Consider the following 66,020-nt stretch of genomic DNA (forward strand, 5'->3'; position numbering starts at 1 on the left):
CCACTGCTCGACCCACACTGGGTCAGATGATTTCCATGGTGGGAGTGGGTATACTGCAGTGGCCCTTACTATAAATTTGTTAACCTGGCTTTCAATAGGGCTAAAGCGTCCCTTCCCAACAAGGGTGGGACTCCTGACATGACATATGGAAAGAGGGTGATGGTTTTTTCTGGTCCCTTTTCAGTATGGAGTGTGATTGCTATCAATTGAGCGCTCTTTCTGGCTTGAGTTAATCCCCCAACTCCCCCCACCATGGGGGCATTTTCCAAATTCCAGTGTGGGGGCCAGTGCGTTTCGGGGATGACTGTGACGTCTGCTCCGGTATCAATTAAAAAGGGAACACTGATGGTGGTGTCATCTAAAGTATTGTAAAGGGAGCAAACTCCCCACACCACCGGTGGGTCATCACAGTTTACGGCCAGGGCCACCCTGGGGTCCAGACCCCAGAGGGTAGTCCCTGCTGTCCCTGAGGCAAAGGTAGGTCTGCCTGCAATGTTGGTTGGACTATATAATTGGTCGCTTCTTGAGGGGGCAACGAGTTTGGAATCGCCTTGCCCCATTTGTGGCTGATATAATTGGGCCACCTCGTATCCCACTCGGGAGAGGGATGGGTGCGGCCCAAATGTACCCTCCCCCTGAAGTTTCCCTGGTTGTTACCCCCGCAGTCCTTGGCAAAATGTCCCCTCCTTCCACAAGCCCAGCACTGTCCCCTGAGCCGAGTTTGGTGCGGGGGGAGCGCTGTTGGCAAGTATCCAGATTGAGGGTAATTTCTCCTGATGTGACCTGCCTGACCGCATTTAAAACACACCACTACACTGGCTACTAGGGCACGAACAGCTGCCTGGATTGGAACTAAATGTTTTTCCCTCACAACATGCTTAATCATGTCTGCAATATTTGACCCTGCTGGTAGTGATCGGCGAATTTCTTTGGTTGCCGAATTACACTGCTGACGTGAGCATTCTGCTACGACCGGGCCTTTTGCTTCCGGAGGCAGCGCTGACGAGTCTACTGCTGCTTGGAGGCGATCCACAAATTGTGTGAAGCTTTCGCTTTCATTCTGCTTTATTGTGGCCCATGGTGATGGCCTAGTGATGGTTCTAGAGACTGTGCTAATGGCTTCTCTGGCTGCACGAGTAGTTGTCGCGACCCCAGGGGCCCATAAGCCCTGTGCTTGTGCCTGAGGGATAAGCATTGCTGGATCTGTACCCATTAGTCGCTGCAGCCTAGAGCTACTCAGAGCATGATCGTCCCCATCTGCTTGGGCCAGTAGCCTCGCAGTTATCCTCTCATTCTTGTTTAAAAATGATCATTCCTGCCCCGTCAAAAATCAGTCTACAAGTTTGCTTTATGTCAAAGGGAAGTAGGTCGTCTCCTCCCAAAACCCCATCTACGAGGATGGAGACCATGGCCGAATTAAGCCCCTTATCCGCAATTGCTGTAACGATCGCTTGTATATCCTTAGGGTTTATTGGCGAGTGAGCCCTACGTCTCCCGGGCATCACCCGGACCGGGAACGCTGACGCGGCTGATGGTGCCCAATTGGCACACGCAATTTGTATCTTTTTCCAATCTGTAAGAGGAATATTTTCCCCTAGTGATTCTTTTGCATTTTGGATGCGAATATTTTGGCGTATGATTTTGTCTATTCTCATTTCCTCCTCTGAGTCGGAATCGGTTACAAGCTGCTCGCCCTGACTAGTGTCCAACTCGGAGCTGGAACTCGACTGACCGGCCACTTCCGGTGTTACCCTCCTTTTTCTTGGGCTCTGACCCCGCCCACCAGCTTTGTGGGTGGGTCCTTGTTCCCTCCCTCTCGACCCGCCCCTCCTCCTCAGCGCGTTCTGATTGGCTCTCCGCCTGTCGCTTGTGTTCTTGTCCTTCCTTCTCTATCTCTACCACCCTTCTCCTCCCCTTCATGTCAGCCAGCCAGCTCTGGAATTTCCTTCCAGTTCGCACCAAAAGTATTTTTTCCCACCCTTCTTCTCCGCTCTCGGCGCCATCTTTGGGCATATAGGGAGGTGGCTCCGAACAGCTTCCTGAGATTCTGATTTCTTATCAGCAGCCCTGGCCTCCTCGGCTAGCCCATCCCAGAAAGATTTCACTCGCTCCTGCCTCTCCGTAAGAGGTTTTGCTCATTTCTGCCCCCTATGCTGCTTTCTCTTCCTTTGGGCTAAATACAACAGCTCTGGTAACAGTTCTTGAAAATTTCCAACCCCCTTGGGATATTCAAACCAGCATTTTGTTGGTTTTAGGTTTGGTGCAGATGGTTCAGCTTTTGTTAAATATTAAGCAAAGGTTTATGAATACCACTCAAGAGTTTTCTGTGAGGCCAGATAATCACGAGTGGCAGGGTACGTGGCAGAATATGGGCAACTACCTAGGCACTTTCTCATGCCCGATGGTTTGGAGTTTCACCCCTGAACAGTTCCAGGACCCTGATAAAGTGACTGCATATCTGAAAAGAAATTTCTGTAAGTTTCCCAGATATGCACACCTTACTGCACTGTGCTGGGACCTGGCCACTATTTACCAAACACTGCTTGATAGCAGTCAGCACTGCCAGTGCTGTCAGCACTGTCAGAGGGAAAGGAAGGAAAACAGACCAGCAGAGACTGCAGCTGCTGCAAACCCAATGACTGGCACTGCAGCTACTGTACCCACTGTGACTAGCACTGAGGCCACTGTAACTTCTGTGACTAGCACTGTGGATACTGCAACCCCTATGACAGGAAATGTGGCTATTGCAACCTGCCCAACCAATGCTGCAGCTACTGCAATCCCTACAGCAGATACTGCCGATAAAACAAAAAATCAGCCCACGCCAGTGTCTGTTGCTCCCGTACGAAAGAGGAAACACACAAAGAAAGTTGTTCCTGTAGTGAAGGAGGATGAGGATGAAGATGAATCGGGGCCATCTGATGAATGTCAGGATGAGGTAAAGCCATCTCAACCATCTCAGGATGGGGCAGAACCAGAGGTTGTTGTCACACGATCCCTGACCCTGAGTGAGCTGCGTGAGATTCAAAAAGATTTCAGCCGCCACCCAAGTGAGCACATCACTTGGTTGCTCCGATGCTGGGATCACGGGGCCAGTAGTCTGGAATTAGATGGCAGGGAGGCAAAGCAGTTGGGATCCCTAGCTAGAGAAGGAGGCATTGATAAGGCAATTGGGGAAAAGACTGAAATCCTCAGCCTCTGGAGGCAACTACTGTCAAGTGTGAGGGAAAGGTATCCCATAAAGGAATACATTACATGTCAATCACTCAAGTGTAACCACATTGAGGCAGTTATCCAGCACCTGAGAGAATTAGCTGTACAGGAGATAATTTATTATCATCTGGACAACTCACAGCTTCCCTCTGATCCTGATGAAGTCCTATGCACCCCAGATATGTGGTGTAAGGTTGTACGAAGTGCACCAGCAGGGCACACCAATTCATTGGCAACAATGGACTGGAATGATGCATATCCACCAACCATATATGAGGTGTCCTGCCAACTCCGGAAATATCAAGACAATGTTTCCCTCTCCGTCATCGCAGCGGTAGAGAAACTGGTCAAATGACTTGACAACAATGTGTCCAACTCCCAACGCATATGGAGCGATGTTGCAGCTATTGGCAGAAAGTGTCCATCGTCCCAAAAGGGAGGATACAGAAGGTACACACCTCCAGAATACAGAAATTTTAGGAATGCCAAGGCCCTCCTCAGGCTCAGCCTGGAAATTTATTCTGGACATAAAGAACATCAGTAAAGGCTTTGACAATGATGCCATGTCCTGGTTTTGGTCAGGATGGAGTTAACTTCATTTGTAGCAGTGCATGGAATGCTGAACTTCATTTGTAGCAGTGCATGGAATGCTGTGTTTGGGAGTTAAAATGGGAGTAGTGCTGATAACACCCTGGTGCTTCTAGTTGCTGTCAGACAGTCAAGGACTTTCTCAGTTCTTCATGAGAAAGGAGGGGCGAAGCCAGGACAGGTGACTGAGCTGACCAAAGAGAGTATTCCACGCCAATTAAGTCCTGCCCAGGATATCTGGGGCTGACGGGAGGAAGGCCTGGGGCGGCTCCGGGACGCGCGGTTCTTGGGGGACGGTCGGGTTCCGGGACGGCTCTGGGTGGCACGGCCTGAGTTGTGTGGTTTGGTGAGAAACTGTATTATGTATCAACAGCTTCATATATTTTTGCTCTAAAGTCCTGTCAACATTGTTATATTTTATCTTTCTGTTATCTTAGTAAACTATCCTTCTCCCAACCCACGGGCCTCTTAGTTTCTTGGTTTTGGGGTTATTTGCCCCTTCCTTTTCCCTTCCTCTGCCTCTCACCCCCCCTTCCCTTACCCTGTGCATTTCCTTTAAGAAGCAGGCAACTGCGTGGATCTCGACTCTCAGCCTGGGTAAAACTATGAAAATGCTGCAATGGATGCTGGTCCAGATGTCTCCTAAGGAGATCTGGACAGGCAGGAAGAGCAGTCTCTTGAGATCCAACCCTGCCTGGAGAACTTTGCTCTTCTCCAAGCCCAGCAGCTCCCTCACTGGACTCCTGGGACTCCCAGCACTTTTCCTGCCATCATCTGTGCTCACAGGCACTGAAAGATTTCTCTGACAACAAAAAGCATTTAAACATGATCCAGTTTAATACACATGAAATCTCTCTCCTCAGCTGCCTGCTACGGCCAAGCAGCATGTGAAGGGGGTCAGCTTTCAGAGGAGATTCTGTCCCAGAACAGTTTCAGTAAGATACATAGAAAGGTCATTTATCAACACACTGAACCTCTGACAGAGCAGTTCATTAGACTTCTGAGAGATGGGATATTTCAAACTCTCTGAAGCTCAAAGCAGAAATGGGTGAGATGAGTGGAGGTGAATAATCAAAGAGCAAGTAGAAGTGGAATCCTGTGATCAAAGTGAAGGACAGTGGTATACAGAAGAAGATGAGCAGTTGGTTGCTACTTAGAAACATCCATTCATCAGTTTCAACATGGAATCCTTGAGCTCCTGGTTCCTCATGCTGTAGATGAGGGGGTTCACTGCTGGTGGAACCACCGAGTACAGAAATGCCACTACCAGGTCCAGAAATATGGAGGAGATGGATGGGGGCTTCAGGTAGGCAAACACGGCAGTGATGAGAAACAGGGAGACCACAGCCAGGTGAGGGAGGCAGGTGGAAAAGGCTTTGTGCTGTCCCTGCTGCGAGGGGATCCTCAGCACAGCCCTGAAGATCTGCACATAGGACACCACAATGAACACAAAACAGCCAAAAGCTAAACAGACACTGACAGCAAGGACTCCATTTTCCCTGAGGTAGGCATCTGAGCAGGAGAGCTTGAGGATCTGGGGGATTTCACAAAAGAACTGGTCAACAGCATTGCCATGACACAGGGGCAGTGAAAATGTATTGGCTGTGTGCAGCACAGCATGGAGAAACCCACTGGCCCAGGCAGCTGCTGCCATGTGGACACAAGCTCTGCTGCCCAGGAGGGTCCTGTAGTGCAGGGGGTGGCAGATGGCAACGTAGAGGTCATAGGCCATGACAGTGAGAATATAGTACTCTGTGACAATCAAAAATAGGAAGAAAAATATTTGAGCCACACATCCTGTGTAGGAAATGACCCTGGTGTCCCACAAGGAATTGACCATGGATTTGGGAACAGTGGTGGAGATGCAGCCAAGGTCAGTAAGAGAGAGGTTGAGGAGGAAGAAGTACATGGGGGTGTGGAGGTGGTGGTCACAGGCTATGGTGATGATGATGAGGCCATTGCCCAGGAGGGCAGCCAGGTAGATGCCCAGGGAGAGGCAGAAGTGCAGGAGCTGCAGCTCCCATGTGTCTGCAAAGGCCAGGAGGAGGAACTGGCTGATGGAGCTGCTGCTGTTGGACATCTGCTGCCATCAAGTGTGGAGACCTGTCAAAGGATAAAAAGGCAGTGAGAATTTAGGGAACGATTCTTTGAGGAAAACAGCTTCCAATTCACATTGACTCCCTGTATTCAGGAAGCCCTTTGTCAGGTCCCTTTTGGGAGCTCTGCTTTGTGCTCGCTTGAGTGTGTCACTGCCGGGAGGAAGGTTGGCTGTGAGCTCTTGAGAACTCAGTCCTGCTTGGCAGCAGTCAGTAAATAGAAGGATGATGTGATCTCAGACTAAATCCCCTGTGGATATCTGTGGAGGATTCAGTGCAGACTTGGTTGTTGGAGAAGGGACACAGCTGCACAGACCTGCTCGAGATGGCATAAGTAGGGTAAAGGTTGGTTCAAAGTCAGTGTGCCCTTGGGACCAGCTGCAGGCAGTCCTGTTGTCTTAGAAAGAGTTCTTTCTCATAACAAAATGCAAAAGAATGTAAGCAAATGTGTAGTAGAATGTAAGCAAGGGCAGGACTGCAATCGATTAGCTGGACCAATGATGAGCTCGGCTTTGCAATATTCAATGAGCTAATTAACTACTATATTTAAGCTATGCTTGTGTGATTAAAGTTTGAGACAGCCTGACGAACCACTTGGTGTCCGTGTCTTCCTTCTCCGACACCCCTGTCCCTCTGATGGGGCAGAAGGGCATCCCTTCCAGGCAGCACTTTCTGCTCCTAGAGAGAACCTGTCCTCCTGACAGACCACATACACACTATCCCATGTCTCATAGATCCCTCCAGGAGCAGAACCTGCATTGCCCTGCACCCACAGACATACCAGGCAGAGTGCTGTGGAGATTTCTTCTCCAGTGAGCTCTCAGCATCCGTCAGCTCTCTCAGCCTCACAGGTCTCCACTCGGTGCCTCCAGGCAGTGTCCCCAGCCCTGTGTGCTTGGCAGAGGAGCTGCTCCTGGCCAGAGCTGTCTCTCTGCAGCACTGCAATGTTTCATGAGCTCCCAGTGTCCCAGGAGCCCAGCTCACAGGAGAGGAACAGGTGAAGACATCACATACTCCATCCCTTTTGGTCTCTTCAAGGTGTCCCAGGATCTGTGGGCAACCTACTTGGAAAGACATGTCCTCCCTGAAATTACCTCTCTTGGCTGCGGAGAAATCCTTCTGTCCAGCAGAGTTGTTTCTCCTGATCAAACCAGAACTGGGCAGCAGAATCACCTTTCCCTGTCTCCCCATGAGACAGGACCCCCAGGCAGGGACAGGGAGGCACTATTTCCCCCTGTGGAGGCGAAGGAGTATGACAAGTCACTCAAGGCACCTCATCCTTGCGTTGCAGCCCTGGGGTTGGAAAGGGAAGCAGCTCTGGCCCATGGCTACCTGAAACCCACCGAAGCTGGGATTCCTCTTGCCCCAGTTCCAGTGGGCACAAAACAGGCATCTGCTTCCTGGGAGTGTCTGGCCGCAGTTCCCATGGGAATTAGTGGGGGGGAGGCCAGGAAGGAGGACTTCAGAAATCAACACCCGGTGAAACCCGAGGGGCCAGATTTGGTCCAAGAGACGTGCAGGGAGATTCAAGGTCACAGAATCACAATATCACAGAATGTCAGGAGTTGGAAGGGACCTTGAAAGACCATCCTGTCCAACCCCCTGCCAGAGTGGGATCACCTAGACTAAACATCACAGGAATGCATCCAGGTGGGTTTGAATGTCTCTGGAGAAGGAGATTCCACAAATTCTCTGGAAGTCTCTTCCAGTGACAGTCTCTTCCAGTGCTCTGTCACACTCGCAGTGAAAGAGATTCTCCTTACATTCACATGGAACTTCCTCTGCTCCAGCTTGCACCCTCTACCCCTTGTCATATTGCTGGCCATCACTGAGAATCATAGATGATTCTATGGAAAGGCTGGGAAGATGGGTCCGGGTGAACCTAATGAGGTTCAACACTGCCAAGTGTCAGGTGCTGCACTTGGGCCGGAAGAATCCCAGACACAGATACAGACTGGGAGAAGAGCTCCTGGAGAGCAGCCCTGCTGAGAAGGACTTAGGGATTGTGGTAGATAAGAAATTTAACATAAGCCAGCAGTGGGTCTTGCAGCTCGCAAGGCCAGTGGTATCCTGGGCTCCATCAGCAGAGGGGTGGCAGCAGGGACAGGGAGGTGATTGTCCCTCTCTGCTCTGCCCTCGTGAGGCCCCATCTGGAGTCCTGTGTCCAGAGCTGGGTCCCCCAATACAAGAAAGATGAGGAACTGTTGGAGAGGGTTCAGAGGAGCCACGGAGATGATCAGAGGTCTGGAGCAGCTCCCCTACGAAGAGCGGCTGGGGAAGCTGGGCTTGTTCATCCTGGAGAAGAGAAGGCTGTGGGGGGACCTCATTGCAGCCTTCCAGTCCCTGAAGGGAGCTTAAAAGCAGGAGGGGATTCAACTTTTTAAAAGCATAGACAGTGGCAGGATCAGGGGGGATGGATTAAAACTAAAGGAAGAAAGGTTTAGATTAGATATTAGGGGGAAGTTTTTTACAGAAAGAGTGGTGATGTGCTGGAACAGGCTGCCCAGAGAGGTGGTGGATGCCCCATCCCTGGGGGTGTTCAAGGCCAGGTTGGATGGGGCCCTGGGCAACCTTGTGTAGATCCAGGCCTGAAGTTGGTGTCCCTGCCTGTGGCAGGGGGTTGGAGCTCTATGATCCTTGGGGTCCCTTCCAACCCAGCCCATTCTATGATTCTATGAACCAGGCTCTTCTCAGTGATGGCCAGTAATAGAAAAAGGGGCAATGTGTGCAAGTTGGAGCATAGGACCTTCCAGGTGAATGTAAGGAGAAATATTTTCCCTGTGAAGGTGATGAAGCATTGGGACAGACTGCCCAGAGAGTTTGGAGAGTCTCCTGCTCTGGAGACATTCAAACTCGCCTGGATGCGTTCCTGTGTGGTTTAGTCTGGGTGATCCTGCTCTGGCAGTGTGGTTGGACTAGATGATCTTTTGAGATCTCATCCAACTCCTAACATTCTGTGAATATGTGATTCTGTGATACTGCTTTCTTCATCTCCTTGCAAAGTCTCCATTACCTTCAGATGTGCTATTCACATTTCTTTGCTTTATCAGGGGGGCTGGGGATGGTGTTGGGCTATTTACAGTGAAGGACAAAGGCATTTTCTCCTCATCCCCTTTCCTGTGTGTGGCTGCTATTCCAAACACACCTGCTTTATTTCTGTCCACGCCAGTACCTTCCCTGTCTGCAGATAAACAGGCTCAGGACCAACAGCTCATTCCCAGGAGCAAAACAAGTCAGTGGAAGAAGGACGAGGCAAAGCAAGGTGGCTGATACGAGACTGAACATGGCTGATCCCAGCACTGGCATAAAACAGACCTTTCTCCTGCCAAGCACTTACTTGCATATCCCCTCAGCACCATATTTCCCCCCCTGTTACAGTGGGTTTGGAGAGGTTAATATGGTCCTGTGCAGTATAAATTGTGCTGGGGGAGGGGGCATTAAGAATAATCTGGGGAGGGAGGGTAGCAGCTATGGTAGCTAAGAAGGGCGGGGGTGGTGGTATAAGGGGTGCTCTGGGGGAGATATGGTGGGATTTGGAGGGTAAAGGCAGAGGTTTGGGGGAGTAATATGGGGCTTGGGTCTATAGAGGGTGCTAGGGGTTAAGGATTTTCTGAGGGGGGCTTATGTGGTGGTGGGAGAATCCATTGCTTTTGGGAGGGGTGTAAGGGGGCACTGGAGGAATTTGAAGAGCTTTAGGGGTGAAAAGCAAGTGTTGGGAGTTAATAAGGGTGCTGGACGGCACCAGTGGTGCTGAGAGGTGTCATGGGGATGTTGTAGAGGGGTGTGTGGGGTTATATTGGGGGATTGGAGAGGGAAAGAAGAGGTTTAGAGGAGTAATTAGCAGCTGAGGGAGCTGGGGATGTTTAGCCTGGAGAAGAGGAGGCTGAGGGGAGACCTTATCACTGCCAAAAACTACCTGAAATGAGGATGTAGAGAGGTAGGTGATGATATCTTCAGCCAAGGAACAGGAGATTGGACAAGGGGAAATGGCCTCAAGCTGTGCCAGGGCAGGGTCAGATTAGACATTAGAAAAAAAAAAATTACTGAAAGAGTTGTTGGGGCCTGGAACAGGCTGCCCAGGGACGGGGCTGAGTCACCTTCCCTGGGTGTGTTTAAAAGACAGGTAGATGAGGTACTTAGGGATATAGTTTAGCATAGGACAGGAATGGTTGGACTTTATGATCTTAAAGGTCTTTTCCAACCTTGTGGCTGTGACTGTAATATAGTGCTGTACTTTCTGGTTATACCAGTGTCCACCTTTCAACATGTTAAATGAATAGGTGGGGAAGGGTGGTGGGTGCCTGCAGCTTGAAAAGAAACAGGCACAGGCATGAGAAGTTAGGCACAACACTAACTTCTCACTGCATTTTCCTCCTTGGACAGGTCTCCACACTTGATAGCAGCAGATGTCCAACAGCAGCTCCATCAGCCAGTTCCTCCTCCTGGCCTTTGCAGACACACGGGAGCTGCAGCTCCTGCACTTCTGCCTCTTCTTGGGCATCTACCTGGCTGCTCTTCTACGCAAGAGTTTAATGATCATTACTGTAGCCAAGGACTTCACATGCCCATGAACTTCTTCCTCTTCAACCTCTTGTTGAATGTGTGGTGCATTGACCCAAGTATTCACCAAAGCTGCTCTATCACTCCTCCTCCTCAGCTGCATAGGGGAGAGAAGATGTAACAAAAGGTCAAAATAAGGACAGGGAGAGATCATGCAGTGGTTACTCTTGTGGCAAAACCCAGACCTGACAATAGCAATAAACCCATCTATTTATTTCCCAATCCAAAAAGACTAGAGAATTTATAAAACCAAAAGAAAACAGATTTTAACACTTACCCACAGCCTCTACAGGTAGAATCACTGTTCCACATCATCCAGCATGGGCTGTGGGTGAACAGTCTCATTCATCATTTTCTCACTTCTTTCTCTGACACTAAAAAGCAGCTGCTAATTTGTATTTGCCTTCATAAAAATATTGTCAGAGTTGCTATTAACAATGCTCTGCTCCATATATCCAATAATTTTTCAACACACCCCTGCAAAGGCAACGCCGCTGACCAGTTCTTCTGAGAAATCCCCCCGATACTCAAGCTCTCTCACTCATGGTCCTACCTCAAGTGAAAGTGTAGTCAGAGCTTGTTTAGCTTTTGGGTGCTTTGTGTTCATTGTGGTGTCAATGTGCAGATCTTCAGGGCTGTGCTGAGGATCCCCTTGGAGAAGTGATGGCACAAAGCCTTTTCCACCTGCCTCCCTTACCTAGGGCTGGTCTCCTGGTTTCTCAGCACTGTCATGTTTGCCTACCTGAAGTCCCCCCTCAAGTTCCCCCTCAATCTCCTCCCTATTTACAGAATCACAGATTCACAGAATTGTAGTGGTTGGAAGGGACCTCCAGAGATCATTGTGTCCACCCCCCCTGCCAAAGAGGTTCCCTAGGACACGTTGCACAGGTCGGCGTACAGACGGGACTTGAATATCTGCAAAGGAGACTCCAACATCTACAGCATGAGGAACCAGGAGCTCCAGGATGCCATGTGGAAACTGAGGACTCGATGTTTCTAAGCAGCAATACACTGCTCATCTTCTGCCTATTGCTGGCCCTGTAACTCATGTCATTTTCAGATTATACCAGCGTTCACCTTTGAAAATTATAAATGTCCAACAATAGTTACAAACAGACAGGGAAGACATTATTGGCCTGAAACCTCCTGGGTAGCCCACTAGCATAAAAGGTTACCTTGGGGCTCAGGGCATTCTCCTGCCCAGCTCTGCTTTGATCAGGAAAAAAGACTCTGCTGGACAGAAGGATTTCTCCCCAGATGAGGGAGGGAACATCAGAGATGAGATCATAGAGCAATGCCCATGAGGCCTGAGATACCAAGAGGGAGCCTAGAAGAACTGGTCTTCTCCTGCTGAGCTGGGCTGGGCTCCTGGGATGGAGGGAGCTCATGGCAATCCAGCAGCACTGCAGAGAGACAGCTCTGGCCAGGAGCAGCTCCTCTGCCAAGCACACAGGGCTGGGGACACTGCCTGGAGGCACCGAGGGGAGACCTGTGAGGCTGAGAGAGCTGATGGATGCTGAGAGCTGACTGGAGGAGAAATCTCCACAGCACTCTGCCTGGTATGTCTGTGGGTGCAGGGCAATGCAGGTTCTGTTCCTGGAGGGATCTCCTAAAGCTGGGACATGGCACAGTGTGTGGGGTCTGTCAGGAGGACAGGTTCTCTCTAGGACCAGAAACTGCTGCCTGGAAGGGATGTCCTTCTGCCCCATCAGAGGGATAGGGCAAGACAGCTGTCAGCACTCAGTCTGGCTCATGGGCTTTCCACAGGTATACAGACAGCACCTGCGGGTTGAAGGAGTGACCCAGAGAAGGGCAGAGTAAGGTCCTTCTGCTGTAAGAAAGTGCTGCATGGGTCAGCTTTGCTCCCAGCTCCAGCTGATTCTTGAGAAATTACAAAGAGAATATTTTTTTCCTGTAAAGCAGAGTCTTTGCTTTGACTTCTCTCCTATGGGCTGTGCTGACTGTGGATGATGAGAACTTATTCATCCCCTCAACAATATGCAGTGAAAACTTGATTCTCATTAAGATGTTGGATCTTTTCCTGAGCCCTGCACACACAGAGGTTCCCAGGGCAGTGCCCTGATGCCAGGAGGGGTCTGCAGAGCAGAGCGGAGCACAGGGCAGGTAGGATGAGGTCTGTGAGCACAGAGCATGAGGTGACATGGGCAGAGAGAATCAGCTCCAAGGACAGCTCCAGGCAGCAGAGACATTGTCAGGGAGGGAGAAGGAACTGCTCCCAGAAATGCCATGGCAGTGGGGATTTGGTACCCCCATGACATCCCCTGCAGTACAGACACTTTCCCACAGCAACACCCTGGTTTCTGCCACCCAGCACAAACTTAGCATCAGGAGTCTTCTTGACAGCCCAACCCCCAGTGAGGAGAAACACCCGAGTGCCTGTCTGTCACTGTGCATCCAGCCTCTGCTGGAGCATTTCTTCCTCTTTCCCCTCCTTTCCTTGATGTCTTTGCTACAGTATTACCTGAGGCTCTGGGCACATCAATTGATGGGACACTGAGCTGACCCTCACATCAGGACCCCCATCTGTAGGACGGAGGACTTCCCGGGGCTCCTGCTGGGCTGCAGGCTGACTCCTAAAATGGCACAACTCTCCTAGGGACTCTTGTGCCCCAGAGAGGAGCCCCATCCTGAAGACATCTCAGCACTTAGGCCATAGCAATGGTGCTCATCACCACGCGTTTGGGAAGGCTCAATTAGCCCATCACACCATACTTATATTTATTTTCTGCTGCACGGCAGGACTGAGTTATCAAGAGCCCACAGCTGACCCTCATACCAGCAGTGGTACGCTCAAGGCAGAACAAAAGAGTCCTCCCAAAAAGAGACCTGCCAAAAGTCCTCCTTCATACAGACAATCAATCTGGGGGCATTCCCTAAGTGTTGGAAGAGGTTTTCCTCAAAGAAGAGTTCCCTAACTGCTCACTGTCTTTCCTTCTCTGACAGGTCTCCACGCTTGACAGCACCAGATGTCCAACAGCAGCTCCATCAGCCAGTTCCTCCTCCTGCCCTTTGCAGACACACGGGAGCTGCAGTTCCTGCACTTCTGCCTCTTCCTGGGCATCTACCTGGCTGCCCTCCTGGGAAATGGCCTCATCATCACAACCATAGCCTGTGACCACCACCTCTACACCCCCATGTACTTCTTCCTCCTCAACCTCTCTGTTACTGACCTTGGCTGCATCTCCACCACTGTTCCCAAATCCATGGCCAATTCCTTGTGGGACACCAGGGCCATTTCCTACACAGGATGTCTGGCTCAACTCTTTTTCTTTGTATTTTTACTCTCAACAGAGTACTTTCTTCTCACTGTCATGGCCTATGACCGCTACGTTGCCATCTGCCACCCCCTGCACTACGGGACCCTCCTGGGCAGCAGAGCTTGTGTCCACATGGCAGCAGCTGCCTGGGGCAGTGGGTTTCTCTATTCTCTGCTGCACACAGTCAATACATTTTTACCCCATCTCTGCCATGGCAATGCTGTTGACCAGTTCTTCTGTGAAATCCCCCAGATCCTCAAGCTCTCCTGCTCAGATGCCTACCTCAGGGAAATTGGACTCATTCTGGTCAGTGTCTGCTTATTTTTTGGGTGTTTTGTGTTCATTGTGGTATCCTATGTGCAGATCTTCAGGGCTGTGCTGAGGATTCCCTCGGAGCAGGGACGGCACAAAGCCTTTTCCACCTGCCTCCCTCACCTGGCCGTGGTCTCCTTGTTCCTCAGCACTGCCACATTTGCCTACCTGAAGCCTCCATCCATTTCCTCCCTTTTTTTGGACTTGGTAGTGGCATTTCTTTACTCTGTTTTTCCACCAGCAGTGAACCCCCTCATCTACAGCATGAGGAACCTGGAGCTCAAGGACGCCGTGTGGAAACTGTTGACAGGATCTTTCTAAGCAGCAATAAACTGCTCATCTTCTGCCTATCACTGGCCATGTAACACATTTTAGGACCATTCTGATTTAGTAGGGATTTTAGTTGTTGGTTTCTTTTTCATTACGTTCTAAGTTATAGTAACATGGTCCACATTCATCCCATTCCAAATTGAATGTCTCCTGGTCTTGTGTGACACTGACACTGTGTAATGATGAGCTGTGCTCTCACATCTACCAGGAAAGGGTTTTATATTTTTTTTTTTTACTACAAGTCTGCCAGAGCACTGGAGAATTTTCAGATTGCATCTGCTGAATCACTTGACTATTTGGGAATGTCCAGGATTGGTACTGATAGTAGCGAAAGAAATACTCTCCTTCCCCTGTACCATTTTTGATGTTAGTCTGCCTCCTTCATCTGCCTCATCATTAAGGGGTTTCCACTTCTCCTGATGATACGGCCATGACTAAGAACATCTTTTCCACAGATGAAATAGGTGTATGCACTTTGGTCACTGGTTTCCATCTCTTTGGTCTTTCTAGATCCGCATCAACTCTCCAGTTTCTTCTATGTGCTACAGACTGTTGGAAAACATCCCATCTTTCAGAAGTCTAATGAACTGTTCTGTCAGAAGGTCAGTGTGTTAAGAAGTGACCTTTCTATGTATCTGATTCAAACTGTTCTGGGAGAGAATCTCCTCTGAAAGCTGACCCCCTTCACACGCTGCTTGGCTGTAGCAGGCAGCTGAGGGAAGAGATTTCATGGGTATTAAACTGTCATGTGTAACTGCTGTTTGTTGTCAGAGAAATCTGTCTGTGCCTGTGAGCACAGATGATGCCAGGAAAAGTGTTGGGAGTCCCAGGAGGCCAGTGAGGGAACTCCTGGGCTTGGGGAAGAGCAAGGTTCTCCATGCAGGGTTGGATCTCCAGAGACTGCTTTTCCTGCCTGTCCACATCTCCTTAGGAGACCGATACCCATCCCAGAATGCTGCTGTCACTTATTCTATCAACTGAGCCATGACAGAAAGTAGCCATGAGTGAAAAAAGGTCCTTCAGGGAAATTCCTTTGAAATCTTCATCACTAAGGACCTAACTGAAATCCCAGTACTTGTAGAAGTCTTGAGTTCTTTAATGAAAGTGACTTGAAGAGCCATGGTTGTAAGGGCTTTGTGGATGTTAATGAGCCCCATGGTGTCTTTTCTTCTGAGTCCACACACTTCAGATACCAAGAGGAGAGTGATGAAACCTCTCAAGAAGTTTAATCAGGAGTAATGCCCAAAGCACCCTGAAGCATTAACAGGCCCAACTGAGAGCCATTACTGACAAAGCCTCACCATGGACTCGTTACAGCAGATAACTGGAGGCCATGAGGACAAACACAGGCAAAGAGCAGGCAGCTCTGAGGCTGAGGAGACCTTGGCTTTGTCTGATGAATCAGAAATCACAGAATCACAGAATTGTAAAGGGTTGGAAGGGACCTCGAGAGGTCATCAGGTCCAACCCCTCTGCTAGAGCAGCTCCCCAGCTCATATTGCACAGATAGGTGTCCAGACACGTCTATCTCCAGGGATAAAGAGTCTACCACCCCCCGGGCAGCCTGTCCCAGGGCTCTGTCATCCTCACTGTGAAAAAGTCCAGGTGTCTGGATGGCAGCGCAGTGTTTCTGCCTGTCAGCCACTCCTCCCAGCTTTGTATCATCGGGTACTTTCTGAGGGTGGATGCTGTTCCCTCATCAAGGTCGTCAATGAAGATATTAAACAGGACTGGTCCCAACACCAAGCCCTGGGGAACTAGTCACAGGTCTCCAGTCAGACTCTGCTCCACTGATCACCACCCTCTGGGCTCGGTCCAACAGCCAGTTCTCAACCCACCTCACTGTCCACTCATCTATCCCGTGCTTTTTCAGCTTTGTTATCAGGATGTCATTGGAGACAGTATCAAAAGCCTTGCTGAAGTCAAGGTAGATGACATCCACTGCTCTCCCTCCATCTACCCAGCCTGTTATGAGATCATAGAAGGCTATGAGACTGGTTAAGCACGATCTCCCCTTGGTGAATCCATGCTGACTACTCCTCATGACCTTCTTCTCTTCCAGTTGCTTGGAGATGGCATCCAGAACAAGTTGTTCCATCACCTTTCTGGGGACAGAGGTGAGGCTGACTGGCCTATAGTTGCCAGTCAGCAAGGATCCTCCTTCTTGCCCTTTTTAAAGACCAGAGTGACATTGGCTATCCTCCAGTCCCCAGGCACTTCTCCTGTTCTCAAAGACCTATCAAAGATGATAGAGAGTGGCTCAGCAATCACTTCCGCCAGCTCCCTCAGGACACGTGGATGCATCCCATCCAGGCCCATGGATTTGTGTACATTAGTCCCTTTGAGATGCTCCTGGACCGCCCCTCCGTCAACCAGAGGGAAATTCTTCATTTCCCAAACACTCCAACTTTCATCCAGTGTCTGTGGTTCCCGGGGGCCTTTGAAGTGAAGACCAAAGCGAAGGCAGCGTTCAGTATCTCCACCTTCTCAGCATCCCCCGTTACCAGGACACCCTCCTCATTCAGCAAGGGACCCACATTATCCCTGGTCATCCTCTTACTATTCACATATCTAAAAAAAACCCCTTTTTATTACCCTTTACGTCCCTTGCCAGTTTCAATTCCAAGTGGGCTTTAGCCTTCCTAGTCGCATCCCTACAGGCCCTGACAACATCCCTATATTCTTCCCAGGTGCTCAGACCCTTTTTCCACAGCTCATAGACCTTCTGCTTCCCTTTGAGTTTACTCATCAGTTCCCTACTCATCCACGCAGGTCTTCTGCCTCTCTTTCCTGATTTCTTGCTCAAAGGGATGCACCTATCCTGTGCTCAGAAGAAGTGATGTTTGAATACTAGCCAGCTCACACAGGCTCCCTCACCTTCTAACAATGTAGCCCATGGGACAGCTCCTATTAGGTTGCAGAGGAGATCAAAGTTAGCTCTTCCAAAATTCAGGGTAGCTATCATACTTTTTGGCTTGCTTCTTTCACTCAGGATCTTCAACTCGACCATTTCATGATCACTTTGTCCCAAGCTGCCCCTGACTTTCACTTCCCAAACGAGTCCCTCCTTGTTGGTAAAAACAAGGTCCAGTACCCACTCTCCCCTTGTAGGCTCCTGCACCATCTGTATCAGGAAACTGTCTTCTACACACTGCAGAAATTATCTGGACTGCATACGACTGGCCGTGTTGCTTGCCCAGCAAATATCTGGGTAATTGAAGTCCCCCATAAGGACCAGCGCCTGGGATCTCGAGGCTACTTCTAACTGCTTATAGAATGCGCTATCAACCTGCTCGTCTTGATCAGGGGGCCTGTAGTACATACCCACAACAGTGTCACTCATACTAGCCTGCCCCTTGATTCTTACCCACAAGCACTCAACTGATGGATCATCCTTCCCCAGGTGGAGCTCAATACATTCCAGCTGCTCTCTGCCTTGCCACTCTAGCCTGTCTTTCCTAAGAAGCACACAGCCATCCATGAGAGCGTGCCAGTCACCCAGGCTGCCCCATCACGTCTCTCTGATTGCCATTAATGAGATTGTGGCCCTGTGACCGCACAAAGATCTCTGACTCTTCCTGTTTATGACCCGTGCTACGCGCATTCGCATAGAGGCACTTTAGGGGGGCAGCAAATGCAGGTATCCTCAACAGGTCACAGGGAGATTTCTGACAGGGGATGGGCAATGGTGGCTCCACTGAGGAGTCCTCAGGGCAATCCACAGAATTTTCCCTACTGTCACCAACACGATTCTGTTAATATCATTGCTGTTCTCCAGAAGCCTTCTGGATGGGTTGAGCCCTCCTGTGTTGACCCTCAGGCAGCTACCAGAGTGGTTCTGTTCCAAGATGAGGAGGAGCAGGCTGTGAGGAAATGAGGCTTCTTCCAGTGGTCCACTCCAACATAATTTAGAAAGGATTTCTTCATTTTATTTCTTATTTCACACGTGCTTTAACACCTATTGCTATCATTTTGTTAGAAGCATCTCAAGTTAGGAAAGCTATCAGCCAACACATGTGAACCAGTAATAAAATGGAGCTTCCCCTAAAACAGACGTTGAGAAACCGTGGGATTTGATGAACAGAAAGATCAGGAGGGTTTCCAACCAGAAGACATCTTCTCCTCCTGACCTTATTTTGGATGGGGTGGAATTAATTTTACTGTCGGTGTCCCCTGTAGTTCAGTGGTTTGGATTTGTAAGCAAAAACATCTAACTAAGCATGTTTATTCCTTGCTGAGAATTGCTTGCACAGCATTAAGGCCTTTTGTCTAACTCTGCCCCAGAAATGATTGAACTGTGTGTGAACAAGTAGCTGGAAGGGGACAGAACAGGCCCAGCTGACCATAACTGACCTACAGGATTACCCATATTGTATAACTACAGGAGTGAGCCCACTGTTGTGTTGCACTTGTTCTCTGCAAAGGTGGCCTGGTTTCAGCCAGGATAGAGTGAATTTTATTTTCTGGCTCTATCAGCATCCACCTTCAAAAATGCTAAACATCCAGCAATATATCCCAAACAAAAGCTGTGAGGGATGAAAGATGTTCCTGGCCTGAAACCTCCAGAGAAAAAGGTGGCAGCCCCATTTCTTCCAAGGAAACGGTCCTAATTGTATCAAGGATAATTTTCCGGATCTAAAAGCATCCAACATTGAAAATGGTAAATGTCCAGTAACAGCTCTAAACCAAACATGTAAGGGCTGAAAACAGGATGCAAAGTGAGCACAGTTCATCATTATGCAGTGTCTGGGTCACAAAAGACCTAGAGATATTTCATTAGGAATGGGATAATTGTTGACCATGTTACCATAGCTTACATAAATTGGAAGGAAAAGAAAGCCAACAACCAAAAAGCTACTAAATAGAGATTGGATCTAATGTGACTTCCATGGCCAGTGATTTGCAAACGATAAGCAGTTTATTGCTGCATAGAAACATCCAGTCATTAGTTTCCACACGGCATCCTTGAGCTCCTGGTTCCTCATGCTGTAGATGAGAGGGTTCACTGCTGGTGGAAACACAGAATAAAGGAATGACACTGAAATGTCCAAAAATAGGGAGGAGATGGAGGGGGGCTTCAGGTGGTCAAACAAACCAGGGCTGACAAACAGGAAGACCATGGCCAGGTGAGGGAGGCAGGTGGAAAAGGCTTTGTGTCGTCCCTGCTGCGAGGGGATCCTCAGCACAGCCCTGAAGATCTGCACATAGGACACCACAATGAACACAAAACACCCAAAAACTAAACAGGAAATGACCACAATGAGTCCAATTTCCCTGAGGTAGGCATCTGAGCAGGAGAGCTTGAGGATCTGGGGGATTTCACAGAAGAACTGGTCAACAGCATTGCCATGGCAGAGGGGCAGTGAAAATGTATTGGCTGTGTGCAGTACAGAATAGAGAAACAGCTCTCAGCAGAGGAGCAGGTGAAGACCCCTCTGGGCTGCACCCTGGAGCTCCAGGGAACCTAACTGGAAAGACACTGAAGTTCTCACTGATGTTTCCTCCCTTGGCTGGGGAGAAATCCTTCTGTCCAGCAGAGTCTGTTCTCCTGATCAAACCAGAGCTGGGCTGGACAATCACCTTTCCTTGTCTCTGTATGAGACAGGAGCCCCAGGCAGGGACAGACAGGGGTCTCTGACCCCCTGCAGAGGTTAAGGGCTATGGCTGCCTGGGAGCTGCTGGTCCCAGTGCCCATGGGAATTACTGAGGGTGGAGGCCAGGAGAGAGTTGCTCAGACATCAACTCCTTTTGTCACCTGAAGGGCCAGAGGTGTTCCAAGAGACATGGGTGGGTTCAAGGTCCAATAGAGCAATGCTGCCTGGGAGCAGCATTTTTGAGCCTGGTGGGGAATTCCTTTGGCCAAAAAACATGACAGCGAATGATCACAGTTAGGACCATCCATACCCAGAGCACCACATGTCCAATAGCAGCTCCACCTGCTGCTTCCTCCTCCTGGCCTTTGCAGACACATGGGAGATGCAGCTCTTGCACTTCTGGCTCTTCCTGGAAATCTTTCTGGCTGCTCCTCCGGGCAACAATTTAATGATCATTGTTACAGTCTTTCCAACATTTTCCCCTCCCTCAGCAGCCAGTGCCTTGATGGCAGGGTTTGTGGAAGGATTTTGGCAGGTCATAGGGCAATTATCACCTCCTACAGCTTGTGACTTTACATTTGCACAGGCAAACGACCCTGGCAAACTGACATGCCACCTGATCGATGGGTGCCTTGACTACATCATCCCAATCCCATCCCCTCCCCATCCCAATCCCATCCCATCTGTCCTGGATATTGCCAGGGCAGAATTAACCTCCCCAGGCATGCAGCACAGGTGAGCTGAGTTAGCCCAGGCTGTTTTCCACACCACTTGACACCACTCCCCCATTAAAAGGGCTTGTTGGGGAGGGGCAGTCCTGGTGCCTCCTGGGCAGTCCAAGTGCAGCCAAGTCATCGGGTTGGTCATCGTGTTGTGCAGTTATTGAGTCATAACTGGGTATAAGTGAAATTCACTGTGGGCTGTTTTTGTTCTCTTTTCATGTGATTTGGTCAGTAAACTGTCCTTAGGCCAGAAGTTCTGTCTGTTTCTCCTGTGGGAGTGAGTGAGCGGCATGTGCTGCTCACCCACTGGTTGGAGCTGAACCATCACAGCCCTTTTTGGAGCCCAAGGTGGGGCCTGAAGGTTTGTGATAATGGTAGAGGATGAGGTGAGGGGTGCTTTCTCCTCCCATTTTCCCCTTAGGCTTCTTACAGCATCTGTTGAGAATGTTGACTATCCCTGGGATGTTCAGACCAGCATCCGTGTCTTGCTCTCTCTCCTGAATGTCTGTTTGGACCTATGTGTTACCAACAACTGTTCCAAGAATATTGCCAAGAGGTCTTCTCTGGGCTGGAGGGTCAGGGGCGGCATGGGGTGTGGGAGGGCATTAAAAATACCTAGACAAGAAAAACAGATCCAGAGGCACTGTGGCTGCCCAGGCCTCAGAAACCAACACCACAGCTGAGCCAGAAAGAACCCTTACAACAGGCACTGGAGCTACCCGTGCCTCAGAGAGTGCAGCTCCTGCAGTCTCCCCAACAAGCACCATGGGTACTCAAACCTCAGAGGCCAACCCCAGGGCTGATCCAGACAGCCAACCAGTACGACTGTCAGTCACCTCTATCCAGAAGAAGAAATACATGGAGAAATCAGTCCTCATCGTGCAAGATGATGATGAACTGGGACCATTGCAAGGACCTGAAGGCAATACCAGAGGTTATAACCTGATCCTTGTCCTTGAGCAAGCTGAGAGACATGAGAAAAGACTTCAGCCGCCTTCCAGGGGAGTGTATCATCACCTGGCTACTCTGATGCTGGGACAATGGGGCACGCAGCAGGGAGAAGGCAGGGAGGCCAAGCAGCTGGGATCCCTGTCCAGAGAAGGAGGCAGTAACAAGGCAATTGGAAGGAACTCTCAAGCCCTCAGCCTCTGGAAGTGACTTTGATCAAGTGCAAAGGCTTGGTACCAGTTCATTGAAGATGTTGTGTATTGGCCAGACCAGTGGATGACCATGGAGAGAGATATCCATTATCTGAGGGGATTAGCCATGTGAGAGATAATTTAGTATGATCCTGATGATCTGCAGCTCTGTGCATACTGGGCATAGACTTCCTCTGGAGAGGGCACTTCAAAGACCCAAAAGGGTACCAGAGGGCTTTTGGAATAGCTGCCTCAGAGACAGAAGACATTGAACAAGTGTCTCTTCTGCCTGGATCATCAGAAGACCCTTCTATTGTGTGGCTGCTAAAGGTTGAAGAACAGCAAGTACCAATTGCTACCATGATGGTGCACAGGCAACAATACCACACCCAACAGAGCCTCCCTGATTCCCATTCATAAACTGATCATCAACTGGAGAGTCAGGGAGTGATTGGTAGAACCCGCTCATCCTTCAACTATGCAATCTGGCCACTGCAAAAGTCCAATGGAGAGTGGGGGCTGAGGCTGGACTATCGTGCCCTGAATGAGGTCATGCTGCCTCTGAGTGCTGCAGTGCCAGACATGCTGGAACTCCAGTATGAACTGGAGTCAGATGCAGCCAGATGCTACACCACAATGGACATTGCAAATGCTTTTTTCTTGATTCCGTTGGTGGCAGAGTGCAGGCCAGACTTTGCTTTCACTTGGAAGGGAATCCAGTGCACCTGGGATTGACTGCCCCAGGGCTGGAAACACAGCCCCACTATCTGCCATGGACTGATCCAGTCTGCATTAGAGCAGGGTGAAGCCACAGAGCATCTACAGTGTATTCATGATGTCATGGCATGGGACAGCACAGCAGAGGAATTTTTTGAGAAAGGGAATAGAATGATCCAAATTCTGCTACAAGCTGGTTTTACCATCAAACAAAGTAAGGGCAAAAGACCTGCTCCAGAAATCCACATTTAAGGACTAAAATAGCAGGATGGGTGTCATCAGATCCCAGTGGATGTTATCAATATGTCAGCAGCTATGTCTCCACCAACCAACACAAAGGAGACACAAGCTTTCCTAGGCACTGTGGGTTTCTGGTGAATGCATATCCCCAGCTATAGTCTCATTGTCAGCCCTCTCTACTGTGTAACCTGGTAAGAGAACAATTTCCAATGGGGCCCTGACCAGCGAGAAGCCTTTGAAGAGATCAAACAGGAGATAGTCCATGCAGTAGCCCTTGGGCCTGTCCAGACTGGGCCAGATGTAAAAAATGTGTTCTACAGGTCAGCCTGGGAGAATGGTCCTACCTGGAGTCTCTGGCAGAAAGCACCAGGGGAGGCTCAAGGTCAATCTCTGGGGTTTTGGAGTCGGGACTACAGAGGATCCAGACACTCTAACAGAAAAGGAAATACTGGCAGCACATGAAGGGGTTTGAGCCACTTAAGAAGTGATTGGGACTGAATCCCAGCTCCTCCTGGCACCCCGACTGCTGGTGCTGGGCTGGATGTTCAAAGGGAAGGCCCCTTATAAGCACCATGTCACTCATGCTATGTGGAAGAAGTGGGTCTCACTTATCACACAGCAGGCTTGAATAGGAAACCCCAAACACCCAGTAATCCTGGAAGTGATCACAGACTGGCCAGAAGGCAAAGATTGTGGAATATCACCAGAGGAACAGGTGACACGTGCTGAAGAGACCTCACTGTACAGTGAACTGCCAGGAAATGAGAAAAAATATGCCCTGTTCACCGATGGGTCCTGTGGCATTGCTGGTAAACATCAGAGGTGGAAGGCTGCTGCGTGGAGTCCCACACGCCAAGTTGCAGAAGCTGCCTATGGAGAAGGAAACTCCAGCCAGTTTGCAGAGGTGAAAGCCATCCAGCTGGCTTTAAACACTAGCAAACGAGAAAAGTGGCCACATATGTAGCTCTATACTGATGCCTGGTCCATGGCAGATGGTGTAAATAATAAATGATGTTATTAACCTCCCCAATATGCTGAAAACATAAGATCTGGGCATGATGTAGATGGTGTGGAAATAGGGGTGGATAATGTCCTGGTTCTAGCTAGGCTAGAGCTCACCTCCCCAAGCAGCCAGCACAGATGTGCTGAGTTCACCTGGGCTGTTTTCCACACCTCCTGACATCACTTCCCCATCCAAGGGGCTGGTTGGGGAGGGGTGGTCCTGGCATGGTGCAGAACTCTGTTGTTGTTGGGGTTGTAAGGTACTCTGTGCTATCACTGGGTGTGACTGCAATTGGGACTGTTATTGGTCCCCTATTATGGTGCTTTTGTCAGTACACTCTCCTTATCCTAGCCCACAGATGCTCTGTCTGTTTCTCCTCCGGGAGTGAGCGAGCAGCATGTGGTGCTCAGCCGTTGTTTGGAGCTGAACCACCACAGTTTCCAAGCCATAAGCAGTGAGCTTCTTGAGGAGAAGGTGGTGGGAAACTGTGTCCAAGGCCTTGTTAAAGTCAAGGTAGACAACACCCAGAGCCCTTCCCTTGTCCAAGAAGCAGGTCACCCTGTCATAGAGGGAGATTCAGTGTGTCAAACAGGACCTGCCCTTATGAACCCAAGCTGACTGGGCCTGATCACCTGGGGGTTCTTCATGAACTGGATAATGCTACTCAGGATGATCTGCTCCACCAGCTTCTCTGGGACTGAAGTCAAACTATCAGGCCTGCAATTTCCCTGATCATCCTTCTGTCCCTTCTTATACAGGGGGATATATTGACTGATTTCCAATCCGCTGGTACCTCTCCAGTCAGCCAGGACTGATGGAAAGTGGCTTGGTGAACCCCCCGTGCCAGCTCTTTCAGCACCTTTGGGTGCATCCCATTCAGCCCCACAGATCTCTGCACATCTCTGTGGTGCAGCAGGACCATCTCCTCCTGGATTGAGGTGGCATCATTCCACTCCCTGTCCCTGTCTCCTAGTTCAGGGAATTGGATTCTCTCTGTACAACTGCTCCTATTACTAAAGACAGTGGCAAAGATTTCATTCAGCACCTCAGCCTTGTCCTTGTCTTTCAACAATGTTTCCTCCTGAATCTGATAGGGGATGGAGGGTCTCCCTGCTCTTTCTCTTTTTTTAAATGGAGAACAGATGAATTTCTAGCTGGGCTTTGGACCAACAATGAGGAGAAACTTTCATCCTATTGTTCTTCCCTCAGCATTACACATCCCATGCTGCCCCAGGAAGAGCCTGAGCAATGCCTGAGGGGCAGGACCTGTCTTCCCTGGGGCTGGGGGTCAGGGCTTGGCCTTTCTGCTTCATCAAACCAACACAGGGCCTGTTCAGCATCTCAGCTGCTTGTACATTGCCTTTGCCTACCAGCCAACATGGCCTCCAATTACCTGTTCTAACGAGTCCCTGGGGAGGCTCAGCCAGCAATGGCTCTCAGCGGGACTCATTAATACTTCAGGGCACTTTGGCTTCTACTTTTGACATGGAGTTTTTTGTGTAATTTCCTCTCAGTACCTGAGCTTCAAGGACTCAGCACCAAATGCACCCCAGGGCTCATTAAAAGTAAAAAGCAAGCCCTAACGAGCTATGTCTCTTCAAGTAATTATTTTCAAGTCTTCAAGAGATGTACAGATCACTGAAGCTGTTTCAAAGGGAGCTCATAGTAAAATTGATATATTTTTAAGGGTATAGGTTATTATTTTCACTTTAGAGGAGAGGTGATAAACTCTGACTGAGATTGATCCAGGGTGCCTCCTAAGGAGGTCTGGACTGGTCCAGAAAAGGGTCCCTTTAGGCAGTGGGGACATCCTTGCTGCACATCTCCACAATCCCACCATGACTCTCACCAGCCAACTGGGACTTGCATCCCTTGTCCTTACATCAGGTCTCTCTGCTGCACTCCACAGTGGGGCATTACAGCCCCTCTGTACCAGCTCCCCTGCTTTCCTTAGAGAACTGGCTGCACACAGGCAGCACAGAGGGAGTTATTTTCCCAACAACACAAGAAACCTGACAAGATTCATCATTAAATTCAACACTCCTCACTCTATGCCAAGTGCAATCTCCCACCAGTTAGGTTCACCTTCCGCAAAGCTTAACCATGTGAGAAATGTTCTAGTGAGGAAAGAGACTGTGAACTTTCAGGACACTTTGTAGGGTCTCGTTGGTCGGCAGACCCCACCGTGGGCAAAGTGCTGTCCTTTTTTGCTCCCCCCACTGAGTCTTGCATTTCCGTGGCCGTGGAACACAGAATGTACTAAGCCATGGACCAGCCTCTCACACACTGTCTCTGCCGGAATTGGAGACCCTGTTAACACCTGCACTGCAGCAGCAGCCACCTGGTGTCCAGCCTGCATTGCTTTCAAAGTGTTAACCACCACACGCCAGGTCGGTCCGAGAGATCAGAGCAGTTTCTCTTCTTTACCACCCGTAATAAGGGCATCCCACACATGATCCCCGATCTCTGGCCATTCAGAGACACTAAATATTAGTGCCACCTCTGTCAAATGTCCGGAGCAACGAGCCCATTTTATCAGCTCTGCTATGCCTTTTGGAGACACTTGCTTATCTCTCTTAGAGAGAATACTAAGGAGCAGTTTCTCCGCAGCTTCTCACTCCATCGTGGATGCAGAGGACGGGGAGCGACCCCGCTTTTCCAACTACCACAACACTTACTCTTTCAGCGGCACCAGCCCATCTGCTGCAGTCTCTCTCTGAAGCTCCTCTTGCTCCAGCCTGGCTGCTGCAACTGGCTCCGTAACCTTCTTCCCGGTCCCTGGTTGTTCCCAGTCTTCGTCCGTCCGGGTCCCTTGTTCAGGCACCAATTGTTGCGAGTTCCCGCATCCAAAATCCAGATCTTGGGAAATAATTTATATCCAGGGGCTTTGGAAGTGCTGAGAGGCGCTAGGAACAGACTGCACACCAATATGGTTAGAAGAAATCACTTCACTTTATTCAAGCTGGTAGCTGCCAAAATACGTCTGAGGGTTACATAACCAGGGGCCAGGATAGAGGGGGGGAAAGGCCATCAGCACCGTACCAGGTTTCTCTCACCACAATGGAATTTGCAAGTACCAGGAGCTCTTGATACAATTTCATGTTCCCATGCTTCCAGCCTCTTGTTAGTGAGTTCTCAAGGCTGTTTTGCAAGCAGGACTGCGGAGATATGTAGCTGTGCCCTTGATCAGCCAGCCAGGTTCCCACACTGGGCAATTTCCTGTTCTGGGGAATCCTCTCCTAATGCTTCTGCCCTCGGGAATTTTCCCCTCTGGGCAAGAGTGGCCACCCATTGGCAACGTGACAAAACCCCAGACATAGCTCCCAAACCAAAGGAGCCAGGGCACAAAGACATACCCGACCCAATACCTCCCCACAAAGACTGCAGGAAGCCCTTCTGACCGAGGGGCTCAGGGCTTTCCTCTTATGTGGAACCCCCTCCTAATCCTACACCTGGAGGGATGCTTTCCCTCAGAGCACAGGTGGGCATCCATTGGCAATGTGCCAATCACCCAGCCGTAGCTCCCAAACCAAAGGAGCCGGGGCTGAAAGACATACCCAGCCTATCGTGGTTTTGCCCCAGCTGAGAGATGAGCACCACGCAGTCACTTATTTCTTTAAAAGGAAGGGAGGGGGGAAGCTCTTGGGGGGGAAGTTAAAGGAAAAGAAAAAGACAAGCCAAGAAACCAAAACCCAGTGGGCTGGGATAAGGTTAATTTACTAGAATAGCAGAAAAATAGAGATAACAATGATAAGAGGACTTCAGAGCAAAATATATGATACTGGTGATACACAATGCAGTTTCTCACTGAACCACACAACTCAGGCCGTGCAGCCCAGAGCCGTCCTGAGAAACTGGACTGTCCCCAAAAAACACGTGTCCTGGAGCCACCTGCTCCTCCTCCCACCAGTGTCCCTTTTATACTGAGCATGACATAATTGGCATGGAATACCCCCTTTGGCCAGTTCGGATCACCTGTCCTGGCTGCATCCCCTCCTTTCTCATTAGTAGGGAAAAATGAACATCTGAAAAACTCCTTGACTGCTTGGCAACAACTAGAAATATCAGGTGTTCTCAGCATTGCTCTCATCCTAATTCCTAAACATGGCATTCTATCCACTCCATCCTAGCTGACTCCCTAAAAAAAGGTCCTAAAAGTACTTGCTGTCATTTTCTACCTCTACCAGCGTCCAACTTCACAAATGCTAAACGTTCAGTAATAGATCCCAAGCAACAGCTGAGAGGGCTGAAAACTCCCCAGGTAGCCCAAAAGATGCCCCAGTAACACTGGGGCTCAGGGCTTTTATAGACGATGGAATGGTGATAACAATGCAAGACATCAGTATTTCGCTCTACCAGCTTCTAGTTTTGAATCATCTAATTGTCCAGCAAAAGCTCCCAAACAGAAGTTGGGAGTGCCTAGTAATCCTCCTGGCCTGAAACCTGACGAGGTAGCCCACTAGAAGGCCCAGTGATCTTGGGGCTCAGGGCTGTCATAGACAATGGAATCATCCTAACTGTGCCTGATGTCATTTTCCGGCTCTACCAGCGAACTTGCTAAAGGTACAGGGATTCATCCAACACAAAAGGTGTGAGCAATGAAAGATGTTCATGGCCTTAAACCTCTCCAGTTATTCCATCCCCATTAATTTGGGGGTCAGGGCATTCATAGCCAAGGGATTGTGGTGCTCGGCTCTCGAATGGGTTGAAACCATGACCAAAGGTTCCAGCACAACACCTGCACATCAAGGCAGCTCAGACAGGACTGGTGCAGAACCAACAGCAAGGAGAGGAACTTGGGATTTCCAGGAGATGCCGTAGCAGTCTGCGGTGCTGAACAGGAATCTGGCCATGGAAACATTGGGCTGCTCTGGCAGGAGTGTGACCACACAGACAAGGGCCCTTCTGGTCTGTCTGGTAAAGGCCACCTCTGGAGCAGTCAGTCCCAGTGTGGGGTTCCCCAGTCTGATGGAATGGGGAGAAAATACTGCATGGTCAGAGAAAGTCTGAAAGATACAGTTAGGGGTCTTGTGTGGACAAGCTGAGGGACTGAGGCTTCTGTAGCCTGGGGAGGGGGAAGCTGAGGGAAGCCCTCTCTGTGCTACATTGAAAAAACTGAAGAAAGGAAGTCCACATGAAACTGCAGTTTTGAAGGTCAAAGTGGACATGAGGATAAAGAAATGTCATTCTGAGTGTGTTGCTATGGTGTAAAATGTTATCTGCAAGGTGTGGATCAGCTGTTGGCTTTGTGTTTGTGGAAAGAGCTGGTGAGGAGGGAGAGGCAGCAGTACAGGCAGAGGCAATGTGGGGTGAGAACAAAGTAGGGAAGAGCATTAGGTGCCTGCAGCCTACAGGGGAACAGGCACAGGCGTGGGGCAGTGTGGCACGGACTGTGGTGCAGATGGCCAAGGGTGCTGGCCAGGCTGAGAGGGCCTGATAGAAATGAGGTCTTTTCCCCTTGGCTATGGCTGATGTCCATGCCAGAGACCTCAGAGAAATACATTATCCTCATGGCCACGGAGCATTGTTGCCTCCTTGCACCCACCCCAGTGTAGGACACCATGTGTCATATCCCTGTCCTTCCCTTGGCCTTACACTGCCCACATCCCATGGAAGAGCTCTGAGACACAGGTGAGGGTCAGGGTCTCCCTGCCCAGGGGCTGGGGGTCGGGTCAGTGCTTGGCATTTCTGCTTCATCAGACCAAGCCAGGGTGTCCTCAGCATCAGAGCTGCCTGTGCTTTGCCTGTGACCTCATGGCCTCCAGTTGTCTGCTCTAAGGAGCCCATGGGGAGGCTTTGTCAGCAATGGCTCCCAGGGGCCTGTTAATGCTCCAGGGTGCTTTGGGCATTGTTCCTGACTTGGACTTCTTGAGAGGTTTCTTCACTCTCCTCTTGGTATCTTGTGGTCTCTGGACTCAGAAGAGAATGTACCATGGGGCTCATAAACATCCAGAAATCCCTTACAAACATGTCTCTCCACATAATTGTCTTTGAAAAAAGTAAGACTTGTATAACTAATTGGAGAGGTTTTATTTGAATGATAAAAATTGCAAAGGAATTTCACAATTCAGGATTTTTTCATAGGAAAAAAGTTTCTGTCATATCTCAGATTATGGAAGAAAGTTTAGCAGCCTGCTGCAATAGATGTCGGTCCAGACTGGACTCAGATCTCTAAGGAGATCTGGACAGGCAGGAAAAGCAGCCAACTCTGTCAGGAGAACCTTGCTCTTCCTCAAGCCCAGCAGTTCCCTCACTGGCCTTCTGGCACTCCCAACACTTCTCCTTGCAACATCTGTGCTCACAGGCACAGACAGATTTCTCTGACAACAAACAACAGTTACACATGACACAGTTTAATAACCATGAAATCTCTCTCCTCAGCTGCCTGCTACGGCCAAGCAGTGTGTGAAGGGGGTCAGCTTTCAGAGGCGATTCTCTCCAGGAAAGGTGACTTATCAACACAGTGACCTTCTAACAGAACAGTTCATTAGACATCTGAAGCTCAAAGGAGATGCCGGAGAGCTGAGTGGCATCTGATAGACGAAAGAGCAATCTGAGGTGGAATCCTGTGAGGATACATCCATCTACTCTGCTGAAAAGATGTCCTTAGGCATGGCCATATCATCAGGAGAGGTGGAAACACCTGAATGATGAGGGAGAAGAAAGAGACAGACTGGGGGTAATGCAGATACAGGAGAAGGTGAGTATTTATTCTGCTGCCATGGGTACCAACCCTGGAAATTCCCATTCTGTCACAGTGAGAAAGCATTGCCATTTCAGACAAGTAGTCGAGTGATTCAGCTGATGAAAATGTGCTTGGAAATTATTTAAATATATACATTAAAAAAAAATAACTTGCTATTTTTAGGCAAACCTGAAGGAAAGACAGCACAGCTCATCGTTACGCAGTGTCTCAGTCACACAAGACCAGGAGATACTGCATTAGCAATGGGATGAACGTAACCCATGTTATTATACTTTAGGTAAAACAGAAAAAAAAACCCCCAAAACAAAACAAAAAAACTATGAAAACTACTAAATACAGACTGGTCCTAGCATGAGTGACAGGGACAATGATATGCAGAAGAAGATGAGCAGTTTATTGCAGCTTACAAACATCTACTTCTCAGTCTCCACACAGCACCCTTGAGCTCCTGGTTCCTCATGCTGTAGATGAGGGGGTTCACTGCTGGTGGAACCAGCGTGTAAAGACATGCCACTACCAGGTCCAGAAATAGGGAGGAGATAGAGGGGGGCTTCACGTTGGCAAAAACAGCACTGATGAGAAACAGGGAGACCACGGCCAGGTGAGGGAGGCAGGTGGAAAAGGCTTTGTGCCGTCCCTGCTGCGAGGGGATCCTCAGCACAGCCCTGAAGATCTGCACATAGGACACCACAATGAACACAAAACAGCCAAAAGCTAAAGAGTCACTGAACATAATGACTCCAGTTTCCCTGAGGTAGGTGTCTGAGCAGGAGAGCTTGAGGATCTGGGGGATTTCACAGAAGAACTGGTCAACAGCATTGCCATGGCAGAGGGGAAGGGAAAATGTGTTGGCTGTGTGCAGCAGAGAATTGAGAAACCCACTGCCCCAGGCAGCTGCTGCCATGTGGACACAAGCTCTGCTGCCCAGGAGGGTCCCATAGTGCAGGGGGTGGCAGATGGCAACGTAGCGGTCATAGGCCATGACAGTGAGAAGACAGAACTCTGTTGAGAACAAAAATGTAAAGAAAAAGAGTTGAGCCACACATCCTGTGTAGGAAATGGCCCTGGTGTCCCACATGGAATTGGCCATGGATTTGGGAACAGTGGTGGAGATGCAGCCAAGGTCAAGAACAGAGAGGTTGAGGAGGAAGAAGTACATGGGGGTGTGGAGATGGTGATCACAGGCTATGGTGATGATGATGAGGCCATTGCCCAGGAGGGCAGCCAGGTAGATGCCCAGGAAGATGCAGAAGTGCAGGAGCTGCAGCTCCCGTGTGTCTGCAAAGGGCAGGAGGACGAACTGGCTGATGGAGCTGCTGTTGGACATCTGCTGTCATCAAGTGTGGAGACCTGTCCAAGGAGGAAAAGGCACAGTTAGAAGGCAGGGTACTCGTCTTTGAGAAAAACCTCTTCCAATTCACATTGACTCTGGATTCAGGAAGACTTTTGGCAGGTCCCTTTTAGGAGGTCTGTTTTCTGCTGCTTGAGTGTGCCACCGCATTTCAGTGAGCTTTACAGCACTGTCACTCCAGTTTCACCCGAGGGCAGAGCAGAGCTTTGGAGCTTTGGTTTTCTTCTGACTGTACCTGAGGAGTGTTTCTTCTCCCAGAACCCCCTGACATTGCTGCTTCAGTGCCAGTGAAACCTTCCCCTGAGCGCAAAGTGGGGAGAGCTGCTCTGTCCATCAGCCCTGCTCTCAGCTGCCCTGTGCTGGGTGCTCTGTGTTGTACCCTGGCTGTAGAAAATAAGTGTCTGCACTGCGGGGGATGTCATGGAGGTACCAAATCCCCACTTCCAGGGCATTTCTAGGAGCAGCTTCTTCTCCCTCCCTCCCTCCCTGTCAATGTCTCCTGCCTGCAGCTGTCCCCTGAGCTGCTTCTCTTTGCCCATGTCACCTCCTGCTCTGTGCTTACAGACCTCATCCAACCTGCCCTGTGCTCAGCTCTGCTCTGCAGACCCCTCCTGGCATCAGGGCACCGCCTCAGGGAGCCTCTGTGTGTGCAGGGCTCAGGACACACTCTGACAAGTTTTAATGACAAATGAGTTTGCACTGCCTTCATCAAAGTTATCAAGAAAAGATCAGCTCCCTCCTCACACCCAGTGCAGAAGAAAAAAATGTGAATCAAAGTCTCTTTCCCTGAAGTGGAAAATGCATCCTTGGTGTTCTTGAAAAGACCCCGGGTAGTTTCCAGGGATCACCTGGAACTGGGAGCAAACTTGGTCTATGCAGCACATTTTGAGAGCAAATGGACCCTACGCTCTCCTTCCTTGGGTCACAATTTCCAGCAACATTTTCTGTGGAAAGCACAGAAACCAGGCTGAGTGCTGACTCTGGCAGCAGCAGAGTCCCCAACCCAGCACACAGGGACCCTGCTTGCAAGGACAACTCTTGGCACCCCTGGGTGCACACACTGCTTCATATATCTGCAACATGCAGCTGTCCTGCCCTGTCCCTCTGATGGGGCAGAAGGGCATCCCTTCCAGGCAGCACTTTCTGGTCCTAGAGAGAACCTGTCCCCCTGACAGACCCCACACACTGCCCCATGTCCCAGCTTTAGGAGATCCCTCCAGGAACAGAACCTGCATTGCCCTGCACCCACAGACATACCAGGCAGAGTGCTGTGGAGATTTCTCCTCCAGTGAGCTCTCAGCATCCATCAGCTCTCTCAGCCTCACAGGTCTCCCCTCAGTACCTACAGGCAGTGTCCCCAGCCCTGTGTGCTTGGCAGAGGAGCTGCTCCTGGGCAGAGCTGTCTCTCTGCAGCGCTGTAATGTTTCATAAGCTCCCACCATCCCAGGAGCCCAGCCCAGCTCACAGCAGAGGAGACGGTGAAGGCGTCACATACTCCATCCCTTCTGGGCTCCTTTGAGGTTTCCCTGGAGGTTCAGGGAACCTACTTGGAAAGACACTGAAGTCCTCACTGATGTCCCCTCACTTGTCTGGGGAGAAATCCTTGTGTCCATCAGAGTCCTTTCTCCTGATCAAACCAGAGCTGGGCAGGAGAATCTCCTTTCCATATCTCCCCATGTGACTGGCTGCCAAACAAATGTCCAGCAGCAGTTCCATCAGCCATCTCCCATTCTCTCTTACGACTGAGTGGCACATGGGGACAGGGAATGGGGGTTGGGGTCAATTCAGCACACATTGTCTCAGCCGCTCCTTCCTCCTCCTCAGTGGGAGGACTCCTCACAGTCTCCCCATTCTCCAGCACTGGGTCCCAGCCACAGGAGACAGTCCTCCATGAACCCCTCCAATGTGAGTCCTTCCCACATGGCTTCAGATCATCACCAACTGCTCCAGGGTGGGTCACTTGAATTTGGCGCCATCCTTCAGCATCAGCGTGGGTCCTCTACAGCCCTGCCATGAAACCTGATCCAGCACAGGCTTCCTATGAGGTCACAGACTCCTTCTGGTGTCTCAACCTGCCTAAAGCATGGGGACATCTAAAAGCTACAGGTATAATCACAGCTGCACATCACACTGCACTGGCTGCGGGGTAACAGCCTCATTCACCATGGTCTTCTCCATGGGCTGCAGGTGAATCTCTGCTATGGGGCTTCAAGGACCTTCTCCTCCTCCTTCACTGACCTTGTCTTCAAAGTTCCTTACACTTTCTCCTCCTTTTCTCAGGTGGCAAAAAGCAGCTGATAAGTTTTATTTTTCTTCTTACAAATATTGTCTCAGAGTTTCTATTCACAATGCTCTGCTCCACACAGCCAATACACTGTCACTGCCCCTCTGCAAAGGCAATGCCTGTGACCAGTTCTTATATGAAACCCCCCAGACCCTCAAGCTCTCTTGCTCACTGTCCTACCTCAGTGAAATTGTGGTCTGAGCTTGTTTAGCTTTTGGGTGTTTTGTTTTCATCACAGTGTCCTATGTGCAGAGCTTCAGGGCTGTGATGAGGATCCCCTCAGAGCAGCGGTGGCAGAACGCCTATTCCACGTGCCTGGGAGTGGTCTCCTTCTTTGTCAGCACTGCCATGTTTGCCTACCTGAAGCACCCCTCAATCTCCTCACTATTTACAGACTCACAGATTCAGAGAATTGTAGGTGTAGGGACCTTGAGAGATCATTGGGTCCAACCCCCCTGCCAAAGCAGGTTCCCCAGGGCAGGTGTCAAAGGTCGGAGTCCAGACGGGTTCTGAATATCTCCAGAGAAGGAGACTCCAGAATGCCCCTGGGCAGCCTGTCCCAGTGCTCCATCACCCTTACTGTGAATAAGTCGCCCACATAATGCTGTGGAGCTTCCTGTGCTCCAACTTGAGGCCATTGCCCCTTGTCCAGTGTCCACAGAGAACTGAACCTGGTCGTGGCATTCCTTTACTTAGTTTTTCCACCAGCAGTGAAGCCCCTCACCTACAGCCTGATGAACCAGTAGCTCAAGGATGCTGTGTGGAACCTGAGGACTGGATGTTTATAAGCTGCAAGAAACTGCTCATCATCTGCATGTCGCTGGCCCTGTCACTCACGTTAGGACCAGTCTGTAGTGGGTTTTATAGTTGTTTGGTGGGGTTTTTTTTCCTTCTATTTTGTCTACGTTGTAATAACACAGTCCACATTCATCCCACTCCTAATGCAGTATCTTGGGTGTTCTGTGATGCAGACGCTAAATAATGACCAGCTGTGCTCTCTTTGCATCATGTCTGCCTGGAAAGTTGCACAACTATTTCTTTCTTTTTTTTTCTCCTGGCAATTTTAAAAAAAAATTACAAGCATATTTTCATCAGCTGAACCATTCAACTGCTTGTCTGAAATGGCAATGCTTTCCCACCATGAGAGAACAGGAATTTCCTGGAAGTGTACCACAGCATCATAGAATCACTTAGGATGGAAGAGGCCTTTAAGATCATAAAGTCCAACCACAGCCTAACCCTGTCTACTCTAGGCCATGTTCTCAAGCACAACATCTACACACCGTTTAAATACCTCAACAGATGGTGGTTCCACCACCTGGGCAGCCAGTTCCAATACTCGATGACCCTTTCAGGAAAGAATTTCTTGATATCTAACCTAAATCTCACCTGGTGCAATTTCAAGCCATTCCCTCTCGCTTGTTATCTGAGATAAGAGACCAACCTCCACCCCTCTACACCCTCCTTGCAGGTAGTTGTAGACATGCTTCAGCATCTCTACCTCTTTCTTATAGCGAGGGGCCAAAATCTGGACACACTCGAAGTGCAGCCTCACCAGAGCTGAGTATAACAGAACTATCACTTCCCTACTCCAGCTGGTCACACTATTTCTGATGCAGGCCAGGATGCCGTTGGCCTTCTTGGCCACCTGGGCACAATGCTGGTTCATGTTCAGCTTCCTGTCCACTAACACCCCCAGGTTCTTTTCTTCCAGCGAGCTCTGCAGCCACTCTGACCCAGGCTTGTAACACTACCTGCCTTATTGTGATCAAAGTGCAGGACCAGGAACCCTTGTTGAACCCCATACAGTTGGCTTCTGCCCATCGCTCCAGCCTGTCCAGGTCACTCTGCAGAGCCTTCCTGCCTTCCAGAAGATAGACACTCCCACACAACATTTTGTTGTCTGTCAACTAACTTGCTGAGGGTGCAATCCATCCTCTCATCCAGATCATTAATAAATACGGTAAAGAGGACGGGCCCCAGCACTGAGCCCTGGGGAACACCACTTGTGACCTGCTGCCAGCTCGATTTAACCCCGCTCACCACAACTCTTTGGGCCCAGCCATCCAGCCAGTTTCTAACACAGCGAAGAGTATAGCTATCTAATCCATAGGTGGCTAGTTTCTCAGCAAGATGCTGTGTGAGAGAGTGTCGAAGAGATTACTGAAGTCCAGGTAGACCACAACCACAGCCTTCCCCTTGTCCACTAAGCAGGTCACCTTGTCGTAGAAGGGGGTCTGGATGGCCTGTAGATCCCTGGGTCCTCTCTCTGGCCATTCTTGTAGATGGATGTCACATGTGCCAGCTTCCAGTCAGGCAGAAACACCCTGGTCAGCCAGGACTGCTGGTAAATAAGGAAAAGTGGCTTGGCGAGCACTTTTGCGAGCTGCCTCAGTACCCTCAGGAGCCATCAACTTGTGCTGATCAAAGAGGCTGAGCAGTTCAGTTACCAATTCCCCTAGGATTGTGGGGACTTCCATCTAGTTTCCCTCCCCACCTTTCCATTCAGGGGTCTGGGTGTCAGGAGACAAGTGGTCACATTAATAAAGACTGAGGCAAAAAAGGCATTAAGAACATCAGCCTTTTCTTCATCCTCTGTCACAATGGTTCCCTCCACATCCAATAAAGGTGGGAGATTCTCCCTGTCACTCCTTTTGTTATTAATTCTATAAATACATTAATAACAAAAGAAGGCCAGGGAGAATCTCCCACCTTTATTGTCAGTTGCAAACAAAAGGTGCCAGGGCTGAAAAAGCTTCCTGGCCAGAAATGTCCCCAGGTAGCCCATTGGCATCCATGGTAACCTTGGGGCTCGGGGCATTCCTAGCCAAAGGATTGGTCATAACATTGTCTGATGTCACTTTCAAGCTCTACTAGCACCCAGCAATAGCTCCCTAACAAAAGATGTGAGGGCTAAAAGATGTTCCTTAACAGAAAATTAAGCTGGTACCTCACAACCAGCCCCAGTATCCTTGGGGGTCAAGGATGTTAATGCAAAGGGAAAGGTCCTTACACTGCCTGATGTAATTTTTAGTGTCCATCTTCAAAACTGCTAAATGTCCTGCAATAACTTCCTAAAGAAATGTGCAAGAGACAAAAGATGGTCCTGGCAAGAAACATCCCCAGGTAGCCCATGAACAGCCCTAGTAACCTTAGGATCTGGGTATTCCTAGTCATGGGAATGGTCCTAACCATGCCTGGCATCATTTTCGTGCTCTACCAGTGTCCAGCAGTGGAACTCTTGAATGTAGAGTAATATTTCCCAAACAAAAACTGGGAGATATGAAAGATATTCCTCACCTAAAACCTCCCCAGGTAGCTCAGTAGCAGCAGCAGTAATCTTGAAGCTCAGGTGTTTCCTTTCCAAGGGAACAGTCTTGCAGTGCCTGACATCATTTTCAGGTGATGCCAGCTTCCAGCTTCCAAAATAATAAACGTCCAGCAATAGTTCCAAACAAACTCTCAAGGGCTGAAAGATGTTATTGGTCTGAACCCTCACAGGGTAGCGCACGAGCAGACCAGGTTCCCTTTGGGCTCAGGGCATTCCTAGCCATGGAAATGTTCCTAAAATGGACTGAGAAGTGTTTCTGGCTCTACCAGCATCCACCTTCAAAACTGATATTTGTCCAGCACTAGATATAAAACACATGGGGTTCAGGGGGCCAAAAGATGTTCCCAGCCTTAAACCTCCGTAGGTATCACACAAAACACCCCAAAACTAAACAGGAACTAAGTACAAGAAGACCAATCTCCCTGGGGTATGCAACTGGGAATGAGAGGCTGAGGATCTGGGGGATTTCAGAGAAGAACTGGTCAACAGCATTGCCCTTGCAGAGGGGTAGGGAAAATGTATTGGTTGTGTGCAGCACAGCACTCAGAAACCCACTGCAGCTCCCATGTGTCTGCAAAGGAGTGAGCTCTCCAGGTGTCAGTGTGTCCTTGCAGCAGAAAGTCTGTCTCTTTTGATATGTATGACCATTTCTGGAGTGTGGTCCCCACTTCACTGAACAGCAGAGCAGAGCATTGTGGATTTGTTTTTCCTGATTTTGTTTGCATCGTTGCCTCACTGTGGGTGGAATGTGTGACCCATGGAAGGACAGCGTAGGGTCCTTCTGCTGTAACAAAGGGTGCTGCTCAGCCCCCAATTGCTCCCAGCTCCAGCAGATCCACGTTAACTTCCAGGGACTTTTCAAGAACACCAAGGATGCATTTTCCACTTCAGGGAAATGGGGACTTTGCTTTGAATTTTCTGCTCTTGTAGACTGGGTGGTGAGTGAGAGCTGAGCTTTTCATGATAACTTTGAGGGCAGTGCAAACTCATTGGTCATTAGGACTTGTCAGGGCATCTCCTGAGCCCTTCACACACAGAACTTCCCTTGGGCAGTGCCCTGATGCCAGGAGGGGTCTGCAGAGCAGAGCTGAGCACAGGGCAGGTTGGATGAGCTCTGTGTGCACAGAGCATGAGGTGACATGGGCAGAGAGAAGCAGCTTCAGGGACAGCTGCAGGCAGCAGAGACAGTGTCAGGGAAGGAGAAGGAGCTGTTCCCAGAAATGCCATGGCAGTTGGTACCTCCCTGACATCCCCAGCAGTGCAAAGAGAGACCCCCTAGTTTCTGCCACCCAGCACAGACTCTGCACCCAGCAGTCCAGGGTTTCAGACTGAGTCTTCTCCGTGGCAGCCCAACCAATGTTAAGGACAAATCCCTGGGTGCCTGTCTGTCCATCCCTGTCCTTCCAGGCTTGGCTGGAGAATTTCTCCCTCTTTCCCATCCTGTCCTTGCTGCCTTTGTCCCCCCGTTAGTTGGGGTTCTGGGCATGTCAGTTGGTGGGGCTGGCACTGAGCTGACCCTCTCGTCAGGACCCCCATCTGTAGGACTGAGGAATGGATTCCTCAGCTCTTTGTGGTGTCCAGTTTCTTCTATGGGGAACGCCAGGGGATGATCTCAGAGCATCCAGCAAAGGGCAGCTGAGACCAGGGCTGATGGACAGAGCAGCTCTCCCCACTCTGCACTCATGGGAAGGTTTCACTGGCACTGCAGCAGCAATGTCAGGGAGTGCTGACAGAAGAAACACTCCTCAGGTACAGGTAGAAGAAAACCAAAGCTACAAAGCTCTGCTCTTGGGTGCAATTGGAGTGACAGTGCTGAAAAGCTCATTTCTCTACGCAGAGGATTTAGTCTGAGATCACACCATCCTTCCATTTACTGACTGCTGCCAGGCAGGACTGAGTTCTCGAGAGCCACAGCTGACCCTCCTCCCAGCAGTGGCATGCTCAAGCCAGCACAAAAAAGAGCTCCCAAAAGGGACATGGAAAATTCTTCCAAAATACAGTTTTTCCTCAGAGAAGAGTTCCCTAAAATCTCACTGCCTTTTCCTATTTGCACAGGTCCACATGCCAGAAAAAACATATGTTCAACAGCAGCTCCATCAGCCAGTTCCTCCTCCTGCATTTTGCAGACACTCGGGAGCTGCAGCTCCTGCACTTCTGGCTCTTCTTGGGCATCTACCTGGCTGCCCTCCTGGGCAATGGCCTCATCATCATCACCATAGCCCGTGACCACCACCTCCACACCCCCATGTACTTCTTCCTCCTCAACCTCTCTGTACTTGACTTTAGCTGCATCTCCACCACTGTTCCCAAATCCATGGACAATTCCTTGTGGGACACCAGGGCCATTTCCTACACAGGATGTGTGGCTCAACTCTTTTTCTTTGTATTTTTCCTCTCAACAGAGTTCTGTCTTCTCACTGTCATGGCCTATGACCGCTACGTTGCCATCTGCCACCCCCTGCACTACGGGACCCTCCTGGGCAGCAGAGCTTGTGTCCACATGGCAGCAGCTGCCTGGGCCACTGGGTTTCTCTATTCTGTGCTGCACACAGCCAGTACATTTTCACTGCCCCTGTGCCATGGCAATGCTGTTGACCAATTCTTCTGTGAAATCCCCCAGATCCTCAAGCTCTCCTGCTCAGATGCCTACCTCAGGGAAATTGCAGTCATTTTGGTCAGTATCTGCTTATTTTTTGGGTGTTTTGTGTTCATTGTGGTGTCCTATGTGCAGATCTTCAGGGCTGTGCTGAGGATCCCCTCGCAGCAGGGACGGCACAAAGCCTTTTCCACCTGCATTCCTCACCTGGCCGTGGTGTCCCTGTTTGTCAGCACTGCCATGTTTGCCTACCTGAAGCCACCCTCCTTCTCCTCATTATTTCTGGACCTGCTAGTGGCATTTCTTTACTCGGTGTTTCCACCAACAGTGAACCCCCTCATCTACAGCATGAGGAACCAGGAGCTCAAGGATGCCATGTGGAAACTGATGACTGGATATTTCTGAAAATAAACTGCTCATATCACAGATCATGTAACTGACATCACGACCACTCCCTATTTAGAAAGATTTTATAGCTGGGGGAGGGGAAGGATTTGGTTTCTTTTTTTGCCTTCGAGTCTGTCTAAGCTATAATAACATGATCCATGTTCATTTCATTCCTAATGAAATATCTCCCGGTCTTCTGTGACCCAGACACTGTGCTCTCTTTGCATCATGTCTGCTTTCAAAGGCCATTTTTCCCTTCTTTTTTATTTTTTCCTTATATTTAGAAATAAATTACAAGCACATTTTCATCAGCTGAATCACTCAACTACTTGCCTGGAATGGCAATGCTTTCCCACTGTGACAGAAGGGTAATTTCCAGGATTGGTACCCATGGCAGCAGAAGAAATACTCACCTTCCCCTGTACCTGCATTACCACTCGTCTGTGTCTTTCATCTCCCTCATCATTCAGGTGTTTCCAACTCTCCTGATGATTCAGCCATGCCTAAGGACATGCTTTTCCGCAGACGATATGGACGTTTGCACTTCATTCCGATCACTGGTTTTCACCTCCACCTGCTCTGTGGACAATCAGATGCCACTCAGCTCTCTGGTTTCTGCTTTGAGCTTCAGAGAGTTGGAAAATGTCCCATCTTTCAGAATTACTATGAACTGTTCTGTCAGAAGTTCAGTGTGTTGATCATTTACCTTTCTATGTATCTGATTAAAACTCTTCTGGGAGAGAATCTCCTCTGAAAGCTGACCCCCTTCACACGCTGCTTGGCTGTAGCAGGCAGCTGAGGAGAGAGATTTCATGGGTATTAAACTGTGTCATGTTTAAACTGCTAAACTATTTAAATGGCTAAACTGTTCAAACCCAAGTAAAATCCAAGTAGTTGTGGAAGTCTTGAGTTCTTTCATTAAAATTACTTAAAGAGCCATGCTTGTAATGGCTCTCTGGGTGCTAATGAGCCCCATGGTACATTTTCTTCTGAGTCCACAGACCTCACGTACCAAGAGGAGAGTGATGAAACCTCTCAAGAAGTTAAGTCAGGAATAATGCCCAAAGTACCTTGAAACATTTGCAGGCTCCCCATGGGCTTGTTAGATCAGACAACTGGAGGCCATGTGGACAAACACAGCCAAAACACAGGCAGCTCTGATGCTGAGGACACCCTGGCTTTGTCTGATGAAGCAGAAATGCCAAGCACTGACTTCCAGCCCCTGGGCAGGGAGATCTTGACCCTCACATGTGTCACCCTCCTTAGGTGTGTGATGCCAAGGGAAGGACAGGGCTATGACACATGTGGCCTCCCCTGCAGTGGGTGCAAGGAGGCAATGATGCTCCATGCCTGTGAGGACAATATGGCTCCTCTGAAGCCTTTGTGTCAGGGACATCAGCCATAACCAATGGGGCAAAGACCTGATTTCTATCAGGGCATTTCAAACTGACCAGCACCCTTGGCCATCTTCACCACAGCCCATCCCACCCTGCCCCACACCTGTGCCTGTTTCCCTGCAGGCTGTAGGAACCCAATGCACTTCCCCACCTCATTCTCAGCCCCCCATGTCCCTGCCTGTACTGCTGTCTCTCCCTCCTCGCCAGCTGTTCTCACAAACACAAAGCCACCAGCTCAGCCAGGCTTCCTCCAAGGGATTTCTTGCACCACAGCGCTACCAGAATGGCAGAATGACATTTCTTTATCCTCATGTCCACTCTCCGACTTCCAAAGTTGTGGCTTCACGTGGACTTCCTTTCTTATATTATTTCTATGTAGCACAAAGTTTGCTGCCCTCAGCTCTCCACCAGCCCCTACAAAGAAAATTAACTTCATCTTGGCCGAAACCAGGCCACCTTTGCAGACAACAAGTGCAACACAATGGTGGGCTCACTCCTGCAGTCATACAGTATGGATGATCCCGTTGGTCAGTTATGGTCAGCTGGGGCTGTTCTGTCCCCTTGCAGGCACTTGTGCACTCCCAGCTGACTCATTTCTGGAGCAGAATTACAAAAAAGGCCTTGATGCTGTGCAAGCCCTGCTCAGCAAGGAACTAACGTGTTTAGTTAGACTTTATGATTACAAATCCCAACCATAGAACTCCGGGGGCTGCCAGCACGAGAATTCATTCCAGTCCAGCCAAAATATGGTCAGGAGGAGAAGATCTCTCCTGGTTTAAAATATTCTTCATATTCCTGTTCATCAAATTCCCAGAGTTTCTCAAGGTCTGTTTGAAGTGAAGTGCCATTTTCTTAACAGTACACATCTCCTTGCAGATGGCTCTTCAAAGTTATGGTGCATTAAAATAAATGACAGCAAGAGGTGTCAAAGAACCTGGGACTCTATTGATGGATGTTTAGCATCTTCAAATGTTGATTATGGTAGAGCCTGAAAATGTCATCAGGCATTGCTAGGACAATTCCCATGGCTGGGAATGCCCTGAGCTCCAAGCTTTACAGTGCTTCTAGTGTGGTAACTGGTGAAGTTTCAGGCCAGGAACATCTTTCAGCCCTCGCACTTTCTGTTTTGGTGGTGTAGTTGTGCATTTAGAAGTTACGAATGTGGATGCTGGCAGAGCCAGAAAATGATGTCCAGCACTTTTAGGACTATTCCCTTGGCTGGGAATGCCCTGAGCCTCAAGGTTACTTGGGCTGCTTGTGGGCTACCTCTGGAGGTTTCTGGCCCAGAACATCTTTCATCCCTCCCACCTTTTGTTTGTGAAATACTGCTGGACCATTAGCATGTTTGAAGGTGGACACTGGTAGATCCCAAAAATTACGTCAGGCAGTGTTAGGACTGTTCCCTTGGAAAGGACAGCCCTGACCCACAAGGTTTCTGGGGCTTCTTGGCTGCTCCCTGAGGTGATTTCAGGCCAGGAACAGCTTTCATCCCTCACACCTTTTCTTTGTGTGCTAATACTCTACATTTTGCATGTTCAAAGTCAGATGCTGGTAGAATCTGAAAATGACATTAGGTACTTTTAGGATTGACCCTTTGAAAGGAAAGCCCTGATGCCCAAAGTTACTGGGGCTACCAGCGTGCTACCTGGGGAGGTTTCAGGCCAGGAACATCTGTCATCCCTCTCACCTTTCACTTGGAATGTACTGCTCTATGGTTAACAGGTTGAAAGGTGGGTGCTGGTATAGCTGGAAAGTATAGCACCATATTACTCCCATAATTTTCCACTTCCCCCACCCAGATCCCCCCCATATCCACCCCCAGAACCCTCCTTCAAAATCCCCATGTCCGCTCCCAGCACCCGTGGTTGCCCATCCACCCACACCTTAAACCCTACCTCAGCCCACCCTTAACCCTCTGTTGTGGTTTGGCCATGGCTAAAGGCCAAATGGCCACCAAGCTGCTCTGTCACTCCCCTTTTCAGCCAAAAAGGGGAGAAAATATATATCAGGAGGCTTAGGACTTGAGATGAAAACAGAGGGATCACTATCCAATTAGAACAACGGGCAAAAGAGACTCAACACAGAATAAAAGAAAGAAAGAAAAGTGATTTATTACTACTACAACTACACACTGAGTGAACTAGAGTCAGGTAATGAGAAGCACAGCCAGGTCTTAAAGCACCTTCCCCCTGCCCCTTGCTTCTTAGCAGAGTTAAACTCCATCACGATTTTACTCCCTTCTTCCCCCACCCAACATGGCGTGGGGAAGGGCAGGGAATGGGGAGTGGGGTTCTGGAGGTTCCTCACAAGCTGCTTTCCTTGCCCAGGTCTTAACACTTCATCTTCCTCCCCCCCGCCCCCCTTTTCTTCACACACTTGACTTTAATCATCAATTTGCTCCCTTCTTTCCCCCATTGCAGCACAGGGAGTGGCAGGGAATGAGGAATGGGGGTTTTCAGTCCATTCCTCCCAAGTTCTCTTCCATCTTAGCTCAGGGGGGCATTCCACACACACCCCCTTCCCCTGCTGCACCGTGGGCTCCCTCCCACGCGAGTCATATCCACAAACTTCTGCAGTGTGAGTCCTCTTTACCAGGGAGTCATCTCCTCACCACAGGCCTCTCAGCAGGACTCCCTTCCACGGGTGCTGATGTTTGGACCCAGACTCCCCCAGCCTGGTCCCCCAGAGAGTCACAAGTCCCCTGGCAAACCTGCTGCAGGGTGGGTCAGTCTCTGCACAGGCCATAGGTGGTCTCTGCTCCCCATCCTTATCCATGGGCTGTGAGGGGACATCCGCTCCACCATGGTCTTCACCACGGGCTACAGGGGAATCTCTCTCTTTGGCACCCTTGGGTGGGAATAAGGACAGTTTACTGCCAAAAATCACCATGAATGTGGAACAATAATGGTTAGTTACACTCACACCCAGTGCTAACACAGAGTACCTTATTGAACCAAGGATAACAGAAGTCTGCCCAACAGCAAGGGCAGAACAACACACACACAACCCCAGCCACACTCAGACTGTCCTGGAAGCAGACAGACAGCTCCTCCCCAACCAGCTGCTTTTATGGGGAAGTGGTGTCAGGGGCTGTGGAAAACAGCCTAGGCCAACTCAGCTCACCTGGGCTAACTCAGATCAACTGTGATGGCTGATTGGGGAGGTTAACCCTGGCCTGTCCAGAACCAGGACAGTTGAACAATTAATGGGTCGACACCCAGGGAAGATACAAGGATTTCCACACCTGAAGGTCCAATCACACACACTACGACCCACAAAACCTCCATTGTTGTCATTCCGATTCAGACAATATTCCCCCTTTTCTGGAACTGGGGTTTTCCATGGGTTTGTTTCCTCATTCCAATAAAATGAATCTTTACCAATGGTTATGTCACTTAGATCACTCAGGAGCCATTTTGGGGATATTGTTTCAACGTCCATGGCCAGTCTTTAAATCCTGAAGGGCTCCCACATCCCCAACAATTTGTCAGATTAAAAGTGTTGGGTACCTGCTGGCCTAAAGTTATAAATCCATATTGCCACCCAAGGCTGAAGAAGGGGACAAAAAAAGTTTCCCCAGATGAGGCTTTAAAAACCCTTTCAAAAGCCCATTATTTCCCCCCACTATCCCATTAGCTTGGGGGTAACACGGGGGGTGAAATCCCCTCCTGACTCCTCCTTCCTTGGCCCACTCCTGCCCCTTGGCAGCAGTGAAATGACTGCCCTGGTCTGACTGAACAGACTGGGGGTTGGCAGAAAGCGAAACCAGTTTGTCAGGGCCCGCCCTGGATGTTCTCCTGCTGCTCCTGGAAATGCCTGGGCTGGGACTAGGCCAGAAATGATTTCCACTCCCACTAATGATATTGTTTCCCCTCCGCCTTCCCAAGGGCTCCAATGGAGTCGATGTGCCAGGCCTCCCAAAGGGTCTTTTTCTCTCTCAGCTGGAGGGGGGTCTCTTCCATGGGGTGCCGCTCTAACCGCAGGCAGCATTGTTCACAGGCCCAGAGCCAGGTGGGGCAAGCTTCCCAGTGACAGGCCACCCCCTGGCATGTGCCTCCCTGTGGGAATCCTTGGATCCTGCATGGCCACGTTTCACATGCAGCCATTCCAGGAGCCTGTCCCAGTTTCCTCTGAGCTGGTCCTCTTTCTGCAGAGGGACAATGCTGGCCAGTTCCTCTGAGCTGAGGGAGCTGGGCCTCATTAGCTTGGAGAAGAGGAGACTGAGTTGTGTCCTTATTCAGGTTGAGAAATAAGCAAAGGGCGATGGGTGCAAGCTGGAGCAGAGTTCCATGTGAATAAAAGGAGAGACTTTCTCAGTGTGAGGGTGACAGAGCACTTGGACAGACTGCCCAGAGAGATTGGGGAATCTCCTTCTCTGGAGACGTTCAAACCCACCTGATTGTGTTCCTGTGCGGCTTAGTCTGGGTGATCCTGCTCTGGCAGGGAATATTGGACTAGATGATCTTTTGAGGTTGCTTCCAGCTCCTAACATTCTGTGATTCTTGGACCTTGGATCCCCCTGCACGTCTCTTGGACCAACTCTAGCCCCTCAGGTTTCACCAGGTGTTGGTGTTTGAACACCTCCTTCTTGGCCTCCACCCCATTAATTCCCATGGCAGCTGGGACCAGCAGCTCCCAGGAAGCAGGTGCCTGTTTTGTGCCCATTGGAATTAGGGCAAGAGTACTCCCAGCTTCAGTGAGGTTGAGGTAGCCATGGGCCAGAGCTGCATCCCTTTCCAGCCCCAGCGCTGCAAACCAAGGATGAGGTGCCTCGAGTGACTTGTCATACTCCTTCGCCTCCCCAAGGGGAAAGAGTCCCCTTCCTCTCCTTGCCTGGGGGTCCTGTCTCATGGGGAGACAAGGAAGGGTGATTCTTCTGCCCAGCTCTGGTTTGATCAGAAGAAAGGACTCTGCTGGACAGAAGGATTTCTCCCCAGCCAAGAGAGAAAATGGCAGGGAGGACATGTCTTTCCAAGTTGGATCCCTGGAGCTTCAGGGATAGCACAGAGGAGCCCAGGAGTATGTGACGCATTCGCCTGCTCCTCTCCAGTGAGCTGGGCTGGGCTTCTGGGACAGTTCATGAGACAGAGTTCATGAAATATTGCAGCTCTGCAGAGAGACAGCTCTGGCCAGGAGCAGCTCCTCTGCCAAGCACACAGGGCTGGGGACACTGCCTGTAGGCACTGAGGCTGAGAGAGCTGAAAGATGCTGAGAGCTCACTGGAGGAGGAATTGCCTCAGCTTCTCCCTGGTATGTCTGTGGGTGCAGGGCAATGCAGGTTCTGTTCCTGAAAGGATCTCTGGGACATGGGGCAGTGTGTGGGGTGTGTCAGGAGGACAGGTTCTCTATAGGACCAGAAAGTGCTGCCTGGAAGGGATGCCCTTCTGCCCCATGAGAGGGACAGGGCAGGACAGCTGTCTTCTCCTGGGCGTCGTTGAGGGGTGCCCAGGTCTGTCCTTGTGAGCAGGGTCCCTGCACCCCAGGGGCTGTGTGCTGGGGACTCTGCTGCTGCCAGGGTCAGCACTCAGCCTGCCTGGTGGGCTATCCACAGCACCTCTGTGTTCAAGTAGTGACCAAGGCAGGGGCAACATAAGGTCCTTCTTCTGGAAAGTGCTGCATGGGTCAGCTTTGCTCCCAGCTTATCCTTCAGACATTTCAAAGAGAATACTTTTCCACAGGCAGAGTCTTTGCTTTGACTTTTCCTCTCCAGCGGGCTGTGCTGACTGGGGTAGATGAGAACTTATTTCTCCCCTTGAGAATAGGCAGTGAAAACTTGATTCTCATTAAGATGTTGGAGCCTGGCCTGAGCCCTGCACACACAGATGTTCCCCAGGGCAGTGCCTGGAGGGGTCTGCAGAGCAGAGGGCAGGTTGGATGAGGTCTGTGAGCACAGAGCAGGAGGTGACATGGGCAAAGAGAAGCAGGTGTTGGGACATCTCCAGGCAGCAGAGACATCTGTTCCAAGACAAGGGGGAGCAGGCTGTGAGATGATGAGGTTTCTTCCAGTGGCCCAGTGCAATGTCATTTAGAAAGGATCTCTTGTTTTATTTCTCATTTCTCACCTTCTTTAACACCTACTGCTGTCATTTCACTAGAAGCACCACAAGTTGGAGAGCCATCAGCAAACACACATGAACTGTTAACATAATGGAGCTTCCCTTCAAACAGACCTTGAGAAACTCTGGGATTTGATGCACAGGAACATCAAGAAGGTTTCCAACCAGAAGAGATCTTCTCTTCCTGACTATATTTTGGCAGGGCTGGGATTAATTTTCACGTTGGCAGCCCCCATATTTCTGTGGTTGGGATTTGTAAGCAAAAAAAGTCTAACTAAACATGTTTCTTCCTTGCTGAGCAGGGCTTGCACAGCATCAAGGGCTTTTGTCTAATTCTGCTTCAGAAATGAGTCAGCTGGGAGTGCACAAGTACCTGGAAAGATACAGAACAGGCCCTGCTGACTATAACTGACCAAAGGGATTATCCACACTGTATGACTGCAGGAGTGAGCCCACTGTTGTGTTACACTTGACTACAGAAGGTGGCCTGGTTTTGGGAAGAATAGAGTTGATTTTCTTTCTAACGGGGGGAGTGCCGTGTTTGGGAGTTGGGATGAGAGCAGTGCTGAAAACACAGGGGTGGTTTAGTTGTGTCCAAGCAGTCAGGAACATTTCAGTTGTTCATGATGCTCTGCTAATGAGACAGCAGGGGGCACCCAGGGAGATGTGAGGAGACACAGCCAGGACAGGTGACCCAAACTGGCCATAGAGCATATTCCATGCCAATTACATCATGATGAGCAGATGATGAGAGGCTGGTGGGAGAAGGAGGGTACCACTCCAGGACACGCAGTTTTAGGCACTGTCCAGGTTCAGGACAGCTCTGAGCTGTAGGGTCTGAGCTGTGTGGGTTGGTGAGAACCTGCATTGTGCATCACCAGTTCTGTATATTTTACTACAAAGTCCTATTGTTGTTGTTTCTCTCTCTCTGCTGTCCCAGTAAATTGTTCTTATCCCAATTCAAGAGGTTAGGGGGTTTTTTTTGTTTCCTTTTCCCTTCCTTCCCGCTACCACAATCTCCAACCACATCCTCTTAGAGAGGGAGCAGCTGTGTGGTGCTCGGCTCTGGGCTGAGGAGAAACCACAACAGGTTCCAGCACAACAGCAAATGTGCAACTTTGAAGGTCAGAGGCTGAGGGACCCAGGGCGTCTTTAGCCTGGGGAATGGAGGCTGAGGGAAAGCCCACCTTGTGCTATGTGGAAAGAACATAAGAAAGTCCATGTGAAACTGTGACTTTGAAGGTCAGAGTGCACATGAGGATGAAGAAATGTCCTTCTGAGGGTAGTGCTGTGGTGCTAAAAGTCACTCAGAGGAAGTGTGGATATGCTGGTGGCTTTGTGTTTCCAGGATCAGCTGGTGAGGAGGGACAGAAAGCAGTACAGGCTGGGACATTAGGGAGTGATATCAAAGTGGGGAACGGGGTTTGGTTGCCTGCAGTCTGTAGGGAAACTTGACAAGGCAGGGGGAAGTGTGAGATGGGCTGTGGTGCAGACGGCCAAGGGTGCCGGCCAGGCTGAAAGGGCCTGATAGGAATGAGGTCTTTACCCCTGGACTATGGCTGATGTCCCTGCCACAAAGGCCTCAGAGGACACACATTGTCCTCATGGCCATGGAGCATCATTGCCTCCTTGCAGCCACCCCAGGGAAGGCCACCATGTGTCATACCCCTGTCCTTCCCTTGGCATCGCACTCCCCACATCCCAAAGAAGAGCCCTGAGACACAGGTGAGGGTCAGGATCTCCCTGCCCAGGGGCTGGGGGTCAGTGCTTGACATTTCTGCTTCATCAGACCAAGCCAGGGTGTCCTCAGCATCAGAGCTGCCTGCACCTTGCCTTTGTTTGTCTATAGTTGTCTATTCTAATGAGCCCATGGGGAGGTTTTATCAGCAACGGCTCCCAGTGGGGCCTGTTAATGCTCCAAGGTGCTTTGGGCATTACTCCTGACAACTTCTGGAGACATTCCTTCACTCTCCTCTTGGTATCTGAGGTCTGTGGACTCAGAAGAAAAGACACCATGGGGTTCATTAATATCCAGAAGGCCCTTACAAACATGTCTCTTCAAGTAACGTTCATTATAAAACTCGACTTCTACAACTACTTGGATTTTAGTTGGGTCCTTAGTGATTCCTTGGATTTCAAAGGTATTTCCCAATGGAGGACATTTTTTCAGCCTGTCCAAGTCATTCTGCAGAGCCTTCCTGCCTTCCAGCAGATCAACACTCACACACTTTGATGTCATCTGCAAATTTACTGAGGGTCCAAGTGATCCCCTCAGCCAGATCATTAATGAAGATATTAAAGAGAACTGGCCCCAGCACTGACCCCTGGGGAACACCATGTTTTACCTGCTGCCAACTGGATTTAACTCCCTTCACCACAACTGTTTGGGTCTGGCTGTACAGCCAGTTTCTAACCCAGAAAAGAGTATACCCATCTAATCCATGGACAGCTAGTTTTTCCAGCAGGATGCTGTGGGAGACAGTGATGAAGGTGTCACTGAAGTCCAGGTAGATCACATCCACAGCCTTCCCCACATCCAAAGAGCAGGTCACCTTGTCACAGAAAAACATCAGTTTGGTCAAGCACGATCTGCCTTTCCTAAACCCAGTCTGACTGAGCCTGATCCCCTGGGTGCCCTGCATGTGCTGCATGATGGCACTCAAGATGATTTGTTCCATCACCTTCCCCAGCACTGAGGTCAGCCTGACAGGCATTTTGTTCCCTGGGAACCTCCTACTGGCCCTTTATGTAGATGAGTGTCCCATGTGCCAGCCTCCAGTCAGGCAGAACCACCCTGGTCAGCCAGGACTGCTGGTAAAGAAGGGAAAGTGGCTTGGTGAGCACTTCTGCCAGCTCCCTCAGTACCCTCAGGTGTGTCCTATCCAGACCCATTGACTTGTACAGATCTAAGTGGCTGAGCAGGTCACTTACCAATTCCCCTGGGACTCTGGGAGCTTCGGTCTGATTCACATCTCCATTTCTCCACACAGGGGTCTGGGTATCAGGACAGAACAGGTTTTACTGCTAAAGACTGAGGCGATAAAGGCACTAAGTTCCTCAGCCTTTTCTTCACCCTTTATTACATTGGTCCCCCTGAGTCGAATAAATGTTGGAGATTCTCCCTGTCACAACTTTTGTCATTAATATATTTATATAATTATTATTAATTATCAATAGCATGAAATATTAATATTACTCTTAATATTACTTATTATTGAAAGAACTATTATTTATACCAGTAACATTGTAATTAATGCATTTATAGAATTATTAAGAAAAGGAGGGACAGGGAGAATCCAAAACCTTTACTGTAGGTCACAAAAAAAAATTTGCAAGGGCTGAAAAAGTCTCCTCACCAGAAACCCTCCTAGGTAGCCCACTAGCAGCCCCAGTAACCTTGGGGGTCAGGGCTTTCCTAACCACTGGAATGGTCTGAAGAGTCCCTGGTGTCATTTTGTGGCTCTACTAGTGTCCCCCTTTAAAAATTCTAAACATACAGCAATAGCTCCCAAATAAACCTATGAAGGATGAATGATGCTCCTGGGCTGAAACCTCCCCAGGTAGCCCACACGCTGCTCTGGTAGCCTTGGGGCAAAGAGCCTTCCTAGCCAAGACAATTTTCCTATAATATCAGACATCATTTTCTGTCTCTACCCTTGTCCACAGTCAAAAATGCCAAATGTCCAGCAACAGGTCCCAAACACAAGGGTTGAGAGCCTGAAAGTTCCCTGGGTAGCCCAAAAGCAGCCCCAGTAACTTTGGGGCTCAGAGCTTTCGTAGCTGAGGGAACAGTCCTAAGGGTCCCTGATGTAATTTTCAGGCTCTACCAGAGTCCAACTTTGAAAGTTCTAAATGTCCAGTAATAGCTCCCAAACAAAAGGTGCGTGGGCTGAGACATGTTTCTGGCATGAAACCTCCCCAGGTAGCCCACTAGCAGCCCCAGTAACCTTGGGGCTCAGGGCTTTCCTAGGAGAGGGAGCAGTCCTAAGATTGCCTGACTTCATTTTCCAGCTCTACAAGCGTCCACCTTTGAAACTGAGAAATGTCCAGTAACAGCTCCCAAACAGATTGGTGACAGGGCTGAAAAAGGTTTGTGGCCTGAAACCTCCCCAGGTAGTAGAGTAGCAGTACAGCAAACCTTGAGGCTCAGGGCATTCCTAGCCAAGGCAACGGTCCTTAGAGTGCCTGATGTCATTTTTCCATCTACCAGCAATCACCTTTGAAAGTGCTAAACCTCCAGCAACAGGTCTCTAACAAGAGGAGCGAGGGCTGAAAGACTTTCCTGGCATGAACTCTCATCAGTGTTCAGATGTGAAGCACAAGGAACCTTGGTGCTCAGGTCGTTCCTTGCCAAGGGAATTCTCCTAACGTTGCCTGATGCATCCTCAGGCTCTACCAGCATCCAACTTCAAAACTTCTAACCTTCCAGCAACAGCTCCCAAACAAAAGAGGAAGAGTTTAAAGATAATATTGACCTGAATACTCCTCAGGGAGTGGACAAGCAGCCCCAGTAACCTTTAGGATCAGGGCATTCCTAGCCAAGGGAGGGGTCCTAAGATTGCCTGATGTTGTTTTTGGGCTCCACCAGCGTCCACAGTTGAAGCTCCTAAATGTCCAGCAATAGCTCCTAAGGAAAAGGGGTGAGGGCTGAAAGATGTTCCTGGCTTGAAATCTCCCTGGTTAGCCCACTAGCAGCCCCAGAAATCTTGGGGCTCAGGTCTCTCCTTACCAAGACAATGTTCTAACAGTGCCTGACGTCATTTTCAGGCTCTCCCAGCGTCCAACTTTGAAAGATCTGTACATCTAGAAATGGTTCCCCAAAAAAAGGGGTGAGGACAAAACACAATCCTGGCCTGAAATCTCCATAGATAACCTACTAGCACCATGAGTAACCTTAAGCCTCAGAACATTAGTACCCAAAGAAATGACCCTAAAATTGCCAGACATCATTGCACAGCTGTACAGACCTCCACATTCAAAACTGGTAACCTGCACCAGTAAATCCAAAACAAAAGGTGCGAGGGATGAGATATACTCCTGGCCTGAAACCTCCCCAGGCATCCCACAAAACACCCCAAAAACCAAACAGGTACTGAATACAAAAAGACCAGTCTCCCTGGGGTAGGCATCTGAGCATGCAAGGCTGAGGATCTAGGGGGGTTCACAGAACTGGTCAACAGCATTGCCCTTGCAGAGGGGGAGGGAACATGTCTTGGCTGTGTGCAGCACAGCACTGAGAAACCCACTGCAGCTCCCGTGTGTCTGCAAAGGGCAGGAGGAGGAAGTGGGGAATGAAGCTGCCCTTGGACATTCTCTGCCTCTTTGCATGAAGCCCTGTGCAAGGAGAAAAGGGCAGTGAGAACTTGGGGCACTCTTCACTGAGCAAAACTTTCTCATTGCAGACCCAAGGACTGCCTCTCCCTGTTTTCTTAGACATTGGAAAGGTCCTTTTTGGGAGGTGCATTTCCTGCTGGCTGAGGGTGCCATTGGCTGTCTGGGGCTCTGAAGGGAGCTCTCCAGGTGTCAGTTTGTTCTGGCAGCAGAAGGTCTGTCTTTTTTGATCTATATGATCTTTTCTGGGTGGTGGTTTCCACTTCCCCCAACTGCAGAGCAGAGCTTTGTAGATTTGTTTTTCCTGATTTTGTTCCTGTGAAACACAGAGAAATGCCCAAATGCTCACCTAAACCCCTTCCTTTCAGAAGGGTAAAGAGTCCCCTCCCTGTCCCAGCTTTGGGGGTCCTGTCTCATGGGGAGACAAGGAAAGGTAATTCTCCTGCTCAGCTCTGGTTTGATCAGGAGAAAAAACTCTGCTGGACACAAGGATTTCTCCCCAGCCGAGGGAGGGAACATCAGAGATGAGATCATAGAGCAATGCCCATGAGGACTGAGACACCAGGAAGGAGCCTAGAAGAACTGGTCTCCTCCTGTTGAGCTGGGCCAAGCTCCTGGGAGGGAGGGAGCTCATGGCAACCCGGCAGCACTGACAAGAAACAATTCTGCCCAGGAGCAGCTCCTCTGCCAAGGCACAGGGCTGGGGACACTGCCTGGAGGCACCAAGGGGAGACCTGTGAGGCTGAGAGAGCTGATGGATGCGGAGAGCTCACTGGAAGAGAGAGGTAGAAGACATTGCTTTGAACTTTTTGCTCTTGAGGAGTCGGTGGGAAGTGGGAGCTGAGGTTTTATTGATAATTTGAAGAAGGCAGTGCAAACTCTTTTGTCATTAGGACTTGTCAGAGCATCTCCTGAGCCCTGCACACACAGAGGTTCCCCGGGGCAGAGCCCTGATGCAAGGAGGGGTATGCAGAGCAGAGCTGAGCACAAGGAAGATGAGCACAAGGATGAGGTCTGTGAGCAAAGAGCGTGAGGTGACATGGGCAAGAGGAGCAGCTTCATGGACAGCTGCAGGACACAGAGACATTATAAGGGATGGAGAAGGAGCTGCTCCCAGAAATGTCATGATCGTGGGGTTTTGGTGACTCCCTGACATCCCCTGCAGTGCAGACCCTTTCCCACAGTGACCCCCTGATTTCTGCCACCCAGCACAGACTCTGACCACAGAGTTCCAGGGTTTCAGGATGAGTCCTTTCCTTTGTAGCCAGAACCCTAGTGAAGAGAACCCCCTGAGTGCCTGTTTGTCTGTCCATGTCCTATCAGCTTTGGCTGCAGCATTTTTTGCATTTTCACCTCCTGTCCTTGTTGCCTTTGTCTCACCATTACCTGGGTCTCTGGGCACAACCGTTGATGGGGCTGGCACTGAGCTGACCCTCACTTCAGGGGTCCAATCTGTAGGATTGAGGACTTACCGGGGGATCCTGCTGGGCTACAGGTTGCCTCCCACAATGGGGAGCCCCATGCAGGAGTCATCTCAGCGCTGAGGCCATGGCAATGCAGCTCATCACCTGTGTGTGGGCAGCTTCAACGAGCCCTGTGTGTCCCTGGCTGGGAGTGGGGAGCTGAGATTCTCCTTGGGTAGGAGGACACCACAGAAGGGCTTTGGAGCTCTGTCCTGGGACACTGGATTCCTCAGCTCTCTGTGGGGTCCAGTTTCTTATACAGGGAAAACCAGGCTGTGATCACAGAGCACCCAGCACAGGGCAGCTGAGACCAGGGCTGATGGACAGAGCAGCTCTCCCAACTCTGCACTCAGGGGAAGGTTTCACTGGCACTGCAGCAGCAATGTCAGGGAGTCCTGACAGAAGAAACACTCCTCAGGTACAGGCAGGAGAAAACCAAAGCTCCAAAGCTCTGCTGTTGGGTGCAATTGGAGTGACAGTGCTGAAAAGCTCATTTCTCTACGCAGAGGATTTAGTCTGAGATCACACCATCCTTCTATTTACTGACTGCTGCCAGGCAGGACTGAGTTCTCGAGAGCCACAGCTGACCCTCCTCCCAGCAGTGGCACGCTCTGGCCAGCACAAAGCAGAGCTCCCAAAAGGGACCTGCCAAATGTCTTCCTGAATCCAGAGTGTCAATCTGACGGTATTCCCTAAGAATTACAAAAGGTTTTACTCAAAAAGTTCCCCAACTTCTTCCTATGTTTTTTCCTCCTCTGACAGCTCTCCACACGTGATGGCAGCAGATGTCCAACAGCAGCTCCATCAGCCAGTTCCTCCTCCTGCTCTTTGCAGACACACGGGAGCTGCAGCTCCTGCACTTCTGCCTCTTCCTGGCCATCTACCTGGCTGCTCTCCTGGGCAATGGGCTCATCATCATCACCATAGCCTGTGACCACCACCTCCACACCCCCATGTACTTCTTCCTCCTCAACCTCTCTGTTACTGACCTTGGCTGCATCTCCACCACTGTTCCCAAATCCATGGCCAATTCCTTGTGGGACACCAGGGCCATTTCCTACACAGGATGTGTGGCTCAAATCTTTTTCTTTGTATTTTTGTTGTCAACAGAGCTCTGTCTTCTGACTGTCATGGCCTATGACCGCTACGTTGCCATCTGCCACCCCCTGCACTACGGGACCCTCCTGGGCAGCAGAGCTTGTGTCCACATGGCAGCAGCTGCCTGGGCCAGTGGGTTCCTCAATGCTGTGCTGCACACAGCCAATACATTTTCCCTTCCCCTCTGCCATGGCAATGCTGTTGACCAGTTCTTCTGTGAAATCCCCCAGATCCTCAAGCTCTCCAGCTCACATGCCTACCTCAGGGAAAATGGAGTCATTGTGTTCAATGTCTGTTTAGGTTTTGGTTGTTTTGTGTTCATTGTGGTGTCCTATGTGCAGATCTTCAGGGCTGTGCTGAGGATCCCCTCTGAGCAGGGACGGCACAAAGCCTTTTCCATGTGCCTCCCTCACCTGGCTGTGCTCTCCCTGCTTATCAGCACTGGCATTTTTGCCAACCTGAAACCCCCCTCCACCTCCTCCCTATTTCTGGACCTGGTAGTGTCTTTTCTTTACTCAGTGTTTCCACCAGCAGTGAACCCCCTCATCTACAGCATGAGGAACCAGGAGCTCAAGGATGCCGTGTGGAAACTTGTGAATGTTTGGTTTTAGTTTAGTCACCGACTGATCGTTTCCTTCTGTGTATCACTGGCCCTTTCATTCACATTAGCACCTGTCTGTATTTAGTAGGTGTTTTAGTTGTTGGTTGTTGGTTTTGTTTTTTTTTTCCTTTTATTTTTCTAAGCTATAATAACATATTGCACATTCATCCCATTCCTAATGCAGTATCTCCTGCTCTTGTGAGACTGTGCAATAACGAGCTGTGGTCTTTCTCCATCATGTCTAACTGGAAAGGTGCACAATTTTTACATTCTTTTTCTTTCATCAGCTGAATTACTTGACTGTTGGTCTGAAATGGCAATGCTTCCTCACCATGACACAATGGGAATTACCTGGAAGTGTATCATAGAATCGTAGAATCATTTTGCTTGGCAAAGACCATTAAAATCATCGAGTCCAACCACAGCCTCACCGTGCCTAGTCCACCTCTACAGCATGTCCTCAAGCACAACCTCTACACACCTTTTAAATACCACCAGGGATGGTGACTCCACCACTTCCCTGGGCATCCTGTGCCAGTACCTGACTACCCTTTCAGTAAAGATATTCTTCCTTATATCTAACCTAAATCTCACCTGGTGCAGTTTCAAGCCATTCCCTCTTGTCCTTTCCATTGTTATCTGAGGTAACAGACTGACCCCCATGTCTCTACACCGTCCTTGCAGGTAGTTGCAGAGACCGATGAGGTCTTCCCTTTAAGGCCTCCTTTTTTTAAGACTAAAAAGCCCCAGTTCCCTCAGCGACTCCTCACAGGACATGTGCTCCAAACCCTTCACCAGATTCATTGCCCTTCTCTAGACATGCTCCAATATCTCAACATCTTCTTGTAGTGAGGGGGTCAAAACTGGTCCCAGTACTCGAGGTGCTGCCTCACCAGAGCTGAGTATAATGGAACTATCACTTTCCTGCTCCTGCTGGTCACACTATTCTGGATGCAGGCCAGGATGCTGTTGGCTTTTTTGGCCCCCTGAGCACGCTGCAAGCTCATGTTCAGATAGCTGTCCACTAACACCTCAAAGATCCTTTTCTTCCAGGGACTTCTCCAGCCACTCTGACCCAGGCCTGTAAGACTGCCTGGGTTTATTGTGACCAAAGTGCAGGACCAGGCACTTGGCCTTGTTGAACCCCATACAGTTGGCTTCTGCCTTTCAATCCAGCCTGTCCAGGTTGCTCTGCAGAACCTTCCTGCCTTCCAGCAGATTGACACTCCCACACAATTTGATGTCATCTGCCAACTTACTGAGGGTGCACTCGATCCCCCCGTCCAGATCATTAAAAAAGATGTTAGAGAGGATGGGCCCCAGCACTGACCCCTGGGGAACACCAGTCGTGACCTGCCACCAGTTGAAATTACAGCACTTCACCACAAGTCTTTGGGCCTGGCCATCCAGCCAGTTCCCAACCTAGCAAAGAGTATACCCATCTAATCCATGAGCAGCTAGTTTCTCCAGCAAGATGCTGTGGGAGACAGTGTTGAAGGGATTAATGAAGTCCAGGTAAACCACATCCACAGCATTCCCCTTACGCACTGTCATGGTTTCACCCCGTCTGAGAACCGAGATCCACGCAGCTGCCTGCTCCTTAAAGGAAAAGAGCAGGCAAAAAGAAAGGGGGGGGGGGGGTGGGGGTGGGGGGGTGGAGTGGTAAGGGAAGGGAAAAGGAAGGGGCAAATAACCCCAAAACCAAGAAATTAAGAGGCCCATGGGTTGGGAGAAGGATAGTTTACTAAGATAACAGAAAGATACAATATAACAATGTTAACAGGACTTTAGAGCAAAAATATATGAAGCTGTTGATACACAATGCAGTTTCTCACCAAACCCACAGCTCAGGCCGTGCCACCCAGAGCCGTCCCAGAACCCGACCGTCCCCCAAGAACCGCGCGTCCCGGAGCCGCCCCCGTTCTTCCTCCCTTCAGCCCCCGATATCCTGGGCAGGACGTAACTGGCGTGGAATACTCTCTTTGGTCAGCTCAGTCACCTGTCCTGGCTTCGCCCCTCCTTTCTCATGAAGAGCTGAGAAAGTCCTTGACTGTCTGACAGCAACTAGAAACACCAGGGTGTTATCAGCACTACTCCCATTTTAACTCCCAAACGCAGCATTCCATCCACTGCTACAAGTGAAGTTAACTCCATCCTGTCAAAAACCAGGACATTATCCACCCCTTATTCCATACCATTTACGTCATGACCAGATCCAACCATTTATTTTGGGAACAACCAGTGTCTTGTTTCAGACACACATATATGTATGTACACGTGTGTACGCACACATGTGCATACAGGTATTATTCCCTTAGTCTCTGGACCATTCCTTTGCATTTGTTGAGTGAATGAACATTTAGTCCGTGATGATTTTCAGGCTCCATTCGTCGTAACAGTCTCTCATGGTGTCAGTATGCGCCATTGGATCATTGAATGCTGCATCTCGAGCTCTCGACCGATACACCTGACATGGTCCATGTTCATAGTCTGTGAATCAAAGATGTTCATTTTCAAAGGGAAGGAGGAAAAATATTCTTGGAACACCAGGTCTTGGTCCCGTCATCGTGGCACTCTTCCTTCATTGACTTGTATGACTCAGGCTGTAACTCCATTGGTACAACATACAACAACATACAGCAATTATAGCAATAATGAATGTACAGTAATGGTTTATTTTGCAATTACTATAATACAATTTCTACCTTATTAATTATATTGGCTATTCTCACCTAAAATCAAATCCCTTTGAGGTACACATCGAACTTCTCCATCCTTCTGCATTACCCACCAAGTACAACCAGGTCCTTGAGCAAAAGCAATCCCAGACATGGGTTCACCTTTGCCTGAAGCAGGGATGACCCAAACCATCTTCCCTAATATACTCTTCATATGCACTACTGGGACTCTGTCTCCTTCTACAGTACGTGGAAATTTTGACTGGGCAGGACCAGCTCGATTGGTGGATCCTCTAGAGTTAACTAACCACGTGGCTTTGGCTAAATGTGTATCCCAGTGTTTGAATGTTCCACCACCCATTGCTTTCAGGGTAGTCTTTAAGAGCCCATTATATCATTCAATGTTCCCAGAGGCTGGTGCATGATAAGGAATGTGGTACACCCACTCAATGCCATGCTCTTTGGCCCAGGTGTCTATGAGAGCATTTCGGAAATGAGTCCCGTTGTCTGACTCGATTCTTTCTGGGGTGCCGTGTCACCACAGGACTTGCCTTTCCAGGCCCAGGATTGTATTCCGGGCAGTGGCATGGGGTACAGGATATGTTTCTAGCCAGCCGGTGGTTGCCTCCATCATCGTAAGCACGTAACGTTTGCCATGGCGGGTTCGTGGGAGGGTGATGTAATCAATCTGCCAGGCCTCCCCATATTTATATTTCATCCACCGTCCTCCATACCAAAGGGGCTTCAACCGCTTCACTTGCTTGATTGCAGCACACGTCTCACACTCATGGATAACTTGTGCAATAGCATCCATGGTTAAGTCCACCCCTCGATCTCGAGCCCATCTATATGTTGCATCTTTCCCTTGATGACCTGAGGAATCATGAGCCCATCGAGCTGGGAATAATTCACCCTTACATTGCCAGTCTAGATCTACCTGAGCCACTTCAATCCTAGCAGCCTTATCTACCTGGTGGTTGTTTCGATGTTCCTCCATGGCCCGACTCTTAGGTACATGGGAGTCAACATGATGTACCTTTACAACAAGCTTCTCTAACCAGGCAGCAATGTCTTGCCATAAGTCAGCAGCCCATATGGGTTTGCCTCTCCGCTGCCAGTTGTTCTTTTTCCACTGCTGCAACCAACCCCACAGGGCATTGGCTGCCATCCATGAATCAGTATACCGGTAGAGCATTGGCCACTTTTCTCTCTCAGCAATGTCCAGGGCTAACTGGATGGCCTTCACCTCAGTGAACTGGCTTGATTCACCTTTTCCTTCAGTGGCTTCTGCTACTCTTCTTGTAGGACTCCATACAGCAGCTTTCCATCTTCGATGCTTTCCCACAAGGCGACAGGAGCCATCAGCGAAAAGGGATTATCGCTTCTCATTCTCTGGCAGTTTGTTGTAAGGTGGGGCTTCTTCAGCCCGTGTTACCTCCTCATCCTCTGGTGATATCCCAAAATCTTTGCTGTCAGGCCAGTCTGTGATCACTTCCACAATTCCTGGGCGATTAGGGTTTCCTATGCAAGCCCGCTGAGTAATCAGTGCAACCCACTTGCTCCACGTAGCATCAGTGGCATGGCATGTAGAAGGGACTTTCCCTTTGAACATCCAGCCCAGCACCAGCAGTCGGGGTGCCAGGAGGAGCTGTGCTTCAGTTCCAATCACTTCTGAAGTGAATCGAACCCCTTCATAGGCGGCCAGTATTTCCTTTTCTGTTGGAGTATAATTGGCCTCAGAGCCTTTGTAGGCCCGACTCCAAAACCCCAGCGGTCGACCTCGAGTCTCCCCTTGTGCTTTCTGCCAGAGACTCCAGGTAGGGCCATACTCCCCGTCTGCAGTGTAAAGCACATTTTAAACATCTGTCCCTGTCCGGACAGGCCCAAGGGCCACTGCATGGACTATCTCATGTTTGATCTGCTCGAAGTCTTTCTGCTGTTCAGGGCCCCATTGGAAATCATTCCTCTTCCGAGTTCCTTTGTAAAGTGGGCTCACAATGAGACTGTAGTTTGGGACATGCATTCGACAAAAACCTATAACACCTAAGAAAGCTTGTGTTTCCTTTTTGTTGCTTGGTGGAGACATAGCTGCTATTTTATTGATAATGTCCATTGGGATCTGACAACGCCCATCCTGCCATTTTATTCCTAAAAACTGGATTTCTTGTGTAGGCCCCTTGACTTTACTTTGTTTTATAGCAAAACCAGCTTCTAGAAGGATTTGAATTATCCTCTTTCCTTGCTCAAATACTTCCTCTGCTGTATTGCCCCATACAATGATGTCATCAATATACTGCAGGTGCTCTGGGGCTTCACCCTTTTCCAGTGTAGTCTGAATTAGTCCATGGCAGATGGTGGGGCTGTGTTTCCACCCCTGGGGCAGACGATTCCACGTGTATTGGATGCCCCTCCAGGTGAAAGCAAACTGTGGCCTGCACTCTGGCGCCAGTGGTATTGAGAAGAAAGCATTTGCAATGTCAATTGTGGCGTACCACTTGGCTGCCTTTGACTGCAGTTCATACTGCAGTTCCAGCATGTCCGGTACAGCAGCACTCATACCTGGAGTGACTTCATTTAGGCCACGATAATCCACTGTCAGCCTCCACTCTCCAGTCGAATTCTGCACTGGCCATATGGGACTGTTAAAGGGTGAGCGGGTTCGGCTGATCACTCCTTGACTCTCCAGTTGACGAATCAGCTTATGGATGGGGATCAGGGAATCCCGGTTAGTACGGTATTGTCTTCTGTGCACCGTCGTCGTAGCAATTGGCACTTGCTGTTCCTCAACCTTCAACAACCCCACCACAGAAGGATCCTCCCAGAGTCCAGGCAATGCACGCAATTGTTCAATTTCTTCTGTCTCCAAAGCAGCTATTCCAAAAGCCCATCGGTACCCTTTTGGTTCTTTAAAATACCCTCTACGGAGATAATCTATACCTAAAATGCACAGAGCTTCTGGGCCAGTCACAATTGGGTGTTTCTCCCAGTCCTTCCCAGTTAAGCTCACTTCAGCCTCTAACACAGTCAATTGTTGGGATCCCCCTGTCACTCCAAAAATGCTGACAGGTTCTGTCCCAACATGATTCGATGGCATTATCGTACACTGGGCACCAGTATCCACCAGAGCCTTGTACTCTTGTGGGTCTGACGTGCCAGGCCATTGGATCCACACAGTCCAATAAACACGGTTATCCCTCTCCTCCACCTGGCTGGAGGCAGGGGCCCTCTATTGTTGCTGATTGTGTTGGCTGTTCACTGGTGCAGCGTTCTTCCTGGCAGAATCGCGTTGTGCGATTCTTTTACCTCGCAGCTCATTTACTCGTGCTTGAAGGGCTGAGGTGGGCTGCATACCCCACTTCCTCATGTCCTCACCATGGTCACGCAGGTAAAACCACAGCGTCTCTCGTGGTGTGTACCTACTGTATCCTCCCTTCTGGGATGATGGACGCTTTCTCCCAGTAGCTGTAACATTGTTCCATATGGGTTGGCAGTTGGACACATTGTTGTCAAGTCATTTGACCAGTTTCTCTACTGCTGTGATGACAGAGAGGAACATTGCCTTGATAATTCCCGAGTCGGCAGGACACCTCATATACGGTTAGTGGATCTGTATCATTCCAGTCCATTGATGCCAGTGAATTGGTGTGCCCTGCTGGTGCACTCCGTACAACCTTATGCCACATATCTTGGGTGCATAGGACGTCATCAGGATCAGAGGGAAGCTGTGAATTGTCCAGATCATAATAAATTACCTCCCGTACAGCTAATTCTCTCAGGTGCTGGACAGCTGTCTCTATGCCGTTACACTTGGGTGATTGACATGTAATATGTTCTTTTATGGGATACCTTTCCTTCACACTTGACAGTAGTCGCCTCCAGAGGCTGAGGATTTCCGTCTTTTTCCCAATTGCCTTGTCAATGCCTCCTTCCCTACCTAGGGATTCCACCTGCTTGGCCTCCCTGCCATCTAATTCCAGACTATTGGCCCCGTGACACCAGCATCAGAGCAGCCAAGTGATGATGTGCTCACTTGGGTGGCAGCTGAAATCTTTTTGAACCTCATGCAGCTCACTCAGGGTCAGGGATCGTGTGACAACAACCTCTGGCCCCGCCTTATCCTGAGATGCTCGAGATGGCCCCGCCTCATCCTCATCACCATCATCCTTCACTACACAAACCCATTTCTTTGTGTGTTTCCTCTTTTGTACGGGAGCAACAGACACTGGTGTGGGTTGATGTTTTGGATTATTGGCAGTGTCTGCTGTAGGGATTGCAGTAGCTGCAGCATCAGTTGGACAGGTTGCAACAGCCACATTTCCAGTCACAAGGGTTGCAGTGGCCTCAGTGCTAGTCACAGGGGTTGCAGTGGCCTCTGTGCTAGTCACGGGGGCTGCAGCAGCTGCAGTCTGTGCTGGTCTGTTTTCTTTCCTTTCCCCCTGACAGTGCTGCCTGCTATTAAGCAGTGTTTGGTAAATAGTGGCCAGGGCCCAGCACAGTGCAGTAAGTTGTGCATCTCGGGGAAACCTACAGCAATTTCTTTTCAGATATGCAGTCACATTAGCAGGGTCCTGTAGATGTTCAGGAGTGAAGTTCCAAACCATTGGGTGTGAGAAAGTGCCTAGGTACTTGCCCATACTCTGCCACGTGTCCTGCCACTCGTGATTACCTGGCCTCAGAGAAAGCTCTTGAGTGGTATTCATAAACATGTGCTTAATATTTAACAAAAACTGAGCCATTTGCACCGAACCTACCAACAGTAAAATGCCAGTTTGAATATCCCAGGAATATTGAAGTTTTTCAAAAACTGTTGTAAGAGCTGTTGTATTTAGCCCAAAGGAAAAGAAAGCAGTGTAGTTATTTCTTTCTGTATCCCACCATACCAGCTGCTGCTATTAACCCCTTCCTTTCCAAAGAATAGACAGGGCAGCAAAATCTCATACAAGTACCAGCACAAGCTTGTGGTCATTGATACTATTGTATCATAGACTGATATAATAAAATACACTAAAATGAAGTATGGGAACAAAAACAGGAGCCGCAGCCACAGCAGCATACAGTGGTTTTACTGACACAGCTGTGACCACAAACTTGTGGATAAATACCACAGCATCATGACCAGAGACTGCTTAAACAACAGTGCTTATCACAACTTTGTCTTAATTACAGTCATGTCAGGATCAGATCTACCGTTATCCCAAGGGAAGGGAAAAGGAGGGGGTAAATAACAACCCCAAAACCAAGAAACCAAAAGCCCGTTGGTTGGGATAAGGACAGTTTACTAAAATAGCAGAAAGATAAAATATAACAATGCTAACAGGACTTTAGAGCAAAAAATCTCTGAAACTGTTGATACCCAATGCAGTTTCTCACGGAACCCACAGCTCAGGCTGTGCCATCCAGAGCCATCCCGGAACCCGACTGTCCCCCAAAAACCACATGTCCTGGAGCTGCCCCAGGCCCTCCTCCCATCAGCCCCCCTTTATACTGAGCATGATGTAATTGGCATAGAATACTCTCTTTGGCCTGTTTGGGTCACCTGTCCTGGCTTCACCCCTCCTTTCTCATGAATAGGGAAATATGAAGAGCTGAGAATGTCCTTGACTGTCTGGCAGCAACTAAAAACATCAGGGTGTTATCAGCGCTGCTTTCATTTTAACTCTCAAACAAAGTTAACTCCATCCTGAGCGAAACAAGGACAGCCACTTAGAAGAATCTGTAAATCAAGTGATGCCGGAGATACGGCTTGCCATCTGGAGGCAAAGATCAGAGCTGCCAAAGTTGCCCGAGAGTGACATCATGCGGGGAAACCTGTAGCGGCAGCACTGGTGAAAGGGCCTAATGTCAAGCCCGTGGTCCAGGCTGTCTTGATTCGATGTGGGGTTTTTTCCAATAGATGAATCCATTAATATAAATTTTCCTTGTAAGAACTAAACTATCAATGAAGGATCTTGTGCTCATAGTAAAGGCTTCCTTCTAATCAGTGTAACGAATCTGTTGCTTATCTCAGTGCTGATAAAAACTGCACTGCCTTGGTCTTCACCTCATTAATGGAAAAACTCTTGTCCTTCTTGCTCAGAACTAGATATTTCTACAGACTGTGTGGCCCAGCATGATGCCTTTTGCTAGCTGCCTGTTTGATTTGGGTTTATCCTAGGTTATTCTGTTCTCTTCATTGCTCCCAAGAATGCCATTCATCCTTTCATTTACAAAATTTTCAGAACAAGCCATGCTTCTCCTACCTTACAAATCATCTTTCACTTTACAATTACTCTGGAACTCAGACAATTCCCTTCCCTTTTTGCTTTTGGGTTTTTTTGAGGGTTTTGTGGTGTTGGGGTTTTTTTGGGGGGTGAGAGGGTGGGGGGTGTGGTGGTGTTGTGAAGAGCAACAAAATCACATCTGTTGTCTCTATTGATGCACTCAGATGTATTGATTTATCTACTCTTTGAACTGAAGAGGGACATTAACACTCCCAAATAACAGGAGCAGTTCCAGTTTGAACTCTTTCATCTTATGCTATGCATGCTGTTTACCGGTCAGAACACTGAGTAAGTGCATTGTAATTCTGACATTACACAAAACTACAGCTCTAGTACTGTTTCTTGTCCAGGTTGGTATATAAAGTACCATGAAATCCTGAAACACCAATCCTCTTGCTCTGGTCTAAAACCTTGGAGTGAGTCAGCTCTAAAGTTTTTTATTGGATTCAGTTCAGCAAACACACTCAAAGCACTTTCTTAGGGTCAGGCTGTACTGTAGTTTGCATTCTGATAGGGATGAAAGGGCTTTTTGTACCAATCCCTGCCTGCTTGCGTGGAAAGTGGAACAACTTAACTCAGTGGCATTGTAGTCCTTCCTTGAGTGAATGAGTGAGTTTGTAAATCACAAGAGGGGTGGTCATTAGCACAAGTAAGATAAAGCTATGCAGCTGGGCTATAAGATGTGCAAA

The 66,020-nt window shown here is 49.5% G+C and overlaps 3 protein-coding genes across 3 annotated transcripts; 1 reads left to right on the plus strand and 2 right to left on the minus strand.

Moving 5' to 3' along the window:
- Window positions 1-4,954: 4,954 nt before the first annotated feature.
- Window positions 4,955-5,881, minus strand: LOC311198477 (olfactory receptor 14C36-like; the record flags this gene model as incomplete). Its single annotated transcript, XM_084272434.1, has 1 exon — window positions 4,955-5,881. One exon carries the CDS (start codon window positions 5,879-5,881, stop codon window positions 4,955-4,957), a length of 927 nt encoding a protein of 308 aa, XP_084128560.1.
- Window positions 5,882-30,901: 25,020 nt separating this feature from the next.
- LOC311198479 (olfactory receptor 14J1-like) lies at window positions 30,902-31,825 on the minus strand (the record flags this gene model as incomplete). Its single annotated transcript, XM_084272436.1, has 1 exon — window positions 30,902-31,825. One exon carries the CDS (start codon window positions 31,823-31,825, stop codon window positions 30,902-30,904), a length of 924 nt encoding a protein of 307 aa, XP_084128562.1.
- A 23,654-nt stretch (window positions 31,826-55,479) lies between these two features.
- On the plus strand, window positions 55,480-56,403 carry LOC311198480 (olfactory receptor 14A16-like; the record flags this gene model as incomplete). Its single annotated transcript, XM_084272437.1, has 1 exon — window positions 55,480-56,403. The coding sequence occupies one exon, from the start codon at window positions 55,480-55,482 to the stop codon at window positions 56,401-56,403; it is 924 nt and encodes a 307-aa protein (XP_084128563.1).
- Window positions 56,404-66,020: the final 9,617 nt, after the last annotated feature.

Source organism: Gallinula chloropus (genome assembly GCF_964237585.1).
Source record: "Gallinula chloropus genome assembly, chromosome: 18".
NCBI lineage: Eukaryota > Metazoa > Chordata > Aves > Gruiformes > Rallidae > Gallinula > Gallinula chloropus.